This window comes from Pseudophryne corroboree (assembly GCF_028390025.1).
Source record: "Pseudophryne corroboree isolate aPseCor3 chromosome 3 unlocalized genomic scaffold, aPseCor3.hap2 SUPER_3_unloc_9, whole genome shotgun sequence".
NCBI classification, from domain to species: domain Eukaryota; kingdom Metazoa; phylum Chordata; class Amphibia; order Anura; family Myobatrachidae; genus Pseudophryne; species Pseudophryne corroboree.
Genome location: NW_026967585.1, coordinates 2114904 through 2176559, shown reverse-complemented (window position 1 = coordinate 2176559; position 61656 = coordinate 2114904). Strand labels below are relative to the sequence as shown.

Below are 61656 nucleotides of genomic sequence, written 5' to 3'. Positions count from 1 at the left end.
TGGAAATATTGCAGTGACATCACATATCTATAGTAATAATACAGGGACGTGACTGGGGAGGTGAGAGGATCTGGAATCATCGCAGTGACATCACTTATATCTATAGTAATAATACAGGGACATGACTGGGGAGGTGAGAGGCTCTGGAAGCATCGCAGTGACATCACTTACAGCTATAGTAATAATACAGGTACATGACTCGGGAGGTTAGGGGATCGTGAGTGTCACAGTGACATCACTTACAGCTATAGTAATAATACATGGACATGACTGGGGAGGTGAGGGAATCTGGGAGCATCACTGTGACATGACTTACATCTATAGTAATAATACAGGGACATGACTCGGGAGGTGAGCGGATCTGGGAGCATCACAGTGACATTGCTTATATCTATAGTAATAATACAGGGACATGACTGGGGAGGTGAAGGGATCTGGGAGTATTTGCAGCAATATTGATGTCTCCCCCATTTCGCAGGGTTACACAGTAGTGAAGACGACCTCTGGTGAGTGTGAGACACCCAGCAGCCATCCTCGTGTGTCAGGTGGATTAAGCAGGACCCTCAGCCCCATCACGGTGCCTCCACCTCACTCACTGATACATGAGAGACACAGTGACCAGACGATCCTGGAACTCACCAACAAGATCATTCAGTTGCTGACAGGAGAGATGACGGCTGGGAATGGGGCATTATACAGTAACACCGGGGGATGTGTCTGGGTGATGACTGGAGAGGTGACTGCTGGGAATGGGACATTATATAGTAACACCAGGAATGTGTCTGGTGATGACTGGAGAGGTGACTGCTGGGAATGGTGCATTATACAGTAACACCAGGGTGTGTGTCTGGGAGATGACTGGAGAGGTGACTGCTGGAATGGGACATTATACAGTAACACCAGGGGACGTGTCTGGGTGATGACTGGAGAGGTGACTGCTGGAATGGGACATTATACAGTAACACCAGGGGACGTGTCTCGGTGATGACTGGAGAGGTGACTGCTGGGAATGGGGCATTATACAGTAACACCAGGGGATGTATCTGGGTGATGACTGGAGAGGTGACTGCTGGGAATGGGGCATTATACAGTAACACCAGGGGACGTGTCTGGGTGATGACTGGAGAGGTGATTGCTGGGAATGGGGCATTATACAGTAACACCAGGGGACGTGTCTGGGTGATGACTGGAGAGGTGACTGCTGGAAATGGGACATTATACAGTAACACCAGAGGATGTGTCTAAGTGATGACTGGAGAGGTGACTGCTGGGAATGGGACATTATACAGTAACACCAGGGGAAGTGTCTGGGTGATGACTGGAGAGGTGACTGCTGGGAATGGGGCATTATACAGTAACACCAGGAGATGTGTCTGGGTGATGACTGGAGAGGTGACTGCTGGGAATGGGGCATTATACAGTAACACCAGGGGACGTGTCTGGGTGATGACTGGAGAGGTGACTGCTGGGAATGGGGCATTATACAGTAACACCAGGGGATGTGTCTGGGTGATGACTGGAGAGGTGACTGCTGGGAATGGTACATTATACAGTAACACCGGGGGATGTGTCTGGGTGATGACTGGAGAGGAGACTGCTGGGAATGGGACATTATACAGTAACACCGGGGGACGTGTCTGGGTGATGACTGGAGAGGTGACTGCTGGGAATGGGGCATTATACAGTAACACCAGGGGATGTGTCTGGGTGATGACTGGAGAGGTGACTGCTGGGAATGGGACATTATACAGTAACACCAGAGGATGTGTCTGGGTGATGACTGGAGAGGTGACTGCTGGGAATTGGGCATTATACAGTAACACCGGGGGATGTGTCTGGATGATGACTGTATTACTGTGTGTGTCAGGTTCCTATAAGGTGTCAGGATGTCACTGTCTATGTCTCCATGCAGGAGGGGGAGTATATAGAGGAACACAGGGGTCTGTACAAGGACGTGATGATGGAGAATCACCGGCCCATCACATCACTGGGTAAGAGGAGATTGTCGTGTATTGTACAGGGGAGAGCAGGTATGGGGGCCCCTATATACTCACATCATCTGATAATCACATATATACACTGTACTCAGTCTCTGTGTGTCTCCTACAGATGGGCCCAGTAACAGAGATACCCCAGAGAGATGTCCCCGTCCTCTGTATTCCCAGGATTGTACAGAGGAGAATCACAGGATCCCACAAGAGGATCAGGTAGGTGGGATTTAGGGTGAGAGTAGAGCAGCGTGACTTATACACTGATATTATACTGTTTCACCTCAGTTTAATCACTATGTAAATGCCATTGTATTTTCTGCTGCGGGGTACACTGGGCTCCACAAGGATTAACATCGGGTGTAGAGTAGGATCTTGATCCGAGGCACCAACAGGCTCAGAGCTTTTGACTGTTCCCAAGATGCTCAGTGCCGCCTCCTCTATAGCCCTGCCTCCTCTATAGCCCCACCTCCTCTATAGCCCCGCCTCCGTGCACAGGAGCTCAGTCTGTAAGTTGGTGTCTTGCAGTAAGCAGGCACATAACAGGGGTGCTGCATTAGGCAGGCTATTGATGGGTTTATTGTAAAGGAAAAGACTGAAGAGTCTTCTGACAGAGTAACAGGGCTGCAGCCGGCAACGTCTCACAGACTTCCCTGACTGCAGCTCCATCACCCCCAGCGGTGCTGTATACTCCCGCGCCCTGGTTGCCGGGTCACTGCAGCGGAGGCTCCGGTTCTTTCACAGCATCAGTCACACACACGCCACTGTCCTCCCGGATCGTGGGGCCGCAGGTACGGGGGAGGTAAGGGGTCTCTCTGGCCGCACTTTACCGCGATCCAGCACGGCTGTAGGAGGCGGGCTGCGCATGCGCTGGCGTGGACACTGTTATTGGGCAGCCACGCCACTAGCCACTAGGGACAATTACAGGGCACAGGTCTGGGTTTTTTATTATACATAACCCCGCTTTTCACTGCCCGCAGCGCCCGGTGGGGATGTCAGCAGGTGGAGCAGATCTGACCTGTGGCCCCTCCCCCAGCCCCAGGGCGCTATTTCTGCAAATGTTCCCGCCCTGGAGCTGCATCTCTCTCTCTCCCTCACTCCTGGGCAGCGGCCATTACAGACAGAGCTGAGCTGTTCCTGGGACTGCTGGGGCAAATCCTCCTCTGTGGAACCGCCTGACTGCCAGCTCTGTGCTTCCTACAGGACACTTAGTATTCTACCTGTCACTGGGACTGTGTTAGATAAGAAAGAGTGCATTCAGTCAGGGTTGTGTGGTACAAACACCCTGTGATATACATCCAGTGCTTACTGTACATTGTTATATCTATTGTTATCACATATAGCCATACTGAGTATTACTTTGTATTGCTAGTCCAGTGCAGTTTATGGTGTATAATTTCTGCATGGTATGTGTGTGACTATGTGTGTGTGCATGTAGCTGCTGCGTGGCTGCCTTATTGCAGAGTATTTCACTCAGCGGGCTACTCCTATATTGTTATATCTACTGTTATCACATATAGCCGTACTGAGTATTACTTTGTATTGCTAGTCCAGTGCAGTTTATGGTGTATAATTTCTGCATGGTACGTGTGTGACTATATATATGTGTGTGTGCATGTAGCTGCTGCGTGGCTGCCTTATTGCAGAGTATTTCACTCAGCGGGCTATTCCTATATTGTTATATCTATTGTTATCACATATAGCCGTACTGAGTATTACTTTGTATTGCTAGTCCAGTGCAGTTTATGGTATATAATTTCTGCATGGTACGTGTGTAACTATATATGTGTGTGTGCATGTAACTGCTGCGTGGCTGCCTTATTGCAGAGTATTTCACTCAGCGGGCTACTCCTATATTGTTATATCTACTGTTATCACATATAGCCGTACTGAGTATTACTGTGTATTGCTAGTCCAGTGCAGTTTATGGTGTATAATTTCTGCATGGTATGTGTGTGACTATATATGTGTGTGTGCATGTAGCTGCTGCCTGGCTGCCTTATTGCAGAGTATTTCACTCAGCGGGCTATTCCTATATTGTTATATCTACTGTTATCACATATAGCCGTACTGAGTATTACTTTGTATTGCTAGTCCAGTGCAGTTTATGGTGTATAATTTCTGCATGGTATGTGTGTGACTATATATGTGTGTGTGCATGTAGCTGCTGCCTGGCTGCCTTATTGCAGAGTATTTCACTCAGCGGGCTATTCCTATATTGTTATATCTACTGTTATCACATATAGCCGTACTGAGTATTACTTTGTATTGCTAGTCCAGTGCAGTTTATGGTGTATAATTTCTGCATGGTACGTGTGTGACTATATATATGTGTGTGTGCATGTAGCTGCTGCGTGGCTGCCTTATTGCAGGGTATTTCACTCAGTGGGCTACTCCTATATTGTTATATCTACTGTTATCACATATAGCCGTACTGAGTATTACTTTGTATTGCTAGTCCAGTACAGTTTATGGTGTATAATTTCTGCATGGTACGTGTGTGACTATATATGTGTGTGTGCATGTAGCTGCTGCGTGGCTGCCTTATTGCAGAGTATTTCACTCAGTGGGCTATTCCTATATTGTTATATCTACTGTTATCACATATAGCCGTACTGAGTATTACTTTGTATTGCTAGTCCAGTGCAGTTTATGGTGTATAATTTCTGCATGGTACGCTTGTGACTATATATGTATGTGTGCATGTAGCTGCTGCGTGGCTGCCTTATTGCAGAGTATTTCACTCGGCGTGCTATTCCTATATTGTTATATCTATTGTTATCACATATAGCCATACTGAGTGTTACTTTGTATTGCTAGTCCAGTGCAGTTTATGGTATATAATTTCTGCATGGTACGTGTGTGACTATATATGTGTGTGTGCATGTAGCTGCTGCGTGGCTGCCTTATTGCAGAGTATTTCACTCAGCGGGCTACTCCTATATTGTTATATCTATTGTTATCACATATAGCCATACTGAGTGTTACTTTGTATTGCTAGTCCAGTGCAGTTTATGGTGTATAATTTCTGCATGGTACGTGTGTGACTATATATATATGTATGTGTGCATGTAGCTGCTGCGTGGCTGCCTTATTGCAGAGTATTTCACTCGGCGTGCTATTCCTATATTGTTATATCTATTGTTATCACATATAGCCATACTGAGTATTACTTTGTGTTGCTAGTCCAGTGCAGTTTATGGTGTATAATTTCTGCATGGTACGTGTGTGACTATATATGTATGTGTGCATGTAGCTGCTGCGTGGCTGCCTTATTGCAGAGTATTTCACTCAGCGGGCTATTCTTATATTGTTATATCTACTGTTATCACATATAGCCGTACTGAGTATTACTTTGTATTGCTAGTCCAGTGCAGTTTATGGTGTATAATTTCTGCATGGTACGTGTGTAACTATATATGTGTGTGTGCATGTAACTGCTGCGTGGCTGCCTTATTGCAGAGTATTTCACTCAGCGGGCTACTCCTATATTGTTATATCTACTGTTATCACATATAGCCGTACTGAGTATTACTTTGTATTGCTAGTCCAGTGCAGTTTATGGTGTATAATTTCTGCATGGTACGTGTGTGACTATATATGTGTGTGTGCATGTAGCTGCTGCGTGGCTGCCTTATTGCAGAGTATTTCACTCAGTGTGCTACTCCTATATTGTTATATCTATTGTTATCACATATAGCCATACTGAGTGTTACTTTGTATTGCTAGTCCAGTGCAGTTTATGGTATATAATTTCTGCATGGTATGTGTGTGACTATATATGTGTGTGTGCATGTAGCTGCTGCGTGGCTGCCTTATTGCAGAGTATTTCACTCAGCGGGCTACTCCTATATTGTTATATCTACTGTTATCACATATAGCCGTACTGAGTATTACTTTGTATTGCTAGTCCAGTGCAGTTTATGGTATATAATTTCTGCATGGTACGTGTGTGACTATATATGTGTGTGTGCATGTAGCTGCTGCGTGGCTGCCTTATTGCAGAGTATTTCACTCAGTGTGCTACTCCTATATTGTTATATCTATTGTTATCACATATAGCCATACTGAGTGTTACTTTGTATTGCTAGTCCAGTGCAGTTTATGGTATATAATTTCTGCATGGTATGTGTGTGACTATATATGTGTGTGTGCATGTAGCTGCTGCGTGGCTGCCTTATTGCAGAGTATTTCACTCAGCGGGCTACTCCTATATTGTTATATCTACTGTTATCACATATAGCCGTACTGAGTATTACTTTGTATTGCTAGTCCAGTGCAGTTTATGGTGTATAATTTCTGCATGGTATGTGTGTGACTATATATGTGTGTGTGCATGTAGCTGCTGCGTGGCTGCCTTATTGCAGAGTATTTCACTCAGCGGGCTATTCCTATATTGTTATATCTATTGTTATCACATATAGCTATACTGAGTATTACTTTGTATTGCTAGTCCAGTACAGTTTATGGTGTATAATTTCTGCATGGTATGTGTGTGACTATATATGTGTGTGTGCATGTAGCTGCTGCGTGGCTGCCTTATTGCAGAGTATTTCACTCAGCGTGCTATTCCTATATTGTTATATCTACTGTTATCACATATAGCCGTACTGAGTATTACTTTGTATTGCTAGTCCAGTGCAGTTTATGGTATATAATTTCTGCATGGTACGTGTGTGACTATATATGTGTGTGTGCATGTAGCTGCTGCGTGGCTGCCTTATTACAGAGTATTTCTCTCAGCGGGCTATTCCTATATTGCTATACCTGAGTGACTAAGTGTATCAGATTTCTTTCTGTATAATATAGGATTGTATCACAAGATATACTTGCTGTGTATTTTTCCTTGTGATTTATAGTCACCATATCGATTTATATCTCTTGAACTCCCGGTTTGTGCTGTCATTGTCACATCACCGTGTGTTCTTGCTGGGTATATTGCTGCTACACCTTGTACCAGGTTGCCCGATATTGTGCACGCTCTTATGTCTGCTACACGTGGCAATGACGCTGGGGCTTCTCCCACACTGTGTGGTAGTGAGGCCGCAGACGTAATGGAGGAAATGGTTGTTTCCTCTGCTCTACAAGTAACTACCGTCACCTCCCTGAAGGAACCGATGGATAGACATGTGGAGTGTTTTTTAAAAGCAATTTATACCCTAGCAGGGGCTGTGCATAGGCCAACCATTGCAGCAACTTGGGCTGCTGAAGCTGTTGAGGCGTGGGCTCAGGAGTTTGCGGCGGATCTGCCTTCCAATGCGTCTGAGCATGCTCGACAATGTCTCTTGTATATTACCACGGCTTCTCTGTACCTTAACCTCCTATGCCGGGGTGCTCGAGACCAAGGCTGCTACTACGTCTGTCTTGGCAAGACGTATCCTTTGGATGAGATTCTGGTCGGTGGATGTTGATTCCAAGAAAACCCTGGAGGTGCTTCCTTTCAAGGGAGACATTCTCTTCGGAGAAGACCTCAATAAGATTGTGGCTGATCTGGCTACTGCTAAAACTACTTGCCTACCTAGTACGGCTCCTTCCGTACAGAAGGCTAAAAGTACTTTCGCTCTGCCCTTTCGTCCTCCAGGAAAAGCAAAAGGTCAGGCATACCCAAAGCAAGCTCGTGCTTCCAGACCTGCCAAGCCCAGACCGAAGCGTGCCTGGGCCGCCCATCAGCCAGCTTCCAAAACTGACAAGCCTGCCACATGACGGGGCGTGCCTCCCACTGGGGGATCCCAAGGTGGGGGGCCTACTTTTAGGTTTTGCCCAGGAATGGTTGCAGACCACTTCGGATAACTGGGTAAGTGAAGTCGTCACTCGAAGGTTACGCCATACCTTTCTAGAATCGTCCCCCTCATCGATTTTGTTTGACAGATGTGCCTCTGGATCCGGCAAAAGCATACACCTGGCATTTGGTGGTGCACTCCCTCCTGTCCACCGGAGTGGTGGTACAGGTTCCTCTAGCTCAAAGAGGCAACGGGTACTATTCAATTCTGTTCCTAGTCCCGAAAACCGGACGAGTCCTCACGGCCCATTCTCAATCTGAAGTCCTTGAACAAGCATGTGCGGGTCTCCCAACTTTCGTATGGAAACTCTGCACTCTATTGTTCTGGCCTTGGAGCCTGGGGACTTTATGGTCTCCCTGAACATACAGGATGCCTTCCTGCATATTCCTATTGCGGTATCTCATCAGCAGTACCTGAGGTTTGCGGTGGGCAACCTACATTACCAATTTCGGGCGTTACCCTTTGGTTTGACAATGGCTCCCCGAGTTTTCACCAAAGTTATGGCGGTCATGACTGCTTCACTCCGCTGTCAAGAGGTCAGGATCCTGCCGTATCTGGATGAATTGTTGATCCTGGCGAATTCCCCAGATCTTCTCCTGTGTCATCTCGATCTGACGGTCCAGTGCATGAAAGCCCACGGGTGGCTGATCAACTGGAAGAAATCCTCCCTGGTTCCTGCTCGGAGCATGGTACACCTGGGGGCGTTATTGGACACTCACAACCAGCAGTTGTTCCTGTCTAAGGAGAAAGTCCTGAAACTTCAGGACAGGATTCAATGCTTCCTATCTCGTCCGCAAGTGTTGATTCATTCGGCAATGCAAGTGCTAGGTCTCATGGTGTCGGCTTTCGACATGGTGGAGTATGCTCAATTCCATTCTCGCCCTCTGCAGAAGTTGATTCTGTCCAAGTGGGATGGCCTGCCTCACCGGATCAGGTTTCACATGATCTCCTTGTCTCCGGGGGTCCTCCTGTCACTGAGCTGGTGGCCCCAGGACCAACGGTTGTGCAGGGGCCGTCCCTTCTGGGTATCCAACTGGGTCCTGCTGACGACGGATGCCAGTCTAAGAGGTTGGGGAGTAGTGTTGGAACAGCACTCTCTTCAGGGTCGGTGGACCAAGGAGGAGTCTCTACTCCCGATAAATATTCTGGAACTGCGGGCAGTGTTCAATGCGTTGACAATGGCCCAGCATCTCATACTGAACAGACCTGTTCAAGTAGAATCGGACAATCAGGGCGGCACTCGAAGCCGCATGGCATTGAGGGAAGTATCACAGATTCTTCAGTGGGTGGAACATCATCTGCCAGCCATATCGGCAGTGTTCATTCTGAGGGTCCTAAACTGGGAAGCGGACTTTCTCATTCATCAGGACGTACATGCCAGAGAGTGGAGCCTCCATCCAGAAGTGTTTCAACTCCTCGTGGACAAGTGGGGCCTTCCAGATGTGGACCTGATGGCATCTCGACACAATCACAAGGTTCCAGTCTTCGGAGCAAGGACAAGGGATCCTCAAGCTGCGTTCATGGACGTTCTGGCAATACCATGGAACTTTCAGCTACCTTATGTGTTCCCTCCGGTGTCTCTCCTGCCCAGAGTAATACGGAAGTTCAAGCAAGAAGGCGGAAACCTACTTCTGGTTGCGCTAGCGTGGCCCAGATGGCACTGGTTCTCCGATCTACTGGGACTCTCGTGGGATCGTCCCCTTCTTCTTCCACAACGACCGGACCTCCTCGTTCGGGGCCCTTGTGTTTACCAGGATTTGGCCCGTCTGGCATTGACAGCGTAGCTCTTGAAGCTTCCGTCCTGAGTGCCAAGGGTTTTTCTGAGGTGGTCGTTCAAACTGTGTTGAAGGCCGTAAGCCGGCTTCTGCTCGGATCTACCATAGGGTCTGTAATGCTTACTTCACTTGGCGTGCGTCTCATAATCATGACATTTCGAAGTTTAGTACGGCCAAACTATTGGCCTTTCTACAACAGGGCCTGGACTTAGGCCTGCGTCTGGCCTCCCTCAAGGTTCACATCTCTGCCATCCCTCAAGGTTCACATCTCTGCTTTGTTCCTTTGGTTTCAGAGAAAGATAGCTACCCTACCTGATGTCCATACATTCACTCAGGGTTTGCTGCGGATTCAGCCTCCATATGTGCCACCTGTGGCCCCTTGGGACTTGTCGGTGGTTTTGGAGGCCTTGCAAGAGTCTCCGTTTGAGCCTCTTGCCTCTGCTGACCTTAAGTGGCTGTCCCTTAAGGTCCTCTTCTTGCTGGCGATTGTTTCAGATAGAAGGGTATCGGACTTGGGTGCCTTATCCTGTAAGTCTCCCTATTTCATTTTTCACCGTGAACGGCCGGTTCTTAGAATGCGGCCAGGTTATTTGCCTATGGTGGTGTCTTCCTTCCACCTTAACCAGGAGATTGTGGTTCCGGCTTTTAATTCTCCTGAGTTGTCTTCCAAAGAGCGGTCTTTGGATGTGGTACGGGCTCTCCGTATCAATGTGAAGAGAACTGCCTCTTTTAGGAAATCTGATTCTCTTTTTGTGTTGTTTGGTTTTCACAAACGTGGCTGGCCTGTTTCCAAGCAGACTTTGGCCAGGTGGATTAGAATGGTGATTGCACATGGTTATGTACAGGCTGGTCATCCGGTTCCTGCTACCATTAAAGCCCATTCTACTTGGTCGGTAGGACCTTCTTGGGCGGCCCACCATGGTGCGACCCTTGAACAGTTGTGCAAGGCGGCAACGTAGTCCTCTGGGAACACGTTTATAAGGTTCTATGCCTTCGATTCTTCCGCCTCCCAGGATGCTTCCTTTGGACACCGGGTTGTTGTGCCCGCTACAGTGCTTCCCCTCCCATAAGGAACTGCTTTAGGACATCCCCGATGTTAATCCTTGTGGAGCCCAGTGTACCCCGCAGCAGAAAACGAGATTTATGGTAAGAACTTACTGTTGTTAAATCTGTTTCTGCGAGGTACACTGGGCTCCACAAGGCGTCCACCCTGACACACTTAGCTTCTTTGGGTTGGTATTGGCATAGCCGCTGACACCCTTTCCTGTGTTTAGTGTGTGGTGTACTTGGCTACGAGCGATTGTCGTCTCTGATACCTGCTACTGCATTGGGCTGGTTAACGAAACTGAGCTCCTGTGCACGGAGGCGGGGTTATAGAGGAGGTGGCGCAGTGCATCTTGGGAACAGTCAAAAGCTTTGAGCCTGTTGGTATCCCGGATCAAGATCCTAGTCTACACCCGATGTTATCCTTGTGGAGCCCAGTGTACCGCGCAGAAAGAGATTTAACAACGGTAAGTTCTTACCATAAATATGTTTATTTTTTGGTTATTTAGATAGAACGTCTGTCTGATATTAAGGCAGAAGATATAGAGGAAGAAGAAGAGACGTATGTGACTGATATAAAGGCAGAAGATACAGAGGGAGAAGAAGAGACGTATGTGACTGATATAAAGGCAGAAGATATAGAGGAAGAAGAAGAGACGTATGTGACTGATATAAAGACAGAAGATATAGAGGGAGAAGAAGAGACTTATGTGACTGATATAAAGGCAGAAGATATAGAGGGAGAAGAAGAGACGTATGTGACTGATATGAAGGGAGAAGAAGAGACGTATGTATGGGGTGATCAGCAGTGTAAGGAGGAGGAGATCCCTACAGATATCAGCACAGGTGAGTAATTAACACTTATTACAGAAGTCACATATTCTTTTTGCTCAGTCACTACAGCAATCTCTTATCCTACACCCTCCTCCGCCATCAGCCCTGTTCTCAGTTGGGTGTTTCTAACACAAGGCTATCCATGACAAATATCACATAGAGAGTTATTACACACTTATTATAATGTTATTAAAAGTAACAAGCAGAAGTTTATTATTAGTGATTATATATAAATGTGTATGTATGTATATAATATAATTAGTATTGTTTTTTGTGGAGTGCCTAATTTATATGCATTTTGTTAGATGATGCAGGTATGAAATATTTCCTGCTATACAGTAGACCTGAGCTCACCAAATACAATTCGTATAAGATTCAGAAATAAAAGGAAATTTGAATCTAGAACTTCAAGTAAAACAGAGTAAAAGCTTATCACAAGTACATATCTGTATAATTACAAGACAAGCGTTTTGCACTTGTTGTCAACCTTGCATGGGCGGGCTTGTTCTTATCCACTCCAATTCACTCTAAATCCAAATTGCGTGTCTCCCAACGCGTTTCGTCAATAGTGACTTCTTCAGGGGAGTTTTCTGTTAAAGGCTTTATTCTCAAATATCAGTGTAGACTTGAAATAATTGTGTAACCTTCAGACGGTAATTGTGGACTTGTTCATGATGAACACATTCCTAATTACGTGTGAATAATAGTTCCTGCTCTGAGCAGTTCTGAGGTTATGACTTTAGGGAATGTAATGGTCAGATCCAATATTGCTCAATCTAAGGTCTCCCAGTAGCCTTACTACATACATAAATGTGTCTTGCACTCAGTATTTTAACTAACAATAATAAACAGTGGAGTTTTAGTTCATGTATTGCTCAGTGCATTTAAGCCTGCAGCCCCTGACAAGGGACCCCACTATACTGCAGGTCCTACTCTATGGCTCAAAATAATTACCATACAAACAGCTATCGCATTAGTGTTAAACTTTAGGTATGCTCTCAGCGGTGGAACAGTGGCCGAAAGGCTTGAATAGGTTTTCAGAGCACCAGTCTGACATGCCACCACATCTCACGTGGCCCTCCAATTCACCAGATATGGGCCTGTGGGACTGTTTGGCTGGGTCCGGCATTGTACTGTTGGTGCAGTTCCTGATGCGTTTGGTACGATTGGTGGTTGCTAGGCGCCCTAAATGCCTGTGGTCCCGATTTGTCATGATCTGCTTTCGCCCACTGTTCCGCCGCTGAGATTCTTGGTGTCCATACTTCTTCCACTGTAGATGGATACTACTCACTGTCTACAAGGGATCACCAACAAACAAATGCCGGTCTCGGCCAAAACCAATGGCTCCCTTTTGCCAGTCGCATCACGTGCACGACCCATGGTTCCATCTGAAAAAGAAACAATATCTCAACAAATTTGCATTGTATCAATACCTCAGACATTCACAATGATCATCCAGTAGTTGTAGTGTCACCATCTACACGCATGTGCACGTCAGTTTTTTGTTTGGTGCGGCAGGAGCCAGACCATGGTCAGAGGGCTGCTGTTTTTTAGCAGCCATAAGTTTTCTTATTTCTCATACGTCCTAGAGGATGCTGGGGTCACTTCAGAACCATGGGGTATAGACGGATCCGCAGGAGACATGGGCACTTTAAGACTTTTCCAGAGTGTGAACTGGCTCCTGCCTCTATGCCCCTCCTCCAGACCTCAGTTTAGAATCTGTGCCCAGGCAGACTGGATGCCCTCCAGGGGAGCTCTACTGAGTTTCTCGGGAAAAGACTTAGGTTAGGTTTTTTATTTTCAGGGAGCACTGCTGGCAACAGTCCCCCTGCTTCGTGGGACCTAGGGGAGGAAGTAGGAACCAACTTCTGTGAGTTTCATGGCTCTGCTTCTAAGCTGACAGGACACCATTAGCTCCTGAGGGGTACTGAACGCTAGCTGCGGCTATGTGCTCACTCCCACAGCCTGCCGTCACCCCCCTTACAGCGCCAGAAGTCAGAAGACAGGTGAGTAAGAGGAAAAGACTCTTCAACATCGGGACGGCTAGAAAGGTACCGCGCAGCGGGCGGGAACGCTGTGCGCCATGCTTCCACACACACAGGTACTGCAGGGTGCAGGGCGTGGGGGGAGGGGGGGTGCCCTGGGCAGCATGAACCCTTATAGGACTGGCAGATTAGGGGCATAAGTTGCTGCAGCACAGTCCTAACCCCGCCAGTATAAACATGAGTCTAAATCTGAGTGAAAGCGCGCCATTACAGGGGCGGGGCTTCTTACTCAGACAGCCAGCACACTGCTCAGCGCCATTTTCACTCCCTCCAGGCTGCAGAGAAGACCGCTGTTCCTCCTCCACTGCTGAAACAAGTATCAGAGTGTAAAACGGGGGGGGGGGGGGGCAGTGAAATTTGGTGCTATGTACATTGTGTAATTATAAAAGCGCTGCATGTCAGTGGGCATTTTGTGTTTCACAGACAATTTATTACTGGCGCTGAGTTGTGAGCTGGCAATTCCTTCTGTATCCTTCTGACAGATTTTACTGTGGGTCTGTCCCCTATAAGCCCCGGGGTGTCTGTGGTGTGGTTGTGCACGTGTGTGACATGTCTGAGGCAGGGAGCTCTTCCCCTGAGGAAGCCATTATGGGGACACAGAGTTGTAATGTGGTGGCGCTACCGGCACACCACGAGCATGAATGGGTGAAAGAATTACGTGATAGTGTGAGTCATATCAGTAAGAGATTGGATAAGTCTGAGTCTCATGCAGAAACTTGGAGAAAGTCTGTGGAAGATGCGATTTGTCAAAACTCTGTATTTTCATCCACAGGGGATCCCTCTGGGTCCCATAAGAGGTCATTTGCTCAGGTTATACAGACTGACACCGACACGGACGCTGATTCCTGTGTCGACACTGGTGATTCCAGGGCAATAGATCCAAAATTAGCTAAAAACATTCAGTACATGATTGTGGCTATAAAGGAGGTGTTAGAGGTTACGGAGATCCCTTCTTTACCTCAGCAGAAGGTTTACCTCTATAAAGAAAAGAAAACTAATGTAACGTTTCCTCCTTCTCATGAACTGAACACTCTCTTTGAGGGTGTCTGGGCAAACCCTGAAAAGAAATTTCAGATCCCCAAAAGAATTCAGGCTACTTATCCTTTCCCGGTAGAGGACAGGACAAAGTGGGAGTCACCCCCCGTTTTAGACAGGGCCCTGTCACGGTTAACAAAAAACGTGATTCTCCCTGCACCTGGGATGGCTGCTCTCAAGGAGCCGGCAGAACGCAAGTTGGAGACTACATTGAAGTCTATTTATGTGGCCAATGGGACACTACTCATGGCCTACCATTGCCTGTGTGTGGGTGAGTAGTGCTATTGAAAAGTGGTCAGATAACTTGTCTTCTGAAATTGACACAATAGATAGAGACAAGGTTCTCCTTACGTTGGGTCATATAAAAGACGCTGCAGCATACATGCGTGAAGCTATGAGAGATAGATGCTCTTGATCCCAAGAGCCCAATACCATGGCAGTATCGGCACGGAGGGCATTGTGGATTCGCCAGTGGAATGCTGACGCAGATTCCGAAACAAATATGGAGTCTCTCCCGTATAAAGTATAGGCCTTGTTTGGTGATGGGCTAGATGCTTTAGTTTCTGCAGCTACTGCAGGTAAATCAACTTTTTTGCCTTATGCTCCTACGCCGGCAAAGAAACCTCATCACTTTCAGATGCAGTCCTTTCGGCCCAATAGATACAAAAAGGGTAAAAGTTCCCTTTTCTTGGCAGGTAGAGGAAGGGGACGAGGAAAAAGGTCCTCAGCGTCCCCAGGATCACAGGAGCAGAAGTCACCTGCTTCTGCCAAGTCTACAACATGACGCTGGGGCTCCCTTGCGGGAGTCCGCTCGAGTGGGGGCACGTCTGCAGCTTTTCAGTCAGTTCTGGGTTCATTCTGGCCTAGACCCGTGGGTCTTACAAATTGTGTCCCACGTGTACAAACTGGAGTTTCAAGGCATTCCCCCGCGCCGCTTTTTCAAATCGGCCTTACCAGTTTCTCTCCCCGACATGGAGGTGGTAACTGCAGCAATACAAAAATTGTGCCAGGATCAAGTCATTGTCCTGGTTCCCCTCTCACAACAGGGAGAAGGTTTTTATTCAAGCCTCTTCGTAGTTCTGAAGCCGGACGGCTCGGACAGACCAATCCTGAACCTAAAATCTCTGAATCTATACCTGAAAAGGTTCAAATTCAAGATAGAATCTCTGAGAGCAGTGATCTCCAGTCTGGAGGAAGGGGATTTCATGGTATCAGTGGACATAAGAGATGCCTACTTACATGTTCCCATTTATCCTCCGCATCAAGCTTATCTGAAATTCGCGGTACAGGATTGTCATTACCAATTTCAGACGTTGCCGTTTGGACTCTCCACGGCACCGAAGGTCTTCACCAAGGTGATGGCAGAGATGATGGTCCTCCTTCGTCAGAAAGGAGTCAATATAATTCCTCACCTGGACCATCTCCTAATAAAAGCGAGGTCCAGGGAACGGTTGGTGCAGAACATTGCACTCTCCCCGACAGTGCTTCAACAACACGGTTGGATCATAAACATTCCAAAATCACAATTGGAACCTACAACAAAGTTATCCTTTCTGGGAATGATTCTGGACACAGAAGTACAGAGGGTATTTCTTCCAGTGGAAAAGGCTCTGGAAATCCAGAAAATGGTCAAATTCTGAAACCGACAAGAGTGTCAATTCATCAATGTATTTGGTTGTTGGGAAAGATGGTAGCGGCCTTCGAGGCCTTGCAGTTTGGCTGATTCCATACCAGGGTATTCCAGTGGGATATGTTGGACAAGTGGTCCGGATCCCATCTACACATGCACCAGAGGATAATCCTGTCATCAAAAGCCAGAATTTCGCTCCTGTGGTGGCTACACAGTGCTCACCTACTGCAGGGTCGCAGGTTCGGGATTCAGGACTGGGTCCTGGTAACCACGGATGCAAGTCTGCAAGGCTGGGGGGCAGTCACACGGAGTAAGCTTCCAAGGAAGATGGTCAAGTCAGGAAACTTATCTTCACATAAACGTTCTGGAGTTGAGAGCCATTTACAACGGCCTTCTACAAGCAAAGCATCTTCTTCAAGATCTACCCATACAGATTCAGTCCGACAATGTAACAGCAGTGGCGTACATAAACAGTCAGGGCAGAATAAAAAGCAGAGCGGCGATGGCAGAGGTGACAAGAATCCTCCTCTGGGCGGAAAAACATGCAAGCGCTCTCTGCAATTTTCATTCCGGGAGTGAACAACTGGGAAGCAGACTTCCTCAGCAGACATGATCTCCATCCAGGAGAATGGGGCCTCCACCCACACGTCTTCGCAGAGGTGGCAGATCTTTGTGAGTCCCTCAAGTAAACATGATGGCATCTCGTCTCATCAAGAGGCTTCAGAGATATTATTCCAGGTCGAGAGACCCTCAAGCAATAGCAGTGGATGCACTGGTGACACAGTGGGTGTTTCAGTCGGTGTATGTCTTCCCTCCACCTCCACTGATTCCAAAAGTCCTCAAGATTGTAAGAAGAACAAGGGTTCGGGCGATCCTCATTGTCCCAGACTTGCCAAGGAGGGCTTGGTATCCAGATCTTCAAGATTTACTCATAGAAGATCCTCGACCTCTTCCTCTTTGCGAGGACCTGCTGCAGCAGGGGTCGTGCGTGTATCAAGACTTATCGCGGCTACGTTTGACGGCATGGCTGTTGAACGCCAGATCCTAGCCCGAAAGGGTATTCCAGAAGAAGTCATTCCCACTTTCATTCAGGCCAGGAAAGGAGTAACATCTAAACATTACCACTGTATTTGGAGAAAATATGTATCTTGGTGTGAATCCAAGAAGGCTCCAACGGAAGAGTTTCACTTGGGACGTTTTTCTCCATTTTCTACAGGCGGGTGTGGATGCGTGTCTGAAATTGGGCTCCATTAAGGTCCACATTTCGGCCTTAACAATTTTCTTTCAGAAACAGTTGGCCTCCCTTCCAGAAGTTCAGATGTTCGTGAAAGGGGTTTTGCCCATCCAACTTCCATTTGCACCGTGGGATCTTAACATGGTGTTGCAGTTCCTTCAATCACATTGGTTTGAACCTCTACAGGAGATAGTTAAAATTTCTCACTTGGAAAGTGGTCATACTGTTGGCCTTAGCATCCGCAAGGCGGGTGCCTGAGTTAGCGGCCTTGTCTCACAAGAGCCCTTACTTGATCTTCCATGAAGATAGGGCGGAGTTAAGAACTCGGCAGCAATTTCTTCTGAAGGTGGTTTCCTCTTTCCATATAAACCATCCTATTGTGGTGCCAGTGGCTACTGACACCTTCTCTGCATCAAAGTCCCTAGATGTGGTCAGGGCTTTGAAAATTTATGTCGCAAGGACTGCTCAAATTCAGAAAACAGAGGCTCTGTTTGTCCTGTATGCTCCCAACAAGGTTGGTTATCCTGCTTCTAAGCAGACCATTGCGCGCTGGATCAGAGGTACGATTCATTCCACGGCAGGATTGCAGTTACCGAATTCGGTGAATGCCCATTCTACTAGAAAGGTGGGCTCTTCCTGGGCAGCTGCCCGGGGTGTCTCGGCGTTGCAACTTTGCCGAGCGGCTACTTGGTCGGGGGGCAAACACGGATGCCAAGTTTTACAGGTTTGAGACCTTGGCCGATGATGACCTCAAGTTTGGTCAATCAGTGTTGCAGGGTCATCCGCACTTTTGATAGAGCCTATTCTTTACCTGATAACATTCACTATATATTTGTACCAGATTCAGTACGCAATTGGCGTATGAAGTACCGTAATGGTACGCTTATAGCGTAGCAGACGCAGTGCCCACGAGAACACGAGCGGCGCAGACGCTCACAGAATGACACTCAGTAAACCTTGCTAGCAACACACTGAAAGGATATGCTTATACTGTAAAACCTTTGTACTGTAATACTGTAATGATATAATGCTTATTAACCTTGTTAATATAAAAGCTGCTTGAGCGATTGAGACGCTCAGAGTACCCTTAGCAATGTAATGATAAACACACAATACCTTGTAAGGTTCCAAAACCTTTATCTAGATGATTTTAGTATGTAAAAGGGGCAAACAGTTACAGCTTATAAACTACAAAACTAACATTAATACCTAAACAGAATAACTAGACATGAATATACAATAGTGGCACAATCGCAAATAATAACCGAGAGAAAGAGTAAATGGCTAACACAGAAGGAGAACAAGATGGTCACAGAGAAACTTACGTGGGAATGACTTCGCCGGCGCAACCTGGACCAGGGCTCCAGCCTTCAGTGTGAAAACATTGCAGAGTCTTGTGTGTCCAAGCCTATTGCAAGCTATATTTATTTACTAACTCAAGACATACTACAATAGATACTGTGTGCTCTCTTTCCATTGGTTAGGGGGTGGGACATGTACTGCACCTGGGATCATTGGTTAGTTCAAGAAGTGGGCGATTGCTAGGACTTGTTAGTATTCTTTTTTTTTTTTAAACTTTCAATTTTTATTGAAGGGTTTACACACAGAAATGGGGAACCGAAAAAAGAAATAGGGGTAAGGGAAACACAGGGGAAGTCCAGAATGGTTACCATATACAGGATATAAACAGTGCACAGTTGGATGAATATACAATTGACTACATTAAGCTTTCAAATACATGAGGAGGCGAAAGCATTTGAGAAAAGAGATGGAAGAAGAGAGAAAAAAAAGGACAATAAAGATTAAAGTGCATTACATTTAGAGAATACCCGATAGCACAACATTCTTGTAGAGGTCGATCTAGGATGGGTAAAGCACAGACACATCAATTGAAGAGCAATAAACAGTTAGCCTACCCTCTCTACTCCTATAGTCGGACCATCCTAACCATTTCAGGTGAATAGAGTTAGCCGAGGAAGAGTATTTAGCCTCCGCTGTTTCGAAAATGAAATGTTTATGAATTTTATTTTGAATAAACTCTAAGGTAGGAATATTCTCAGACTTCCATAATTGTGCTATAGCAGCTTTAGTGGCTATCAAGATATGTCCCAAGACGTAACGATCACCTACGGCGAGGCGATCAACGCATAAATGGAATAGCGCTAAAGCTGGGTCCATGGGGATGTTGAGCCCTAACACTGTACTAGCCATATGTAAAACCTCTCTCCATAGAGGCTGTACCTTTGGGCATGCCCAAAAGATATGAAAGATATCCCCCGTAGAGCCGCATTTCCTCCAACATGATTTGGATTGTGAAGGCCAGATCCCGTGTTGTCTTTCAGGGGTGAAGTAGGCCCTCTGTATAAGCTTGTAGAACATTTCAGAGTGGTTTACACATTTGGAGACTTTAAAACAAGAACTAAATATACTGTCCCAATCTGCATCAACAAAGGACCTGTTCAAATCTCTTTCCCATAAAGTCTGGGCTTTTAATTTTGTCTGTGGGCCATTGGTTAATTGAAATTGGTACCACCACGTAATCCCATATTTATGCAAGGACAATTTCAATCGGCTTATAATATAAGCCGGAAGAGAAGGTTTGTGTAGATGTGGGGGAGTAAATGAGTGTAACCAACTTCTCACCTGCAGGTATTTGAAGAAATCTTGAGTCCGAATCCCAAATCTCTCTTGCAGTTGAGAGAAGGACATCAAGACGTCGCCTACAAATAAATCGCCCACAGTATAGAGCCCCCTTCGAATCCACTCCTCTAGGGAGACGTTAGGAATCGATGACATAAGAGCAGATAACGACAGGCAGGGGGCAGGTAAATTAATCTCTTCCGAAGAGAGCACTAGTTTATGCCATGAATCAAGGGTCGTTTTAATAGACTTGCAGGATCCGGCCCTACTCCGAGCAGCAGACAGTGGTAACCAAAACAGATCAGGGAGAGAAACAGCATCTAAGCATGAAGCTTCCAGGATAACCCAGGGTTTCGGGCTCGAGGTGTCGAACCAGTCTCTCTAGACTGACTCATCAGACATGCAGCATGGTATTTTTCTATATCTGGGAAAGCTACCCCACCAGACAGTTTGGGCAGAATGAGAGGTTTTTTTGCAATTTTTGGTCTAGAGCCTCCCCACACATATCTGATCAGGACCTGATTAAATTTATTATAGAAGAGTCTGGGAAGGGGCCTAGGTATGGCGCGAAACAGGTACATTAATTTCGGCAACAGGACCATTTTGGCAGCAGCAATCCTGCCCAACCAAGACACCTCCTGTAGCATCCACTCCCCAGTCAGCTCCACAAATGCTTTTAACAACGGGGCATAATTACACTCAATCAAATTATCTTCTCTGGTTAAATTATTTCCTAGATATCTCAAAGAGTAGGACTTCCAGGCATATTTGTATGCGTCCTTCAACCTAGAGACCACAGTCGGGGTTATATTTAGTGGGAGGGCTTCAGTCTTATTTGTATTTAATTTATAAAAGGAAACATCCGAGTAAGTTTGTAGGACGTCATGAAGAACTGGCAAGGAAGCCTCGGGGTCCAAAAGACATAGCAGAATATCGTCCGCAAACAAGCTAATTTTGTGGGAGATGCCCCCTATAACCGGGCCTCTAATCGAGTCCCGGGATCTAATACAGGCAGCCAAGGGTTCTATCGCCAATGCAAAAATAAGAGGAGATAGCGGACAGCCCTGTCGCGTGCCATTAGAAATATTGAAGGGCGAAGAAAGGCATCCGTTAACAAAGACCCGCGCACTGGGTGTGGAGTAGAGAGCCAGGATAGAGTCTAAGATCCTTCCAGAAAAGCCAAATTTGTCCAGGGTTAATCTCATAAAATCCCAGTTCAATCTATCGAACGCCTTTTCGGCGTCCAGAGACAAAACCAGGAGGGGATCTCCTCTACAGGCAGAGTGTTCAATGACATTAATCACCCTATGCCTATTATCTGGGGCCTGACGGTTTAATACGAAGCCCACTTGATCAGGGTTGATAAGGGAAGGGAGAAGGGCACTGATGCGGTTAGCAATTAATTTGGCATAGATTTTTAGATCCGTATTTAATAAAGCAATTGGTCTAAAATTTTGGACTGAGGTAGGGCTTTTTCCCGGTTTGGGAATGGTGATGATTTGAGCTTCCAGCATCTCTTTGGGGAAGTGGCCAGCCTCTGAGGCTTCATTAAACACTGTCAAGAGCACCGGGGCCAAGTTCTTCTTAAAGAATTTATAGAAACCGGAGGGGTAACCATCAGGTCCCGGTGCCCTATCTGCTGGAAGGGAGTCAATAGCCTTTTCAACTTCGACTAAAGTCCAAGGCGCACTGAGTGAGCTACATGACTCCGACGATAGCGAGGGGAGAGGAAAGTTACTCAGAAAATTCTGGATATCTATGCCTGTAGGTTGAAAAGTAGAAGGATCCCCCCTAGGTTGCATAATTTAGAGTAATAGGATGAAAAAACATTAGCAATTTCGTCAGGATCGTATACTCTCTTACCCCTATCTGAGTGGACAATATGGATTTTTTCCTTCGCCCTCTTACCCCTCAGCTTCCTCGCCAGTAATCTACCAGCTCTGTTGCCATAAACATAAAATTTTTGGTTCAGTCTATGTAGGTTGCGTTGGACCTCCGCTAGATAGAAAACATTTACCGCCTCCCTTGCTTCTTTCAATGACTTAAGAAGGGCTTTATCGTGCGGATGTGCCTTGTGAGAACTTTCTAGGGAAGCAACCGTGAGCTCAGCTTGTTCTAATTTCTTACGATAAGCCCTTTTAAGCTTAGCCGCAGTTTGAATCGCCGTCCCTCGTGTTACTGCTTTGAGGGCGCACCAGAATGTGAAAATAGATGTCTCCCGAGGAGAGTTCTCAGAGAGATAATGATCCAAAGTGGTTTTGATCGCCTGCGTGGTCTCTGGCTGAAGAAGACTGAGTTTACCCAAGCGCCTGGGGGCCGGGGAAACCTTTCTACTATTTATGTCCCATTCGATGTATAGTGGGGAGTGATCTGACCAGGACATGGGGAGGATGGAGATTTTACGGATGGACTGTAGAGTCCACTTGTCTGCTAATGCTAGATCTATTCTAGAATAGAAGTCGTGCACCGGGGAGAAAAACATGTAATCTCTGTCCATTGGGTGTTTAACGCGCCAGAGGTCTAAGAGATTATATTCCGCCAGTAGCTGGCTAAAGCCCTTTGCATTGCTATGGAGCTGACCGGAGAGCGAGGGCCGCTTGCTAGAGTTATCAACTAGAGGGTCCAGGGTCAAGTTAAAGTCCCCCATTAGGAGTAAAGCGCCCTTAGCCAATTGTTGCACCTTAGCGCAAAGTTTCCTGCAAAATGCTAGTTGCTTGTTGTTGGGAGCGTAGCAAGAAACTAATGTCACCTCTTTATTTTCAAGAGTGCCAACCAAAATTAGAATTCTCCCCTCCGGGTCGCAGTATTGCGAAGTGAGGGAAAACGTGCAGTGTTGAGATATCAAGATTGCCACCCCCGCCTTCTTTGCTGGCCCATTGGCTAGGTAGCAATGGGGAAATCTCCAATTAGTAAACCTAGGAGGGGCTGATTTAATAAAGTGAGTCTCCTGGACGGCTATGATTTGAGCTTTAAGTTTATGGAAATAATTAAGTGCTAATCTCCTCTTGTGTGGGGAATTAAGACCCTTTGCATTTATAGAAACAATGTTAACCATTTTGTAGAACTGTCGGGGATTGCATAACTATCGACAACCAACTGGCAAGTAAAAAGTGTATGTAACGTTTCCGGACAAATAAAGAGGGAAAGGGAGGGAAAGGACACAAAAGATGGAGGATAACAGAAAGAAGAAACATAACAATAACCCCTCTCGGGGGCACATTTGGACGCCTAACCATGGCGACTCAGAGTTAAACTGTGGGGGGTAGTGGTTAATCTGCCCGCACCCGAACCTAGATTAAACAAATTGTAGATCCTCGGCACTCAATCTCTGGTCCCCCCGACCGCCACCGGAATTAATGGAGACTCGGGTAGAGTTCCCAGCCAACAGAGAAGTGCGGGCGGCAGACGGGGCAGCAGAGACAGGTAACTAACAGTAAATCGGCAGGGAGAAGGCATCACTGAAAAACATGCTAATAACACATAGCTATCCCATAGACACCCTCATCAAACAGTTGCCAAGGAACTGGTGCAACGTAGGAAATACGACACTTCAAACCAATCAGAAAACATGAAATCAATGCAAGTGTAGTAAATCAAACAATACTCAAAGTTCTGCCACCGAAGAGGCCCAGTCCCGCTGAAGGCCGCGCTCGGGAGAGGTGTGTGTAGAAGAGCTTGCAGAGTTCCATGATGCTAGGATCTTTTCCCCCTCCTCGACATTCGTTATGACGACAGTAGAACCTTCTCGGGATATAAGCAACTTAGTGGGATATCCCCATCTGTATAGAATGTTCTCTTTACGTAGCACTGATGTGATGGGGTAAAGAGAGCTAAAGTTGCGGGGGACAGGTCTCCGAATATCTGAAGTGAGCCCAAAGCCTCCGATGCAGTATCCGAGGGTCTAGCAGCTTTCAAGATCGCCTCCTTCACGTGGAAGTAGTGTACCCTCATGAGGACATCCCGGGGAACCCCGTCTGGAGCGTTCCTGGCTTTAGGGAGCCTATGGATACGATCAAGTAGAAAGTCCGCAGAACGGAACGAGGGAAGGAGTTTGCTGAAAAGGTCCGCTGCAAAATCTTTTAAAGCGCTATTAGCAACGGCTTCCGGGACACCACGTAGCTTTATGTTATTACGTCTCGCTGTGTCCTCAATATCTGAGAGTTTGTCCCTGAGTGCCGTGACCTCATTTTGTAGCAGATCATGAGATGAGATCAGGTCGTTGTGCGACGACACCACCTCACCCATTTTCGTTTCTAGGTGATCGGTGTGGCCACCTATCTCGTCGATAGATCTCTGACATTCCTTCATAGTCGCTCTGAATTCTGCCGCGACTTCATCCTTAAATTGGGTCAGGAGATGTTTCATAGCACCCACCGTAAGTGAGTCACCATCATTGATGGAGCGGGGGGGTGCTGTGGTCGGGGCAGACATGTCTCTAGATGGCGAGGGCACCGGGATAGCAGGTTTAGAGATACCACCCCGTGCATCCTTTGCTTTAGCAGCCTGGGGAGAAGGTTTAAAGAACGCCACCTGGGAGACAGTTTTAGCTGCCTTATATTTCTTGGGAGGCATGGCAGCACTGAGTGACAGAAGTAGAGGAACGAGAGGCACACGGCTTCTGGAGTATCAATCGAGGAGGTGTCCACGCAAAGGTCAAGTTGTCATATCATGTCATAGGAGCATTCGGGTGTAGGCAGAGTTATCTCAGAGCGATCACTTCATAATATCTTGGCTATTCAACCATAAGGACATCACAGCCGATCGTCCCGGGGGGTGACGGGATATCTGCGGTCCTATAAATTCTGCAAAGTAATATGTATTTTATATCCAGCACACTGTATGAGAAATGTGTGCTATTTCACCCAGCGGCCACTAGATGGTGCAATTGCAGAATTAAATATTAGAGCCTAGTAAAAGGCTATTTCTCCTCTCACAGGTGTATGCACTAATCCCTCCACAGGGGCCCCAGAGTGGGTGCAGGGGGAGAACAGTGCTAGAGGGCCACCAATCCTGGTGTAGCCCTAATCCAGGGACCCCCACAGATGCACAGGCACACAGCTACCTCAGGTAAGCTTCTATAGTTGAATCAAAGATGGCCGCCACTTCACCCTGGGCCTCGGACCCACTGCTTTCTCCTGCTGCCAGGGGTCTCCCCGGCCTGCTGCCCCAGGGGATATCCACCCAGGGGGTCAAGGGAAGGCTCCCAGATGGTCCGGCGCTCCTGTATGGGGTCCGCGCCGCTTCCCGGCGCCGCGTCTCCGCCGTGGAGCTCGAATCGCGGGCGCCGGGAGTACGCGAGTCCCCGGCTTCCGGGGATGTATAGGCCGCAACCTGCCGCAGCAGTGAAAACTGATCCCCGGCTCTGCGGCTGTCACAGCAGGACTTAGGAGGCTTGCAGGGAGGGAAGGGGAGCCCCCGGGGAGGATGTATAGATGGTAGGACTGCAAGTTAGTGAAAATAGAGCACTGGAGAGAGGAGGCCAGCAGATACACATCTGCTCTCTTCTCCAGTCAAGCCACGCCCCCTCGACTTGTTAGTATTCTAAATTCCTCTTTGTCTGATTATATTGAGGAAAGCTATTGTTTTGGATCTTCCAAACAAACTCTGTCTCTGGGCTTTGTTCACCCCACTGTCCCCTCTTTCAGTTGAGACAATAGACAACTCAGCCCTCATTATTCTGGAGAGAAACCTGGTCCTATTCATAAACAAATGTGTAAGCCCTCTTCATAGAATCTCAAAGCTTAGTGTAAATAACGCTATTGTATTCAGTCTGTGGGAAAGAAATGACTGAATTCCATTCACCTACCCTGCACTTATGTGTAATTTATTCAGAATACAATTAATCTACTTCTGTGCATAACTATGCGTAAGAACATGTGAATCCCTCCCAACTATCATAGGCACAACACCCCTTCAATACCCCACAGCTGGACACCAAACACTACCCTCCAACCTTTGTCTGAGCCCTCCCAGCATGCAAAGAGGAATCTCTCTGTCCAGGAAGTTTTAAACTTACCATACTTGCTGACATTATTAAGGGGAATATTATCTATAAAACACACTATATAGGTTAAATATGTTATGATCTAGTCGCCCGCTACATGCCCACAAACCCTACCGTAAATGCGCATACCACGCGCCAAAGCGCACGACCGTGGAAGCGCTGTTACGCAAACTGCGAATATGCGCACGCACGGGAGAGCGTGTGTACACGCAGCGGGCATGTGCAAGGGGTTAGTGCAAGGCATATGAATCACAATATTTTTCGACTTTGACACTTTCCCGCCCGTTCTGGAGCTTTGTTATAACCCCATGGTTCTGAAGTGACCCCAGCATCCTCTATGGACTAGGAGAAAAGGATTTACCGGTAGGTATTAAAATCCTATTTTTATTTTAGTATTACTATTTTTTGATGAGTGAACTTTCTAAAAAGCATCTTATACTCACCTTAGAGTCGCTCCAACAACTCCCCGCTGGGTCGAGACAACGCTTACCCACGTGTACAGTGAGGCAGGCACAGGTTCTGGTGAACCTTCATGGGCTACTTTGCACAGACATTATCCAATGTAGCTGCACAGTTTATACCAGCTCCTATACCAGTGATAAGTTTCCTTATTAACCCTTACATACAACATTCATTCTGAGGTTTATACACCTAGGGAATTGTCAGCCTCTCAAAAAAGCAGGCTGAAAGGCTGGTGGTAAGTAAATCACATAGACATGATACAATATCTTCACAGTCTACACATGTTTTAGATGAGGATTCGTTGGAGGATGAGGAATCATTGCACTGCGGATGGTCTCAGCTCAGTGGACATACCTGAGCTAATTAGTGCTAAGTCATTCTTTCCTTAGAAGAGGCAGCAAAGCCTGTGTTAAAAACAAAAAAGGCAACTGTGTTTAAACATCCCAAAACAGCTGATGGAAATTTTTTGTTTACGCCCAGTAGGAAGTTAGAATTCCATGAAATGGAATTCCAGTTATCCTCGTCCAGCTGGGGACTGTTTAAAAAAAAAAAAAAAGGGAGGTGGCTCCCAAAGTAGATTCGCAAGTCTTAGATTGGTGCAAAAATCTACATTACTTTTATTTTCAACATCAATAAATGATGTCACGGTGTGTGTGGCCTGACTGGAAAGGCAGCAGGAAGCAGGATAAAGGAGCTCCTGCTTATATAGGTCCTTTCTGCCTTTTACAGCTATCCTACTGGCTCTTTCGGGCCCTTTCTTGCCCCTCTGTGTGTTTTGTAGGTTGCGGAGCCGGGGAGCCATTCATTTGGCTTTTGCAGGTTGTGGCGTACTCCCGGATCCGAAGCCGCGGACTGAAGTTGTGCAGTGATCCCACCACGGACCAGACCTCAGTGAGGTAGCGCTGCTACTCACCAAGGGCTGTGCGCCCTGTCCACTCTTGTGCCTAGCCGTGCTGTTGGAGTCATGTGGAGAGGCTGACTGGGGATCAGCGGTGACCGCGGCTGGAGACACAGAGCGGAGCTGCTCTCCCAGCATCTGATGCGGTGCATACTACGGGGATTGGTGGCCTCAGCAGGGACGCGTCAGGTTAGTCAGCTCACCTGCCCGCAGCCTGCCTTCTCCTACTGTCTGGCCGTTGAAGCCATGAGTCGTGGCAGCGGGAAATACATGGAGCGCTTGCCTGTCATCACTCCAGCAGTGTCCCGGCATCTCCCCTCTCCTCGTAACCCATGGTGCTACGGGGGAAATCTGGTGGAGCTGTGAATTATAGAGGACATACAGGTGGGGTTCCTGTGCAGCCAGATACGCTACCCTGTGCCACTGCATCCTGGAACCTCTCCTCTTCTGCCTTATTACTGACCTGGTTCACCCACCATAGCCGGCCAGTTTCTTCTGATCTGGGCTTCCCTGCCAGAAGTGCCATCTTGAAAACTGGCAATATAGCCACATTCCCTCCTAAAACCAGCCGCTTCCCTGGGAGCTACAGACACTGACAGCCCATGATCAGTGCCCTTCACTACAGCCTCAGTGATTTCTGTCAGGGACTTCTGCCGCTGCAGCCCTACCTGGGCAGTAAGTGGTCGCCTGAACTGCTTTAATTATTATTATTGCCTGGCCTCCACTCCTGCTCTGTCGACTCCCTCTGGTGGCAGACTGTGCTGACTACATCCTCCATACTGTTTGACTGCTGCTTGGGTTTTTTTCCCTCCTGCTCCCCTCAATCCCCGTAAGATCCAATTAGCGCTCTTGGGGCTTCAGTATAGCTACGGCGTAACAGTCCATGTGTCCATGACAGTAGCAGGCTCCAGTTGCTGGCTCCTATAAATTCAAGGATGGCATCTTCATGCTAGTACCCATAAACAACGGACCTCACAATGTTTCTGTAACCGATGGCCACTGGGGGTCTATGCTCACTGATGCCTCCCTATTTCCACAGTTCAATACTTCTGCTATGTTGCTACTGGCCTCCTGACCTTGGTCTTTAATCTCCGTAATGTTATGCTGAAGAATTGGCAGAACTGGAAAATCATCTCATAAGAAAGCTAAACCTCGTCCTTAACAGGAAACCTCTCAAACTGACTTGAGGCCTTTTTCTTCTTCCTAATCAACTAACATTGAGCCTCAGTCCTGATCATTCAGAATCTTCTCCCATTCCGTCTTCTCCAAGTCCTTCCATGATGGCTTAAACCCATTGTTTAAACTCGTTGTTTAAACCCATGGCAAGCCAGGTGGGCTCTCTTCTTCTCTCGGTTCTCCTTTAAACTATTAACCGCCCAGCAACCTTAAATTGAAGAGCAGATGCACTTTTTCGTTCTTTTCAAACGGTTGATTCACTCAACTCCTTTGAGAAACAATGTATTCTGATTCTGGCTTCATTTGCTTCAACTCGTACTGTTCCTCTACCTCCTCTGGGGAGAACTTTTGTAGCACCAAAATTTTGCAGGAAATTGCTTACTTGGGCTCATTCTTCATCTTTCATGGGTCATGCCGGTGGTCTCAAGACTCTCAAGTTCATCCAGCGATTCTACTGGTAGCCTCATCTTAAAACGGATGTCTTTGAATTTGTAGCAGCCTGTTCCAAGTGTGTTCAACAAAAAAGTCCACGAACATCTCCCTTGGGTCTTCTTCATCCACTTTCAACACCTCAAAAGCCTTGGACTCTCATCTTTATGGATTTCATAAACGATTTGCCAGTCTCCAGAAGGCACAACACCATTTGTGTCATTGTGGAATGATTTTCGAAGATGGCTCACTTCATACCCCTCACCGGTCTTCCCTCTGCTCCTCAGCTATCCATATTGTTTTTCTCATAGATTTTTCATTTGCATGGCCTTCCACAGGAAATAGTTTCTGATCGGGGTCCTCAATTGCTCGCCAAGTTCTGGAAAGCTCTCGGCTCTGTCCTAGGAATCAAGTTGAACTTCTCTTCAGCCTACCATCCCCAGACTGACGGACAGACTGAAAGAGTCGACCAAGATCTGGAAACTTTCTTACGGATGTTCATGTCCCCTGCTCAGGAAGACTGTATGGATTACCTCCCATTTTCTGAGTTTGCATACAATAACCTATATCATTCTTCTACCAATTCCACTCCTTTCTTCATTAACTATAGTTTTCATCCATGAGTTCCTTCCTTCTAATCTCTCCCACCTCTTGAGGTTCCTGCTGCTGAATCCGCTCTTCGTCAGTTCACTAAGATTTGGAGACAAATTCATAAGGCGCTACTTAAGACTTCCCAGAAATAAAAGACCTACGCTGATCGGAAACATAGGGCTGTTCCTAGTCTCAAAGTGGGAGATCGTGTTTAGATATCCACCAGAGACCTCAGACTCAAAGTTCCTACCAAAAAGTTTGCTCCAAGATTTATCGGTCCCTATCCTATTAAGAGTGTTGAATCCTGTTTCTTACAAGGTGAAACTGCCTCCCTATTTGAAAATTCCCAATGCCTTTCACATTTCTCTGCTAAAGCCCCTTGTACTAAATCATTTTTGGGCATCTTTCCCTTAACCTCCCAAGGTTCAAGCTGCTCAAAATGAGGAATTCGAGGTTCATAAGTTTCTTGACTTCCGCAAGAGGTACGGTCGTCTCCAGTATCTCATAGATTGGAGAGGATATGGTCCAGAGGAAATATCTTGGGTGGCTGCAGAGGATGTTCATGCTCCAAGACTAGGTTGTGCCTTTCATGCCAAGAATCCCACTAAGCAGCATGGGTGTTCGGAGACCACCCTAAAAAGGGGGGCATGGTCAGCATCCGGAGTTCTGGTCCCTGCATCCTTCCTCTTAGCTGGCTGGTGTCGCTGCGATGGATAGGACCTACAGCAGCAAGGTCTTCCGTGCGGCTGCTGGGTGTCTGGAGGCCGAGGTCCGGATCCTGGGGAGCGGAGCATAGCAGCCGGATGTGTCTGTTTCCAAGTGTCCTGTTACTGGAGTGCGGCGTCTGGGAGGCTGAGGCCAGATGTAGTGCCTGTGTGCTGGTACCACATGTGTCCTCTGTGCAGGGAGCCACCATGTTGGAGACCAATCCAAGTCAATAGGTATCCCAGTTCGTGTCCTGCCAATCCGGTACAGGCTCCCCACAAGCAGGAAGTGAACATTGTTCCATACTTGGAAAATCTCATAATGGCTATATTCAGAGTACAGTTGATGGAAAATATCAGCCTTCAAACACGACTACTCACGGATCACGGGTGGATTCTCAATCTGCAGAAATCCCACCTAGAACCTACGCAGAAGCTTCAGTTCCTTGTAATGATAGTGGACACGGTGTCTCAGAAGGTGTTCCTTCCTATGGACAAGGCAAAGATAATTCAGACGATGGTATGTTCCATTTTGAAGCTGAACAAAATCTTGGTACATCTTTGCATAAGCTTACTGGGAAAGATAATGGCCTCCTACGACGTGTTTCGGTAAGGAAGATTCCATGCATGACCATTCCAGCTGGATCTGCTGGACAAATGGTCTGGGTCACCTCTGCACATACGCCAGATGATATGCCTTTCACTAAACGCCAGGATTTCCCTCTTATGGTGGTTGCTGATCTCCCTCCTGGAGGGTCGACACTTCAGAATTCAGGATTGGATTCTGTTGACAACGGATGCAAGCCTCCATGGTTGGGGTGCAGTGACCCTAGGGGCTCGGTTCCAATGAAGGTGCTCTGATCAAGAGGTTTCCCTTCCGATAAAAGTTTTGGAACTCAGGGCGATTTACAATGCCCTTCTGCTGACCTTTTTTATATCCTTCAGTATCAGGCCATACAGGTATGGTTGGAAAATGCACCAACTGTGGCATACATAAACCAACAAGGAGGTCCAAACTGCAGAGCTGCAATGAGGGAGGTGTCACAGATACTCCTCTGGGTGGAGCGGAATACCAAGGCCATTTCCACCATATTGATTCTGGGAGTAGACAGTTGGGGAGCAGACTTCCTCAGGAGACACGATCTGCACCTGGGGGAATGGGGCCTCTACCCACAAGTGTTTCAGCAGATATTTCATCGGTGGGGCTACCCGCAAATCGACTTGTTGATTTCTCAGCTTACCAAGAAGCTTCTGCGTTACTGTTCTGGGACGAGGGATCCACAGGCCGCAGCAGTGGACGCTCTGGCGACACCATGGATTTACCGGTTGGTGTACTTGTTTCCTCCAGGTCCTGTAATTCCAAGAGTTCTCAAAGGACTTAAAGGGACAGGGTTCAGGCAATTCTGATTGCCCCAGACTGGCCCCGCAGGGCCTGGTATGTAGACATTCTAGCCTTATTACTTATTACCCCTGGCCTCTGACAATTGAGGATGATCGTCTTACACCAGGGACGTTCGTCTATCCAGACTTACCACGGCTACGTTTGATGCAATGGAAGTATATTGGGAGGATTTTTGCCAGGAAATAGATACCGGGCAAGGTTATCTCGACTATGCTCCAAGCCGGCCAGATGGTCGCATCAAAACATTACCATCGCATATGGAAGAAATGTGTCTCTTGGTGTGAGGGTCAACAGTATTCTGCTGTGGATTTTCATCTGGGACATTTCTTGCACTTCCTGCAGGCTGTTGTCGATGTGGGCCTACATTTAGGCTCCATAAAAGTTCAAATCTCAGCCTTGTCTTTTTTTCATCCAGGGAAGTAGATTATAGTGGTACTATATAAATAGAAGGTAGTTTCACCTCCAGGCAAATGCTTCAATTTAGTGTAGTGACCCTGGTCCAGCTGTCAGGACACTAATTTATATTAAACCTTATTGAAGGCAAAGCATGCAATGGCCATGCACCAGGATGCAAACTGGCAGTCATCTCCCTCCCCAATATCACCACTGGGCTCCAGTGACTGTGGGCAGCCTGTTCTGTCCCCAGCAGTAGCGGGAGCTACGCACCTGTGTTACCTGGAGAGCAAGTACTCCCGTCTAAGCCAAAAGCACCTTCAAGTCAGGTATCCGGAGCATGCAGGAAAGTCTGGGCGCACATAGCCCCAGAATACAGCCCATGGCTTCATAGGCGTCACTAGGCTGCGGCAGTGAACGGTGCCCAGAGTGAGCGGAGCGAGCGGCTTTAGGGCAGTAGGAGTGGGGGCTTAATAGATTGGGTCTTGGTCCCAGCGGCGGCTGAGAGCTATCAGGTAGGGTAGATAAGAAGCCACTTAGTGAGGAGCACGTCTGGATGGACCACGCCCCTCTTATTTTTTATTTTATATACTAACAGGGGTGACAGGTGTGGTACATCCCTGCAAAGGCAGATCCAATCTCTTTCTCATCAGACTCTGCTGTCTTCCCTGCACTCTCACTCAGATGTTCACTGCTGCCAGTAGCACACGTATGAGAAGCAGAAGTATGGCGGCAGCAGTATAGATTCTGATATGTAATTCTCTGTATCATACTTACTATACACACATCATCCTTATTACTAATGAGAGTATAGAGGTAATACACTGATGATGGGGATGTAAAAATAGGATTTTAATTACCTACCGGTATATCCTTTTCTCGTAGTCTGTTGGGGATTCTGGGGTCCATTTAGTACCATGGGGTCTAGACGGGTCCTTTGGGACCCACTGGCACTTTAAGAGTTTAATAGTGTAGGCTGGCCCCTCCCTGTATGCCCCTCCTACCAGACTCAGTCTAGAAACTGTGCCCGAGGAGACGGACATACTTCAAGAGAAGGAAATACACAGATAGTGGTGAGATTCACACCAGCTCACTCATAACAAAAAGCCGAACTAACCAACTTGGAACAATTCAGCAATGGCTGATCCAACAATACTGAACCAAGTAACAATGCAGTAATACGAAGCACAGGGCGGGAACCCAGCATCCTCTATGGACTATTAGAAAAGGATTTATTGGTAGGTAATTAAAATCCTATTTTCTCTTACGTCCTAGAGGATGCTGGGATCCATTTAGTACCATGGGGATGTACCAAAGCTCCCAGTACAGGAGTGAGAGTGATGAGGTTCCTACAGAACTGATTGCCCAGACTTGAGGTCCTCAGAGGCCAAAGTATAGAACTTGTAAAACCTAGCAAACATGTTCGACCGTGACCAAGTAGCTGCTCGGCAAAGCTGAATAGCCGAGACACCCTGGGCAGCTGACCAGGAAAAACCCACTTTACGGGTAGAGTGGGCCTGAACAGATTTTGGAATTGGCAATCCTGCCGTGGAATAAGCATCCTGGATAGTAAGCCTGATCCAGCGTGAAATTGTCTGCTTAGAAGCAGGACACCCAATCTTGTTGGGATCATAAAGTACAAATAGTGCGTACGACTTCCTGTGATGAGTAGTTCTCTTCACATAGATTTTCAAAGCCCGCACGACATCCATGGACTTTGAGGTAATTGAGGTGTCAGTAGCCACTGGCACCACAATAGGTTGGTTGATATGAAAAGCTGACACAACCTTAGGGAGAAATTGCTGACGCATTCTGAACTCGGCTCTATCCTCATGGAAAATCAAGTAGGGGCTCTTGTGCAAAAATGCCCCCAATTCTGACAGACGTCTGGCAGAAGCCAAGGCCAACAACGTGACCGCCTTCCAAGTAAGAAATTTTACGTCCATCTCCTGTAAAGGTTTGAACCAATCCGATTGCAGGAACTGCAGCACCACATTAAGATTCCAAGGTGCCATAAGAGGCACAAAGGGTGGTTGGATGTGCAGAATTCCTTTCAAGAAAGTCTGAACCTCAGGGATAGCAGCCAATTGTTTCTGGAAGAAAATAGACAAGGCCGAAATCTGGAACTTGATGGAGCCCAAGCGTAGGCCAACATCCACACCCGCTTTCAGAAAGAGGAGAAAATGTCCCAGTTGAAACTCCACCGTAGGAAACTTCTTGGATTCACACCAAAACACATACTTTTTCCAAATCTGGTGGTAATGCGTAGACGTTACCCCCTTCCTAGCTTGGATCAGAGTAGGAATAACTTTATTCGGAATGCCCTTCCGAGCTAAGATCTGGCATTCAACCTCCATGCCGTCAAACGTAGCCGCGATAAGTCGTGATAGGCGAACGGCCCCTGCAGTAGAAGGTCCTCGCGAAGAGGAAGAGGCCTCGGAAGATCCACGTGCCAAGCCTGCCTTGGCCAGTCCAGAGCAATGAGGATCGCCGAAACTGTTTATCTTTTTATTAGTTTGAGAATCCTTGGGATGAGTGGAAGTGGAGGGAACACATATACTGACTGGAACACCCATGGAGTCACCAGGGCGTCCACCGCCACTATCTGTGGGTCTCGTGACCTGGAAAAGTACCTCCGAAGAGCCTTGTTGAGGCGATAGGCCATCATTTCTATCTGAGGTACACCCCATCGGCGTTTTACTTCTGTGAATACCTCCGGGTGGAGGCCCCATTCTCCTGGAAGGAGATCGTGTCTACTGAGGAATGAAGATCGCCTACAGTGCCAGCGCGTGTCTTTCTGCCCAGAGGAGGATTCTTGTTACCTCTGACATTGCAGCCCTGCTCTTCATTCCACCCTGCCTGTTTATGTAGGACACCGCTGTGACGTTGACTGACTGAACCTGCATGGCTCGATATTGCAGAAGATGAGCCACTTTTAGAAGGCCATTGTATATGGCTCTTAGTTCCAGAATGTTTATTGGAAGGACCGATTCCTGGCTTGACCACTTTCCTTGGAAGTTTTCCCCCTGGGTGACTGCTCCCCAACCTTTGAGGCTTGCATCTGTGGTTAGAAGAATCCAATTCTGAATCCCGAACCTGCGGCCCTCGAGCAGGTGAGAAGTTTGCAGCCACCAGAGTAGTGAAATTCTGGCATTCGGCGACAGGCATATCCGTTGGTGCATGTGAAGATGCGATCCCGACCACTTGTCCAAGAGATCCAGCTGGATGAAGCGTGCATGGAATCTTCCGTATTGTAGAGCCTCGTAGGAGGATACCATCTTCCCCAGAAGGCAAATGAACCGATGAACCGATACCCAGGGAGGTTTCAAGACATCCCGGACCATTGATTGGATCACCAAAGCTTTCTCCACCGGTAGAAACACCCTCTGCACTTCCGTGTCGAGTATCATCCCTAGAAAGGGCAGTCTCCTTGTCGGTTCCAAATGTGACTTTGGAAGGTTCAGGATCCACCCATGATCCCAGAGTAGTTGAGTTGAGAGCGAAATATCCTGCAACAGCTTCTCCTTGGAAGATGCTTTTATTAGCAGATCATTCAGATATGGAATTATGTTCACTCCTTGTTTGCGTAGGAGGAGCATCATCTCCGCCATGACCTTGGTGAACATCCTTGGTGCTGTGGAGAGGCCAAATGGCAATGTCTGGAATGGATAGTGACAGTCCTGTAGTGCAAACCGTAGATAGGCCTGGTGAGGTGGCCAGATCGGAATGTGAAGGTACGCATCCTTGATATCCAGGGATACTAGGAATTCCCCCTCCTCCAGACCTTAGATTAACGCTCTCCGAGACTCCATCTTGAATTGGAAAACCCTCAAGTAGGGGTTCAACGCCTTCAGGTTCAATATAGGCCTTACCTAACCGTCCAGTTTTGGTACCACAAACAGGTTTGAGTAATAACCCTTGGTTTTTGGGTGAGGTGGAACTGGAACAATAACATTTGTGCGTACCAGTTTTTGAATGGCTTCTTGTAGAATAGCACTTTCTGTCAGTGAAGCTGGTAAGCCTGATTTGAAGAATCTGTGAGGTGGGAGTTGCTGAAACTCCAGTCTGTACCCCTGGGTAACAATATCTGTCACCCAGGGGTCTAGGCATGATGACGCCCAGACATGACTGAAATTTTTTAGTCTCACTACCACCTGCCTGATCTCCAGACTGAGAGGTCCACCATCATGCTGAATATTTGGAGGTAGCTGAACCTGGATTCTGTCCCTGGGAACCTGTTGGTGCAGGTTTTTTGGATCTTCCCCAACCTCCTCTAAAGAAGATGGGAGGGTTGGATTTTTTAAATTTTGCGGTCCGAAAGGACTGCAGTGTAGGTGTACGATAAGATTTTCTACCTGGGGCTGCTTGTTGTCTTACCCGCAGTGGCAGTGGAAATCCACAAATCCAATGCGTCCCTAAATAGTGCCTGACCTGTGAATGGCAGGTTCTCCACACTTTTCTTAGATACTGCATCCGCAGTCCATTGACGTAGCCAGAGTCCTCTGCGTGCCGAGACAGCCATGGAAGTAGCAGGCCAATGTCCTTCATGGCCTCCACCATGAAACCTGCAGAATCCTGTATGTGATGTAAAAACAAGTCAATGTCACTCCTATCTATAGTATCTAAGTCCTCTAGTAAGTTGCCTGACCACTTTACTATGGCTTTAGAAATCCATGCACAAGCAATAGTGGGCCCTAAAGCCACACCTGTAGTACTGTATAGTGATTTAAACGTAGTCTTAATCTTGCGGTCAGCCGGCTCCTTTATGGCGGTTGAACCAGGGACAGGTAAAACCACCTTTTTAGACAGCCTAGGTACAGAAGCGTCTACTATAGGTGGGTTTTCCCACTTCTTCCTATTCTCTTCAGGGAAAGGCAAAGCAATGAGAATTCTTATAGGGATCTGGAATTTTTTCTCTGGGTTTTCCCAAGATTTTTCAAACAAGGAGTTTTAACTCCTTAGAATCAGGGACGGTAAGCGAGGACTTCTTATTTACTGTAAAATAAGATTCCTCTACTTGTTCCGGAACCTTCTCAGAAATATGCAAAACATCTCTAATGGCTTCAGTCATTAGCTGCACCCCTTTAGCAATGGATGCATCCCCCCCCCTGCATGTCCCCATCACCGTCCCCTGTAACAGAGTCGGTATCAGTGTCAGCTTGCATTATCTGGGCAAGTGTACGTTTTTTGGGGTATGTAGGGGGGGTTTTAGATGAAGTAGTGGGAGCTGAATACTTCAAACCCACTACAGATTGTCTCAAAAACTGTGTCTCTTTCTCAGTATGTGACATCCTTGTTGAAATCTGGGATATCATTCCCCTTAAAGAATCCACCCATGGGGGTTCAGATTCAGAAGGCTGAGACAGCACATTGCAGTCCTGAGTACATGGAATAGACTCCTCAGGAGAAGATACACACTCTGCAGCACAGGACACAGAGTCCTTAGACATGGTAATGTGGATATACACACAGGAAAATGTCAGACACAGTTTCCCCCAGAGTACCTTCAGAGAGTCACAGAGTATAAGGAGCCAGCCACACAGCGCCCCTGTAGGCAGTTATTATGATAAAAGCCCGGCGCTGACTAACTAACCTTAATAGGGAGGGCAGCGCTCCCTGTCAGTGTCCTAGTTCCTATGATCTGCAGGGGGAAAATGGCGCTGGTGAGTGCTGGATCCACTCTGAGAGGAAGCCCTGCCCCATGTAATGGCGCGTGGCTTCCTGCACTAATTGTTTATACTGGCCTGAGGATTTTAGCGCTAACAGGTATATTAGCCCCTGTTATCTGCATGACCAGTGTAGGGTTTATCCGCGCTGGCTCAGGACGCCCCTCAAAGCGCCTACATTGTGTGTTGCTGAGCCTTCCTGAAGCGCAGCCTGTCAGAGCTGCGCTTCCACCCTTGCGCCGGCAACCCGCTAACCGGGACGCTTGCGCTGTACTCACCACTTTCTTCTGGCTTTGTTAGAGGTTGGCAGCCATGCTGCGGGAGTGAGCAGTTGCCTCATGGACTTGCGATCAGCAACCTCAGGAGCTCAGTGCCCTGTCAGCGGAGTAGAGAACCATTATCTCTTCAGGAAGTTGGTTTCTATCCTTCCCCCCCTAAGTCCCACGAAGCAGGGAGTCTGTTGCCAGCAGCCTTCCTGTAACCTAACTAACTCTAGAAAATGAAAAACTAAGAAAACTCCTAGGTGCTCCCCTAGCTGTGACCGGCTCCTCCCGGCACATTTTCTAAACTAAGTCTGGTAGGAGGGGCATAGAAGGAGGGGCCAGCCCACACTATTAAACTCTTAAAGGGCCAGTGGCTCCCAAAGGACCCATCTATACCCCATGGTACTAAATGGACTCGAGTGTCCTCTAGGACCTAAGAGAAAGTTGATTATAATCTAGCAGATGATGATTAGAGGATATCATATGGTGTATTGCATGTAAAGTACCTTGTTCCACACCTACTCTGCTGTAGCAATATACCTTATATAACGGAGAGTAACACATGTACAGGCTTACCAGCGTATGAGCACACACATAAAGGAATACTACCTTACTAATGCTTCCAGGAGTAACATTAGGAGACATTTCTCTGATCCATCAGCTCATATGACTGGTATTATTGTTCATCTAGAATCTCCAATTCATACGATATGTTCCCCATCCATTGTTTTACATTGGTGCTGACATAGGACTTGGCGAGTGACTACATCTCCATTTATACTTCATGGTTAGTTACCAGTACAAGAGAGAGATATATATAAGTCTTATTATAATATTACATTTGTTATTGGGAGTGTTCTCAGGAGGGTGGACACAATGATAGTTTGAGACACAATATTATAAAGCCTTCAGTAAAAGTTATGTTTTATTATACACACACATTTACAATTAAGTGTCCCAGAGAGTCGTCTTCTCCTATTGTTTACAAGATTAATATTGTTACAGAAAATGTCACATTTCCATAATGTATTTTATTTCCAGCAGATGGACACACAAGCAGGAATATCTCAGAAGGACATCTAATGTTATCCCCGGATTGTGACATAAAAGATAATGACAGTAGACAGGATTCTCCAGGAGCTAATCCCATTACCCCAATTATACATCCAGCTCTATCAGCTGATCCCTCTGATCCTGGGAAATGTTCTCCTGATCACTCTGATATTGGTGCATCTGTTACAGCTCTGACAGTAGATACAGTGTTTCCCTGTTCCATAGATGCCAAATGTTTTACACAGAACACAAAGCCTATTAACCCACACACAGGTAAGGCAGGTGAGAGGCCACTGATATGTTATGAGTGTGGGAAATGTTTTACATACAAATCACAACTTGTTATACATAACAGAAGTCACACAGGTGAGAAGCCTTTTCCATGTTCTGAGTGTGGGAAATGTTTTGTATGGAAATCAGATCTTGTTATGCATCAGAGAAGTCACACAGGTGAGAAGCCATTTTCTTGCTCTGAGTGTGGGAAATGTTTTACACAGAAATCACAACTTGTTACCCATCAGCGAAGTCACACAGGTGAGAAGCCATTTCCATGTTCTGAGTGTGGGAAATGTTTTGTAAGTAAATCACAACTTGTTACACATCTGCGCAGTCACACAGGTGAGAAGCCTTTTCCATGTTCTGAGTGTGGGAAATGTTTTACATGTATATCAGATCTTGTTATACATCGCAGAAGTCACACAGGTGAGAAGCCATTTTCTTGCTCTGAGTGTGGGAAATATTTTACACGGAAATCACAACTTGTTACCCATCAGCAAAGTCACACAGGTGAGAAGGCATTTCCATGTTCTGAGTGTGGGAAATGTTTTGCACTCAAATCACGTCTTGTTACACATCAGAGAAGTCACACAGGTGAGAAGCCATTTTCTTGCTCTGAGTGTAGGAAATGTTTTGCACACAAATCAGTTCTTGTTATACATCAGAGAAGTCACACAGGTGAGAAGCCATTTTCTTGCTCTGAGTGTGGGAAATGTTTTACACAGAAATCAAGTCTTGTTAATCATCACGGAAGTCACACAGGTGAGAAACGAATTTCTTGCTCTGAGTGTGGGAAATGTTTTACATACAAATCACAACTTGTTTCCCATCAGCTAAGTCACACAGGTGAGAAGGCATTTCCATGTTCTGAGTGTGGGAAATGTTTTGCACACAAATCAGTTCTTGTTAGACATCAGAGAAGTCACACAGGTGAGAAGCCATTTTCTTGCTCTGAGTGTGGGAAATGTTTTACATACAAATCACAACTTGTTTCCCATCAGCTAAGTCACACAGGTGAGAAGGCATTTCCATGATCTGAGTGTGGGAAACGTTTTGCACACAAATCAGTTCTTGTTAGACATCAGCGAAGTCAGACAGGTGAGAAGCCATTTCTATACTCTGAGAAATAAATAATCAGAATCAGCTTTATTGGCCAGGTGCACTCGCGTACACTAGGAGTTATTTGTGGTACAATGCATCGCCAAGCAGCAACATGAAAGGGGAATACATGGCATAAGAAGGGGGAAAAACATAGCATACATTACACACATTACACATATGAGTTCATACTGCACATTGCAACTGTACAATAGACTCAACATATTATACATGTAAGACTAAAGACGAAGGCTGCTTGGCAGAGCGGCACTGAGGCAGCCATCCGCAGCGCCAACTAGAACTCAAACAATGCATATAATACAGAAGATTTAAGTATTACACATCAAAAGATAAACCAGACAGACAAAAAAAAAAAAAGACACAAAGAATAATGCAGGATTGGTGTAGGCATTTTGAGTAATAACTTCCATGGGCTGTGTATTCCACCCTCACAGGGTACCAGGTGCGGCAGCCATCTTCGGCGCACTGCGTAGGAGTACCCTGGGTGGAGTAGTCCATCCTTGAGGGGTAGGCCTGTAAGGTACTACTGATGTTCTCTGCCAGAGGGTTAGTGGGCATAGTCCTGGTGATTTCATTTTCGAGGTTTGATGAGTCCACATAATGGTCTGGATTTCTTTCTTGATGTTGTTGCTTAGAGATAGGAATGCTTTGAGTATTTTAACGCACAGCTGTGCATGGCTGAAGCTATAAATATATACACACAATAGACATCACTCAAATTGTACACAATAGACATCACTCAGGTGAGGAACCATTTTAATCTTCTGGAATATACTCATCATTGCCATGCTTGTTCTTCAAGGTTCTTATCCTATCTCCTATGCTTTTTGCAATATACATGTTACCACTGGGTGAAATAATCAGATGTCATACCATCGTCTACCACTGCTATGCAGATGACCTGTCTTTGCTCTAGGTACTGAGAGCCCAGTACCAATCCTAAATGGTTGTCTAGTTGAGCTCCAGGTGTGGGTTATGCCAGTTAGCTGTGATTCAGTCCTGGTGAAACAGGTCTTTAAGCTCACCAACAAAGAGCAGGGCTGCAGCTCAGCTTTACCTACCAACCAGGCTTACACTTGGGGGTTCAGAGTTACAAAATGCTGATCATGTGCGGAATCTTGGAGTCCTGGATGGTGGAGTGACACTTAGACATAAGGTATCTGCCACAATCAGATCCTCATCTGAGGAACATAGCCAGACTCCAGCACTTTATTCCCTCAGAAGATCTACCTACAGTCATACATGCACTTGTATCATCACACATAGACTACTGCAATGTCCTCTACCTGGGTCTCCCAGCAAAAGAATTGCAGTGCTTGTAGCTTGTACAGAATGCAGTAGCCAGGCTGTTACCTAACCAGCCCGTTCCTGCCACATAACACCCATTCTCTTCTCCCTTCACCGGCTGCCTGTAAGATGGTGACTCTATTACATAATCTTACTGACTCTCCCAATCCTACATGACCAGGATCCATGGTACCAGAAGCAGCTTCTGCCTCCTTACTTCCATATGAAGATGAAGGACTGTTACCATCAGTACCAAGAATTCTCAAGCAGTGCTGAGAGGTCAGGGGGAAGATAGGGTGGTGGCACTAGTGCTGTAGTAGGGGCTGCCAGAGGCAGTTTCTGTGAGAATCTTGTCCTCAAACAGCGCTAGGGTGTCAGAGGGGAGACAGGGTGGTGGCAGTAGTGGGGGGAGGCGGGGCGGGGGGAGATGTGACAGTAGCGGGAAGAGATGGGGCAGTGGCAATAGTGGGGGAGACAGGGCGGATGGCTGCAGTGCAGTACCAGGGGCTGCTGGAGGCAGTACAGAGGTGTATGGGTCCTGCACAGAACCAGTTGATAATTAGACTTAATGATGATTATGCTTCCTTATTTCTAATTAATCCCTTGTATGTGTTACTGTTATTTGCTGTGTCAGCCTTTGTGTGTTCTGTGTAATAATCCTGAAAGTAGTGCTGCTACCGATCTCATATCATTTGTAGTAACTTGGAAAAGATGAGATATGAGGTGCACTCTGGAAGCTTATAGGGGATTAATCAGAGATGATCGCAGATGTGACATCACGCAGCCCTGGAAAATGGTCCCGGCCCACCCACATTTACCCCTAGGGATGCGGCCGCAATGTGTGTGTCTGCGCGGCCGCTGCGCATGTGCATATTGCCACCACCAGCAAACTGCTGCAGGCCGCTATTGCGGCTGGATCTGAATGACCCCCATAGGGTTTTGGCTCTCCTGATATACATGTTTTACTTACCTGCAATACTATAATGTAACTTGAATTGTTTCTGTGCTTTAAGGATATTTTATCCATGTTGTGCAGAGTAAAGTATTTTTTAAGTTTAAAATATAGAGAAAAATCTGTTTATTAAAGATATGAAATGTTTTTTTAAAAACAAAAGATTTCCGTTGAGTCTTTTTATGTGTCTGTGTATTCTCTTATTTCCAGATAATTGTCGCTATTGTGACAGAAACAATTTCCTGTTAATGTGTCACTTGTATTGTTACTTTTGTGTCCAGTGGGTGGACTCGGAAATGTTATCCTTTTCCTCGCAGCCCCAGTTGCTGGAGAAAATGAAGGAGGAGCTGTTGACGGGTCACGTTCCGCTTGAGTTGACAATATTCTCACCAGCAGGTCTTTCCACCTCTGCAGACTTATGTCCGGAAAGAGAGATACAACGTAGGCTTTAAACCTAGGATTGAGCACAGTGGCCAAAATGTAGTGCTCTGATTTCAACAGATTGACCACCCTTGAATCCTGGCAAAGCAAATGAAGGGCTCCATCCACAAGTATTTCCAGGGAAGACGTTAAGACCGAGGGACTATGCACAGGCCCAAGTGATTGTTTTATGATTTTTATTTATTTATTAACAGTTTCTTATATAGCGCAGCAAATTCCGTTGCGCTTTACAATTTGAAATAACAATAACAAACTGGGTGATAACAGTCATAGAGGTAGGAAGGCCTCCTTCTATGTATGAACCAACCGATAGAGGGAGTAATCCGAAAGTGTTAATACCAAAGATTAGCTAATCAGGTTGGAGGTGCGCCATTAAGCAAATTGCGATGACTGGTTAGGGGGTTTAGAAAAACACGCTAGTGGGCTTATATCTAAAGAAGCCTTAATGTGTGTTTTTCTTTGTTTCATGAATAAATGAAAAATAACTTTGATTTTTATTTAAGATAGATTTTTCAATAGGCATGAAATAAGTACCAACCAAGTATATCATTGTAAAACCCTGTACCAGAGCAGAATCCTCAATCACATGTGTTACCCATTCAGTACATATATAAATTGATAATTGACCACATCACAAAGATATGCACATGGAATAAAACAATATTGTTGGTAATAAAAGGTGTTCTCCTGTGACTGAGCATATCATGTGTAACCCTGTAACAGAGCACAGTTCTCTAAGGCATGCATATCCAATTCTACACATTTGTATCACTTCTGTGACAATATTGTTATTGAGAAGGGATATTCCCTGTAACAAGGTATACAATATGAAACCCTGTCACAGAGCAAGGTATACATTATATTATCCCAAGGTTAGTACATAGATAATATCCAGCTTTCTGCCTGTTTCATTCCAAAGCCCTGCTAAGTTGTCCCAACATGTATCTACACAATACTATTGCCAATCCCTGAGTGACGCCTGATATAAATATAAATCAGTCAGATAACGAGTAGTAACCAGTGACTAGTAATGACGTCTGTATGTAATGACTCCACAAATCAGGAGAACCACCTTTCTGTATCTCCAGCACCCGCTACAGAAATATAACATCTGAAGAATGAATGAGGCTGGGGAGAGAGTAGCAGCCTGTAATAATGATAATATATGCTGTTATATAAACAGTGCTATAACCATTCTTCTGGTAGAGATCCTTCCTCTGATAGATATAAAGAAGCTCTGGTGTATATAGGCTGAATCCCCCTTCTACTTTTATCCCATGTGCCGTGGGGCAGTGACTGGGAACAATGAGCAGGGAAAGCACCAATGCCGGAGCAGAAGGAAAGATAAAGTGCAGCAGCTTCTGCTGTCCCCGGGATCAGTCGCTCCTGATAATGTCTATTTATCATAAAAGAATTAGGGAGTCTCCATTGCGATGATATTCAGCATATACAATTTATTATCAAAGAGGCCACGCCTATAATTCAGCGCAGAGGAGCGTGACCCAAGACAGACTTCATCAATGATACCTGTGTCTTCAGGACATTTAGGCTTACATATATATATATATATATATATATATATATAGTACATGATTATACAATAATTCATAACTGATTAATCAATGGGGTGTGTATCTAGATATCATGGGGAACATGGCTTGGCTGATGGTGAATAACCGGAAGTGCCAAAGATGGTCAGTTGAGTTAATTGCACTGGCCGATCTTCTTCTGAAGATGGCAGACTGGCTCCATAAGTCTTGGATCTCCCATTCACATCAGTTGGACTTCTCAATAGGCCTTGTCAGCAAAGAGGTCATTCTTGTTCATCATGGCATGTTGTTTGTCCAAAGCAAAGGTCCATCAGATATTCATTATCATGTCCTCTTTCTCCTGACATAAAAACCTCATAAAATGTCATTAAGTTCTGGTTATCTAAATACAAGGGTCTCTATTGATAGATACGAATTCTCTGTCAGGTGATAGAACACAAAGGTCGAGAAGAAAACATTACTGTCAGGAGAATTACCTCTATATGAGAATTGAGATGTTAATTACCGATGCTAAAATGCTATATGTATAAAAGCACAATTTCTGAGGCAATACAGATGTATATTTGATTTTTCTTCATCATTCCTGCCTTTTGTTTAATCTCTAAACACAACATATAATGAATCAAATATTCATCGTATTCAACTTAATTTTCCCCAAATGAGTGTAGTAGTGTGAGATATGAGATAGGAAAAGGAAAACCCGTTCTCTGGATGCAATCGCCGGCACAAGTCCATTGAGTATCGATGTGAAAAGTCTCAACTCTCCAGAAACCTTGGACAGATAAGGGAAATGAAAGAGGTAGTGACAGAATGTGTTCTTTTCTTCTTCAACCTGGCTATAAGTTTTGGTTCCTTCTCACTATGTGTGTGTATTTGGAGCATGAGCATGTAAGCACCTATTAAGAGTATATTTCTGATAATTTACCTATGTGTGATAATACTACTATATTGCTATGTGTGGTAATACTACTATATTACTATGTGTGATAATACTACTATATTGCTATGTGTGATAATACTACTATATTGCTATGTGTGATAATACTACTATATTGCTATGTGTGATAATACTACTATATTGCTATGTGTGATAATACTACTATATTGCTATGTGTGATAATACTACTATATTACCTATGTGTGATAGTACTACTATATTGCTATGTGTGATAATACTACTATATTACCTATGTGTGATAGTACTACTATATTGCTATGTGTGATAATACTACTATATTACTATGTGTGATAATACTACTATATTGCTATGTGTGATAATACTACTGTATTGCTATGTGTGATAATACTACTATATTGCTATGTGTGATAATACTACTATATTACTATGTGTGATAATACTAATATATTGCTATGTGTGATAATACTACTATATTACTATGTGTGATAATACTACTATATTACTATGTGTGATAATACTACTATATTACTATGTGTGATAATACTACTATATTGCTATGTGTGATAATACTACTATATTACTATGTGTGATAATAATACTATATTACTATGTGTGATAATAATACTATATTACTATGTGTGATAATACTACTATATTGCTATGTGTGATAATACTACTATATTACTATGTGTGATACTACTACTATATTGCTATTTGTGATAATACTACTATATTGCTATGTGTGATAATACTACTATATTACTATGTGTGATAATACTACTATATTACTATGTGTGATAATACTACTATATTACTATGTGTGATAATACTACTATATTACTATGTGTGATAATACTACTATATTGCTATGTGTGATAATACTACTATATTGCTATGTGTGGGGTACTGCAGTGTAGGTAACGGGGTCATTACCATAAGCTTACTCCGTGGCTTCTTTTCGGGCCGTGGGAGTATTTTTTCACACGAGCATCCAAGGACAGGCAGGCATTTAATCAGGGCCGGCTCTAGGCATGTTCAAATAGAGCGGCCGCACAGGGCGCCACCCTTAATGGGCGCCGCGCGCTGGTGCCGCCATATTCGAACATGAAGCCGGCCCTGGTCACTGCAGGCGCTTGTGTGCGCTATACGCGCTGAGCGGCGTCGGTATCTAACGTCAGACGCCGGGCCGGCGCAGTGCACACAAGCGCCTTGGATGCTTCCTGGCCGGCCGCCCTCCCGCCCGCACCCGGCCCCACACCCGGACCCGGCCGCCCGCCCGCACCCGGACAGCAGTACTCACCCTCCAACGCTGCAGGTATTTGTGTGGGGGGGGTGTGTGAATAATTTAAGGATGGCACTGTGGGGGCATTTATGGATGGCACTGTGGGGGCATTTATGGATGGCACTGTGGGGGCATTTATGGATGGCACTGTGGTGGCATTTATCTGTCACTGTGGGGGCATTTATCTGGCACTGGGGGCATTTGTCTGGCACTGTGGGGGCATTTATCTGGCACTGGGGCATTTATCTGGCACTGTGGGGGCATTTATCTGGCACTGTGGGGCGCACTGTGGGGACATTTATCTGGCACTGTGGGGCGCACTGTGGGGACATTTATCTGGCACTGTGGGGACATGTATCTGGCACTGTGGGGGCATTTATCTGGCACTGGGCATTTATCTGGCACTGTGGGGCATTTATCTGGCACTGGGGGCATTTATCTGGCACTGTGGGAACATTTATCTGGCACTGTGGGGGCATTTATCTGGCACTGTGGGGACATTTATCTGGCACTGGGGGCATTTATCTGGCACTGTGGGGACATTTTTCTGGCACTGGGGGCATTTATCTGGCACTGTGGGGACATTTATCTGGCACTGTGGGGACATTTATCTGGCACTGGGGGCATTTATCTTGCACTGTGGGGACATTTATTTGGCACTGTGGGGCCATTTATCTGGCACTGTGGGGGCATTTATCTGGCACTGTGGACATTTATCTGGCACTGTGGGGGCATTTATCTGGCACTGGGGGCATTTATCTGGCACTGTGGGGACATTTATCTTGCACTGTGGGGACATTTATTTGGCACTGTGGGGGCATTTATCTGGCACTGTGGTCATTTATCTGGCACTGTGGGGGGCATTTATCTGGCACTGTGGACATTTATCTGACACTGTGGGGGCATTTATCTGGCACTGTGGGGGCATTTATCTGGCACTGTGGGGACATTTATTTGGCACTGTGGGGGCATTTATCTGGCACTGTGGGGGCATTTATCTGGCACTGTGGTAATTTATCTGGCACTGTGGGGGCATTTATCTGGCACTGTGGACATTTATCTGGCACTGTGGGGGCATTTATCTGGCACTGTGGGGACATTTATCTGGCACTGTGGGGGCATTTATCTGGCACTGTGGTCATTTATCTGGCACTGTGGGGGCATTTATCTGGCACTGTGGGGGCATTTATCTAGCACTGTGGGGGCATTTATCTGGCACTGGGGGCATTTATCTGGCACTGTGGGGGCATTTATCTAGCACTGTGGGGGCATTTATCTAGCACTGTGGGGGCATTTATCTAGCACTGTGTGGCCATTTATGTATCTGGCATTGCTGGGGGGCATGTCATGTGTAGCTGGCACGGCTGGGGAGCATATCATGTAGTGTTCCCGCTAGGCGTCTGTGGCTAGGCAATGTGTCTAACGTGCTCTGCCTGGCGCAAAGTGTCTAACGTGTTCTGTCTGGTGCAAAGTGTCTAACGTGCCCTGCCTGGCGCAAAGTGTCTAACGTGCTCTGCCTGGCGCAAAGTGTCTAACGTGCTCTGCCTGGTGCAAAGTGTCTAACGTGCTCTGCCTGGCGCAAAGTGTCTAACGTGCTCTGCCTGGCGCAAAGTGTCTAACGTGCTCTGCCTGGCGCAAAGTGTCTAACGTGCTCTGCCTGGCGCAAAGTGTCTAACGTGCTCTGCCTGGCGCAAAGTGTCTAACGTGCTCTGCCTGGCGCAAAGTGTCTAACGTGCTCTGCCTGGCGCAAAGTGTCTAACGTGCTCTGCCTGGCGCAGTGTGTATTAGCTGCACTGCTGTGTGGTGTAATGCGAATTGCCACTATTATGTGGCCACGCACCTTCCCCACGAAGCAACGCCCCTACATTTTTGATGCGCGCCTTCGGCGTGCACTGTCCATGCTTTACCATGTAGGTAGATGAGCATCAAGCATTACAGTACGTACGTCATTTTGCCATCCTAAATTAAAAATGTGCCCTCCCTGCCCTAAAAAGTGAACACTATCGTGTAACTGGCACTGCTAGGGGGGCATATTGTGTGTATCTGGCACTGCTGGGGGGCATATCATGTCTATCTGACACTATACTGGAGACATTGTGTGTAAGGAACACTACTGTGGCTGTTATGTGTAAGGCTGCTAATTGTGTGCGTAGAGGGTGTGTGAAAATATATTTATAGTCTAATAATATGAAGTTATGAGGCCACACCCACTTTCCAATAGGCCACACCCACTTTTCATGGAGCGCGCGCCTTCTGCGCGCACATTGGGGGGGGGGGGGGGCTTTTACATGTTTTTACTCAGTGAGCTAGTAGGCCTGGAGCCGGCCCTGCATTTCATTGTTACATAAATTGTAAAGATTATAAGAATTATTATAACAGTGTAATATTTGGTAAATCAATTTTTTTAATTCCGGCTCCCATCCATCTGAAGGGGTCCCAATCAGCCGATTGGGTCATATGTTCTTGTATATCCTGCAACAACTTAACCTTCTGTTCAATGGGATTATAATTATCTGCGATGATAAAACAACACATTCCTTTAAATTGTTCACAACCACTTCCTGCTTTAAGTAACCGGTAGTCAATGGCTACTCTATTTGTATCATACCATCTCTTCTCTAAGTTCTTCATTTATAAGAGCAATAGCCGTACTGGTGGCATTTATGGTTTTAGCCAATCCACAAGCTAAGCTATTTATCACCCTTGTGTTATACAGGCTGAGTCCTGGGACTCCTATGAGTGAAAAGGCTAATGCTGAGTATTGTGCCTCGCTAAGTAATGGTAAGTCTGATCGCCAATCAGGATCTAAAGACCTTTTTTCTTTACTGTGAGAGTCCAAAGTAGTTATGTTTGCGTGAGCTGCTACAAAAGTGAGTCTGCCTAAATAACAAATACCCATGTGATCTGCTGGGTAATAAGAATATGCAATATCCCCACATACTAATAAGAAAGCCCCTGGGCATGTATATATCAATTCTAGGGCTGCTTATTGTTACCAAGGAAGTACACTTTGGGGTAACCCCTAAAGACTCAAACTGTGGCTTACCAACAATATCCCAACAGTTCTTTTCAGATATACTAGGCTGGATCTCCAGCTTATAGCTAGTGGTGTGATACCGCCCAATTTTATCTTCCGGGTTGTTGGTCCCTAATGTTTCCATGTTAATGTCCATAAAGGTAATATTTTTCCTGGTAACAATTCTATCTTCTGCATTTCTTCTATTGTTATTGGAATACATATAAAGCAGGTCTTATAAGCTTCTCCCACATGTTTGGGTGGTACTACACAGAAAGCATTACTATGGGCGGCAGCTGGGGCCAGTTCTACAAAGGTGTTCCTCTCATATACTCCAGCTTTTCTCACTGGGCCCTCATAGGGGCTTTCATCTGTCTTTGTGTTTTTATTCTTATTTTCCCTTTCCACGGGGAGCCATTCCTGATCATGGAGTGCATGGTGTGTGTCTGAGTGTTGTGTCTGATTCCTCTCCTCACCTTCATAACACCAAACTATGCAATTATTCTGTGGGATCCTTAAACAGTGAGTACAGAGACATCTATACACATTTACCATTTTGTGGCATTCGGTCTGTTCTAGGGGGGCTCTGACTGTGCTTGCACCTCCAAAGAGCAATGGGTCATCGTGGCACCAATCTATACATCTTTGTTCAGGGTTCCGTCTGCAATATTTACAAATACATCTGGCTACTAGGGGTAGCTTTTGACATCTATTTGGGTATACCTCTTTAGCCTCTCTTTTCTTCCTCTCGTTTCTAGTGTCTAGGGGTGTGATGAGAGGTACATAACTAGGATAATGATGTATTACCTCCTCAAAGGTCATCAGAGACATACCCTCTGGGGAAGCCACCTTGTGCACTTTATCAGACTGACCCTTCCCTGGGCCCTCAGTCATCCTTGTTAATAAGTAGTAAGTCAATAATCCCATCCATATAATTATTCCCAGGCTTACAACCGATACTCCAATCTCGATGGCCCGTCTGGATGTTTTCTTCACCTGATTGGGGTTTAGCAACACTGACTATCCCACATCATTCTCAACATACAACTTACCAAACCAGGCCATGTTTATGTTATGCACACCAGTGCCAGCAGGAATGTACTGGTGTCTGAACGGAGAGGGATGCAAAACAAATGAACTCACAGACAGACTGGGGAATATGACATTACATACACAGAAGGTGATAGGGTAACAAAATAAACACAAAGTGAACAGAGAAGCCCAAAGGCTAAGAAACTGGGTGTCTCCCTAGTATTAGGAATGCTCAGATGGAAAGAAGCGAGATGTTGTGATTTAATACGTAGAGAACCCGAAATGCTGTTGCTAAGGGCGACAGCAAAACCCTAAAGGGTTACCAACGGGTGTGGCAGTAAACTCCTTGGTCAGAGATGGAATAATAGACACAAGGAGAGTCTCCACAATCCTAGTCCTCACTTGCAGTGCACCGGTTCAGCTTACTGCCACTAAACTGACACCTGGACACCTTGCACAGTGAGAAAGGATTTTGGCAGGCAAGTCTGAGAATACAGCCGCAAACTTGCTAGGTTCACAGAGTAGCAAAAGAACCCCAGCAGGTTAAACGACTGACTCCAGTCTTACTGCTCGGTCTGGATTGGCAGAGTGTAGTACCAAATCCCAAGGCCTATTTGCAGTAAGCAACAAGCAAATACAAAGTTACACAGTACTAGCTTACTTTCAGGAACTGACTAACCAACAAAGATTCAGCAGCATCTGCCTAACCTGAGAAGAGGGTTTATATAGCAGGTGCTGTCCACGCCCCACTCAGACCTCACAGACTGTGAGCACAAAATGCAGCACCGGATCCCATGCTGTGCACAGAGCCTGTAACCACTGCACAGCAAAAGACCCGAACCGGAGTATCAGCTGCGCTCAGGTTACTCCGCTAGCACTTGCCTCCCGGTTGCCATGACGACGTGGCAGCACAGGGCAGGAGACTCTAACAGTACCCCCCCTCTGACGAGGGGTCAAAGAACCCCTACCACCGGGTTTATCTGGGAACTGCGAGAAGAAAGAGCATATCAGTCTGGGGGCATGAAGATCACAACTGCGCACCCACGACCGCTCCTCCGGGCCATACCCCTTCCAGTGCACCAAAAATGACAGCCAACCCCGAACCATCTTGGAGTCAAGAATCCTTTCAACAACAAACTCCCTCTGGCCACGTATCAGAAGAGGGGAAGGTCTTCCACTGGAAGAAGGATTACTAATCACCCGTTTTAAAAGGGAACAATGAAATGTTTTATTGATACCCAATGAACGGGGCAGATCTAACTGAAATGCCACCGGATTGATAACCCTGGTGATCTTATAAGGGCCAATGAACCGGGGGCCTAACTTATGAGATGGCTGTCTCAACTTCAAATTCTTGGTGGACAACCAGACAAAGTCTCCTAATTTGAAGCTGCAGGGTATTTTCTGCTTATCAAAAACCCTTTTGGTCACTAATGACACAGACACAAGGGCTTTCTTCACTTTCCTCCAAATACCCCTAAGGACCGAAACCACAGAGGAACCACCAGGCGTGGAGTCCAGGGGGTCAAAAGAATTGGCCTTAGGATGATGCCCATACACACAAAGGAAGGGAGAGATCCCTGTAGCAGAGTGAGCCGCGTTGTTATAGGCAAACTCCGCCATGGACAGATGAGCAACCCAGTCAGTGTGACACTTGGAGACATAACATCTGAGGAACTGCTCCAAGGACTGGTTCACCCTTTCAGTCTGCCCATTAGACTGCGGATGGTAGCCTGACGACAAGCTGACAGAAATCTGGAGATCGGAACAAAATGCCCTCCAGAATTTGGCCACAAACTGGGATCCGCGGTCAGAGACCACATCAAGTGGCAACCCGTGGAGGCGCACAACATGCAGCATAAATAATTCAGACAGGCGTCTGGCCGATGGCAGCCCAACCAGTGGAACGAAGTGCGCCATCTTCGAAAACCTGTCAACGACAACCCAGATGACTGTCATCCCCGAGGATTTGAGCATTCCACCACAAAATCCATTGAAATGTTGGTCCATGGCTTAGATGGAATAGAGAGTGGATGTAATGGGCCAACAGGAACCCCTCTAGGAGTTTTATTTCGGGCACAGATGTCACATGCCCGAACCCACTGATCCACATCCCTAGCCACCGAGGGCCACCACACCACCCTAGACAGCAACTCCCGAGTTCTGGCAATACCCGGGTGACCTGCCGACTTCTTGGCATGGAATTCCAGGAACACTCGCTGTCTTAACCTAGGAGGCACAAACAAAAGACCTACCGGAAGGTCTGGAGGAGGCTGCTCCTGTGCTCTAAGGACTAATGACAAGAGGTCCCGGGTAATGCCCACTTTAATACATGATGGGGACACAATGGAAATGGCTCCTCGGTGGTCTCCTGGATTGGAGCAAAACTCAGCGAGAGCGCATCAGCCTTGATGTTTTTTGACCCAGGGCGATATGTTATCAAAAAATTAAAGCGAGCAAAAAACAAAGCCCATTGTGCCTGCTTGGCATTGAGGCGCTTCGCTGACTCTAAATATGCCAAATTCTTATGGTCGGTGAGAATTGAGACCACAAACTTAGCCCCCTCAAGCCAGTGTCTCCACTCCTCGAGTGCATCCTTAATAGCCAACAATTCCCGGTTACCCACGTCATAATTCATCTCGGCAGGCGAAAATTTACGAGAAAAGTAAGCACAGGGATGAAGGCGATTATCAGACACCCCCATCTGAGAGAGCACTGCCCCAATACCCATCTCAGAGGCATCCACCTCCACCACAAAAGGACGCTCTGGATCTGGGTGTCGCAGCACCTTGGCCTAGACAAATGCCCTTTTGAGACGGGCAAAAGCCGCTTTGGCCTCACAAGACCAGTGAGCAACATCCGCCCCTTTCTTAGTGAGTGCCACCAAGGGCGCCACTATAGACGAAAATCCAGCGATAAATCATCTATAAAAATTCGCAAAGCCCAGAAAACGCTGAAGCGCCTTCAAACTAGTGGGCTGCACCCAATCCAGGACTGCCTGTACCTTGGAACCCTCCATTTGGAAACCTTCTGGGGAGATAATATATCCTAGAAATGCGATTTGCTGAACTTCAAATTCGCACTTCTCCAGCTTTGCCCCAAGCTGGTGGTCTCTGAGTTTCTGGAGGACTAAGCGTACATGCTTCCGATGTTCCTCCAGGGAATGGGAGAAGATTAGGATGTCATCTAAGTATACAACTAAGAATCTATCCAAATATTCCCTGAGCACATCGTTCATGAAGTCCTGGAAGACTGCCGGGGCATTACAGAGCCCAAAAGGCATCACCAAATATTCATAATGCCCTGAGTGGGTATTAAAGGCAGTCTTCCATTCATCCCCCTCTCTTATTCGGATTAGATTGTACGCACCGCGTAGGTCAATCTTAGAAAAAATGGTGGCAGTACGAAGCTGGTCAAACAAGACTGAAATGAGAGGCAGTGGGTATGAGTTTTTAATCGTGATACGGTTCAATTCCCTGAAGTCGATGCAGGGTCGCAACGAACCGTCCTTTTTACCCACGAAGAAGAACCCCGACCCAACTGGGGACTGTGAAGGTCTGATAAATCCCTTAGCCAAGTTCTCCTGAATGTACTCTGCCATAGCCTGAGTCTCAGGACGTGACAGGGGAGTACAACCTGCTCTTGGGAAGCTTAGCATTCGGCAACAAATCAATGGCACAGTCATAGGGGCGATGGGTAGGTAGTACCTCTGCAACTTTTTTGGAGAACACATCAGCAAAATCTGCATAACATCCTGGCAATCCTGGCAAAAAGCCTGACTGGAAGGCTCAAGCAACTCCTGAAACAATCAGTACCTCAACTAAGAATCTCCCCAGAGACACAGTCAAATTAAGGATTGTGGGCCCTTAACCAGGGTAACCACAACACCAATGGGGCAAAAGTACAGACAGTCACATAAAAGGACAATTTTTCAGAGTGTGTGGCTCCAATAAACAAAGAAATCTGGCTAGTGCAAGAGGTAATTTTACCCTGGGATAATGGTTCCCCGTTTAACCCACAGATCTCAATTTCTGATGCCAAGGGTACTAAGGGAACAGAGTGTTCCAGGGCGAATTGGCGGTCCATAAAAACCCTGTCGGCCCCACTGTCCACAAAGGCCTCAGTCTTGACAGTTTGACCGAGGATCTTTAAGGTCACCGGAATGATAAAAGTCTTCTTGGGAAATTATGACTTCTGGCCTGACAGGATATTTCCCATCACCCTCAGGCCCTGAAGTTTTCTGGCTTTTCTGGGCATGATACTACCACATGACCTTTATTCCCACAGTACAAACACAAACCCTGTCTCCTCCGCGTCTTCTCACGCGAGGAGAGGCGGGTAGCCCCAATCTGCATAGGCTCCTCGGAAAATTCCTCAGAGTCTGAGGTTCCCTTGGGAAAGAAGGAAACCTCTGTCTCCCTTTCAAGCCTACGCTCTCTCAGCCGTCTATCCACCCGGATGGATAACTGCATGAGCTGATCCAAGCTATCAGGCAAGGGATATTGTACCAGTTGGTCTTTTATCTGGTTAGAAAGACCTCTTCGGTACTGGTGTCTCAGGGCTGGGTCATTCCACTGGGTATCATGGGCCAACCTCAGAAACTCCATACAATAAACCTCAACTGGCCGTCGCCCTTGCTTAAGGATCGAAATCTGAGCCTCGGCTGAGGTCGTCTTGTCAGGGTCATCATACAACATGCCCAGTGCCGTAAAAAAAGCATCAACACTTTTAAGCGACGGACAGTCAGGCTGCAACCCATATGCCCAGACCTGTGGGTCTCCTTGTAGCAAGGAAATCACTATGCCCACCCGCTGAATTTCCGACCCAGAAGACTGAGGCCTAAGCCGGAAATATAGCTTGCAGCTCTCCTTGAAACAAAAGAACTGCGAGCGATCTCCAGAAAAACGATCCGGGAGATTTACTTTCGGCTCCTTAACCCCTGAAGTTGCTGCTGCTGCGGGAGCTCCGCCAGCGGCCTGCGAGGTGTGCATTTTAATGGACAAATCATTAAATTGTCGAGTCAGGACCTGCACCTGATCGACCACCTGTTGCAAAGTATTTTGAGGGGTATGCTCCATATTCCCACAAAATTTCAACAGGAGTATTCGGCTGCTGAATATGTTATGCACACCAGTGCCAGCAGGAATGTACTGGTGTCTGAACGGAGAGGGATGCAAAACAAATGAACTCACAGACAGACTGGGGAATATGACATTACATACACAGAAGGTGATAGGGTAACAAAATAAACACAAAGTGAACAGAGAAGCCCAAATGCTAAGAAACTGGGTGTCTCCCTAGTATTAGGAATGCTCAGATGGAAAGAAGCGAGATGTTGTGATTTAATACGTAGAGAACCCGAAATGCTGTTGCTAAGGGCAACAGCAAAACCCTAAAGGGTTACCAACGGGTGTGGCAGTAAACTCCTTGGTCAGAGATGGAATAATAGACACAAGGAGAGTCTCCACAATCCTAGTCCTCACTTGCAGTGCACCGGTTCAGCTTACTGCCACTAAACTGACACCTGGACACCTTGCACAGTGAGAAAGGATTTTGGCAGGCAAGTCTGAGAATACAGCCGCAAACTTGCTAGGTTTACAGAGTAGCAAAAGAACCCCAGCAGGTTAAACAACTGACTCCAGTCTTACTGCTAGGTCTGGATTGGCAGAGTGTAGTACCAAATCCCAAGGCCTATTTGCAGTAAGCAACAAGCAAATACAAAGTTACACAGTACTAGCTAACTTTCAGGAACTGACTAACCAACAAAGATTCAGCAGCATCTGCCTAACCTGAGAAGAGGGTTTATATAGCAGGTGCTGTCCACGCCCCACTCAGACCTCACAGACTGTGAGCACAAAAACCAGCACCGGATCCCCTGCCGTGCACAGAGCCTGTAACCACTGCACAGCAAAAGACCCGAACCGGAGTATCAGCTGCGCTCAGGTTACTCCGCTAGCACTTGCCTCCCGGTTGCCATGACGACGTGGCAGCACAGGGCAGGAGACCCTAACAGTTTATTATCTCTTAGTCTCTGGTTACTGGGGTTCCTCAAACAGAGCCTGCAAGTTCACTGGTTCTGCAGCTTCTTCCTCTGGAGGGTTTTTCTGGGACTCTGCTCTTCCTGTCCTCAGTCACTTTCTTGCAGTGCGATGCATGTATCCAAGCCGATTTCTCTGCAAACTTTACTGCCGTGGGTGTGGTCAACAGTACTTGGTAGGTTCCCTCCCACCTGTCCACAAATGAACCAGAGCATAAGAAATTTCTAACCATCACAAATTCTCCTGGTTTCACATCATGGCATTTCAAGTCACTTTGATTAGCACCTTTAGAGAGAATTAGTCCATTGTGTATTTGTTTGAATTGTTCATGCAAATCTAGGACATATTTTGTGGTTAGATCATGTAGTGCGGAGTGGCTTTCTTCTGGGCCTATCATCAGGTTGGGATGTTTTCCAAATAACACCTCATAAGGGGACAGACTGAGAGGTTTGGGAGTCACTCTAATGCTGTGCAATACGATGGGCAGTGCCTCTACCCAGTTTAGGCTTGTCTCTTCTATGACCTTGGAAAGTTTATTCTTTATGGTATAATTAGCTCTCTCCACGAGTCCAGCTGCCTGGGGTCCATAAGGACAATAGAGTTTGGACTCTACACTAGAAAGGGGCAAAATACGACCCGCGGGCCGGTGTGGCCCGCAAACAGATCCTGCCCGGCCCACTGCCTTCCAAAAGCAAGCAATGACAAGCGGCCCGACCAGCTGAGCTGCTCGTCATTGCTCTGCACTAAAGTACCTCCAAGCTGCCGATGGCGCCTCTCTCCCCTGCTGCTGCTGTGTTGTAGCAGCCTCCTCCTCCTGCCTCCAGAGTCCCCAGTGACAACGGCTGTGTTCATCTGAAAAGGCTGTGGGGCTATGTGCCGATGAGGGGGTGGGGCTACATGGGACCTCAGGGGCAGAGCTACATGGGACAAGAGCCAGACTGCTACAGATCCATCCTTCCTGCCACTGCCAGCCAGATCAGTAAGTTAATGGGAAAAGTGAGTGATAGAAAGGTGTGTGTGTGTGTGTGTGTGTGTGTGTGTGTGTGTGTGTGTGTGTGTGTGTGTGTGTGAGAGTGTGCATATATTTGTGTTTGCGGGCAATGGCGTCAGACTGTTTTTAGGTTTGGGGAGAGATTTTTAGCTCTTGCTGTACCAACCCCTCCCATGTTCTATCCCCATGTCATCCCAGTGTTCTGTCACTATGTCACACCCCCTGTGTTCTGTCACCGTGTCACCCCCACTGTGTTCTGTCACTGTCACACACCCCGTGTTCTGACTCCCCCCCCCCCGTTTTTTGTCACCGTGTCACCCCCACTGTGTTCTGTCACTGTTTCAGACACCCCATGTTCTGTCACTGTCACCCCCCCTCCACGTGTTCTGTCACCGTGTCACCCCCACCATGTTCTGTCACTGTCACACACCCCATGTTCTGTCACTGTCACCCCCCGTGTTCTGTCACCGTGTCACCTGCACTGTGTTCTGTCACTGTGTCACATACCCCGTGTTCTGTCAGTCACCCCCGTGTTCTGTCACCGTGTCACCCCCACTGTGTTCTGTCACTGTGTCACACACCCCGTGTTCTGTCACCCCCCTCCCCGTGTTCTGTCACCGTGTCACCCCATGTTCTGTCACTGTCACACACCCCATGTTCTGTCACCCTCCTCCCCGTGTTCTGTCACTGTGTCACACCTTTCCCCAGAGACCATAAGACACTGGATAATTTGCTTGCTGCACAATAATTATCCTAAATAAAATGTTACTGTGTAAAAGGGGGCTCTACCTGCTGTAATGTGAAAAAGGGGCTCTACCTGGTGTAATGTGTAAAAGGGGGCTCTACCTGCTGTAATGTGTAAAAGGGGGCTCTACCTGGTGTAATGTGTGTAAAAGGGGCTCTACCTGCTGTAATGTGTAAAAGGGGGCTCTGCCTTCCATACTGTGTAAAAGGGGCTCTACCTTCCATACTGTGTAAAAGGGGTTCTACCTTCCATATTGTGTAAAAGGGGCTCTACCTGGTGAATTGTGTAAAAGGGGGCTCTACCTTCCATACTGTGTAAAAGGGGTTCTACCTTCCATATTGTGTAAAAGGGGCTCTACCTGGTGAATTGTGTAAAAGGGGGCTCTACCTTCCATACTGTGTAAAAGGGGGCTCTATCTTCCATACTGTGTAAAAGGGAACTCTACCTGCCGTAATGTGTGTAAAAGGCGCTCTACCGGCTGTAATGTGTAAAAGGGAGCTCTACCTGCCGTAATGTGTGTAAAAGGGGCTCTACCTGCTGCAATGTGTGTAAAAGGGGCTCTACCTGCTGTAATGTGTGTAAAAGGGGCTCTACCTGCTGTAATGTGTGTAAAAGGGGCTCTACCTGCTGTAATGTGTAAAAGGGGCTCTACCTGCTGTAATGTGTAAAAGGGGGCTCTACCTGGTGTAATGTGTAAAAGGGGGCTCTACCTTTTATACTGTGTAAAAGGGGGCTCTACCTTCCATACTGTGTAAAAGGGGGCTCTACCTTCCATACTGTGTAAAAGGGAGCTCTACCTGGTGTAATGTGTAAAAGGGGGCTCTACCTTCCATACTGTGTAAAAGGGAGCTCTACCTGCCGTAATGTGTGTAAAAGGGGGCTCTACCTGGTGTAATGTGTAAAAGGGGCTCTATCTTCCATACTGTGTAAAAGGGAGCTCTACCTGCCGTAATGTGTGTAAAAGGGGCTCTACCTGCTGTAATGTGTGTAAAAGGGGCTCTACCTGGTGTAATGTGTGTAAGCAGTGCAATTTGAATAATGGAGACTATTGTGCAGCCTAATATGAATCTGTATTATTTTTTGCCCACACCCCTTCCACATGAAGGCAAGTGGGGGGAGCTGCTATTTTGTATGTGGCCCTCGGATACTGACAGGAAATGTCAAGTGGCCCCTCAGTTGAAATAATTGCCCACCCCTGGTCTATACCTATGATCCTACACATCTCTTGGAAGACCTTACCCGTGAAGTGTGTTCCTTGATCTGACTCAATGATCTCTGGGATACCATAGCTAGATACAGACTCCTGTACTAGTTTCTTTGCTGTAAAATGTGCTGTGCAGGCTACCGCCGGGTAGGCCTCAGGCCAACCACTGAATATGTCGACACAAACAAGTACACATTTGAAATTTCTACAAGGTGAGTTCTGCTTTTTGAGCAGAGTGAGGTGGTGGAAGCGGGAGTGCTTCAATGACATGTGTATCGTCCATTATGGCGTATCCAGATGTCAGAATGCCCATGTCATTTTGGCGGTGGCAGCTACCGTCAACATACAGGTTCAGGTCTGCATTCTGTATCTCAGTGTCTCTTATGTCTAGTCTTGGAGTGCATAAAGTCTGGGTCAGCTTTTCACCATCATGATCATCTACCTTCTCCCCACTTTGTTACTGTCCAGTCACACCTGGGAGGAAATTTGCTGGATTCAAAGTTGTGCAGCGCGGTGTCTGCAGCAGCTACACTTGTTGACAAGACAGCAGATATAGTTCTAACACACACTCTACCTGACTGTCCCACACACAGTTGCTGCTTTATTAGATGGCTCAGCCACAAAGCACATCAGTGTCAATGGTAACCAAATGGTATCATTTAATGGTCCTACCTGTATATTACTATCAGCTAGTATTGGTAAGTGCTGTAATTGTCCTGAGACTCCGACTGCTAGGACCGTGTGCCCTGAAAGCGTCTGTGAAGGTAGTGCAGTGGTAAGTAGTGACTTAGCAGCTCCAGTGTCTAGTAAAAAAGAAATAGGTTCATTATTGACATGCATAGTAACCAAGGGTTCCTCAATGTGTTGGCATTGCACGCTGCATAATGAAGACACTGGATGGATTAAACATCAGTATGATTGCTGCTGCCAGCATGACATCTGAGTGTGTGGACCATTGTGTGGGGCATGAGTGCCCATCTGGGGACCTTGATTATAATGTTGGTGGAAGGGGGGTTGTGTGGGGCCGCTGGGTGTTCCCGCATTTCCATGTGGGTACATCCTGTTCTGAGAAGATACTTGACTTCTGCAATATCTAGCTCTATGGCCATACTTACCACATATGAAGCATGCCATTGGGTCTGGGTATCTAGGATCTTGGTATGTTGGTCCTGTGTTTCTATTTGTGGTGTACTTACCTCCTTGTTGTCCCTGCCATGAATTTCTCTTTTGCTGGCTATGACTTGGCTGTCTGGGGTCCCAAAGGTTTTGCACAGGTGGTCCCTGACTGTTATGAACTCCCTGGAGATTTGTTATATTTGTCTGTTGTTGGGGTTGTGTAGGAGCAATCTGATCTACAACAAGAACTGGAGTGGGTTTGACAAGATTAAGTTCATAAGATCTTGCTTCTCTCACTACAGTGTTTATTGGGGCGTCTCTCCATGCTAGTTTAGTAGTCGAGTGCGGACATTACTGCAGGCTTTAGACCTTCCACAAAGCATGGAACTAGCATGGAACTAGCCTCATTTGGTTTAACTATCACTTCTCCAGCAGTAAATGTGGGCACCGTTAACTTAAATCTACCAAAATACTCATCCACTGTTTCAGTGTCTGCCTGTTTGATCTTAAACAAACCATCCGATTTGGGGACTGGTGGATAATAGTCACGCAGGTTAGCATTAAGTGCATCTATCTTTCCTTTAGTTGGGTCACCATAATCATTTGCAGAGAGATTAATACTGGTTGTGAGGGATTCTGCTA

General features: G+C 46.5%; 1 protein-coding gene across 1 annotated transcript; it reads left to right on the top strand.

The window, feature by feature from the left end:
- Positions 1 to 1916: 1916 nt before the first annotated feature.
- Positions 1917 to 42116, top strand: LOC134984891 (gastrula zinc finger protein XlCGF26.1-like). Its single transcript, XM_063950367.1, has 4 exons — positions 1917 to 1991; positions 2110 to 2207; positions 11097 to 11433; positions 39038 to 42116. Exons 1-4 carry the CDS (start codon positions 1958 to 1960, stop codon positions 40354 to 40356), a joined length of 1788 nt encoding a protein of 595 aa, XP_063806437.1. The 5' UTR covers positions 1917 to 1957; the 3' UTR covers positions 40357 to 42116.
- The last annotated feature ends 19540 nt before the right edge of the window (positions 42117 to 61656 follow it).

What these genes read in the sequence shown, in the direction of transcription:
- LOC134984891 (XM_063950367.1), top strand. Translation starts at nt 1,958, where the DNA reads ATGATGGAGAATCACCGGCCCATCACATCACTGG. An exon ending in GGATCCCACAAGAGGATCAG is followed by an intron (nt 2,208 to 11,096) that starts GTAGGTGGGATT and finishes TTGGTTATTTAG; the next exon opens with ATAGAACGTCTGTCTGATAT. An exon ending in CCCTACAGATATCAGCACAG is followed by an intron (nt 11,434 to 39,037) that starts GTGAGTAATTAA and finishes TATTTCCAGCAG; the next exon opens with ATGGACACACAAGCAGGAAT.